The sequence below is a fragment of the Schistocerca nitens genome, chromosome 2 (assembly GCF_023898315.1).
Source record: "Schistocerca nitens isolate TAMUIC-IGC-003100 chromosome 2, iqSchNite1.1, whole genome shotgun sequence".
NCBI classification, from domain to species: domain Eukaryota; kingdom Metazoa; phylum Arthropoda; class Insecta; order Orthoptera; family Acrididae; genus Schistocerca; species Schistocerca nitens.
The window spans coordinates 511,283,074-511,355,162 of NC_064615.1; the positions used below are offsets into that span (position 1 = coordinate 511,283,074).

Below are 72,089 nucleotides of genomic sequence, written 5' to 3' on the forward strand. Positions count from 1 at the left end.
CCCGTGTGGGGTTGTTAGTACCCCCATCGGGCGCCTCCCCGGGTGGCGGATAGGCCAGATAAAGAAGGTTTCTAATTTCAAATATTTAGGGGAAATCATCCAGCCCAATGCTTCAGATAAAGAAGGAAATAAAACAAGAACAAGAAAAATGGAAATGGCATTCCAGCTAACAAAGAATGTGTACAACAAGAAGTCAATATCAATTAACGCAAAAATAAGGCACTACAACACTGTGATTAAGCCAGAGTGTCTGTATGCATCTGAATGTTTAGCAATGAACACTAACAAGGAAATGGAAGCTATAGCAAAAAAGGAGCGAAAAATCATTAGAAGAGTACTTGGGCCGAGGTTTGAGAATGGGACTTGGAAGCTTAGAAGTAATAGAGAAGTGTATGACAAAATTGAGAAAGTGGGAGATACTATGAGGAAGAGAAGAGTAAGCTTTTACGCCCATTTGAAAAGAATGAATGATGAAAGGCTGACAAAGAAAATATTCATGTTTTTTGACAAGAACCCCAGAACCCAAATTACCTGGTTCAAAGAAGTCAAAGCAGACTTAGAGGAGATGGGTATAGGAGAAGATGATATAACCAACAGAGACTTAATGAGAGACAAAATTCAACATTTTGATGGATTTGAAGTGAAGAAGAGAAGAACTGGAGGAACAGTGTGGACAGAAGACCGAAGGGAGCAGCACAGAGAGAGGATGAAGACATATTGGCAGAAGAGAAAAGAGGAGGAGCGCAATAGGAGAAACGTACATTGAAAAATAGTTGTTTAACGCGGTCCCTAGACGGCCAAAATCGGAATAAAAAAAAAACATTTTCTGGAATGGGGTATTTTCTCAACCCTTAATTATAACCATTTTTCTTTTATTTCTGATCAATAATTCGTTATACATTGTAGCAAGCGAATGCCATGAAAAATAAAATGCAGATGGTGTGAAACAAATTAGTGTCAATACATTAATTGCAAACATTAGATAAAAACAGTGCTGTAATTCAGTTTTGGATTACATTACTTGTTTCTCATCTATGTTGAACAGAGTTGCAAAACTACCAAAGGATACAGTAGAATATGGTAAGTAAGCATAGGCTACGGTAGTTCCCTAGTAGCTTTAGCCAGTTAAACCATACGTTAGATTTGTTACGTGGTTATTGGGTGTTACCTTTTTGTATCGCTTTGTTTGCGTATACTATCAATGTCTTACTAGATTTCTCTATAAACCGGAAGCGGTGGACCGTCTAGAAACAGAGTGTGGATATATAATGGGACATGTAACCTAAGGAACATTTTTGTTCTATGTAGTTCTCCTCCCGTCTGTTCCTTAAAAAGAAACAGAATTTATACAAAAATTTAAATTGTCATTGTTTAGTTCAAGTTTTATTCAAAGATTTTTTATTTGTGATGTGAAACAGAGAGATTTTGCAGTAAAAATAAAAAACAATACAGATTTATCAAGTAGTGCTAGAAAACGCAATTTCCTCAAAGAAAGGTAAAATTCAAAGAAGCAAAACAAAAACATTTGAAACATCGCTTCAACACTTCGTCGAGCTTATATAAAAAAAGTTTCTGTAACAGGAAACTCTTGCCTTTGACTATGATAAACGTTATATTCGGTAAAACATAACATCAATAATTACATGGGCTTTTTTGTGTCTGTGCATGTAAACTGTACTTGCATCAAAAGCAATTCGCTGTGTGAGGATCAGAGGAACTACATTTTCTTTACTTTACTGTAGAGATGAAAAAGGGTATTTTAAGATGTAACGTCATCGAAAAATTTCTACACTACTCAAGAATACACTTAAACGTTATCATATCGTAATATACCTTTAAAAATAGTCCTTACTGGTTTACCATTATAAATTGTCTAATATAGTGCTAAGGACATATTTGAGGTGCCGATGCTTACGATGCCACAACGTAGGTGCACGCTCTCGTAAGTTGGCACTACGAGAGAAGACTAACTACGCCGACTTCTGCGTCCTCTGGCCGACGCTGTGGAGCTCAGCGAGTGCCGTCTAGATTTCGGCCCATTTCATCAAGAGCAGACGGCCTGGAAATATCGCTTCTACTATCGAGTGGGCTTCCTTGCTATTGAAACTTTGATTAGTCATGGACTACGGCCTCACACCTACGTGCTCATCCTATGCGAAGTTATGTATGCATTTTTTATTTACTTGTGTTTCAGACCTTAGTAAAACAGTTACAGTTACATGCAGTACCGAAGTGCTTCACCTCTCCTGTTCCTACTCACTTTTTTCACTCTCGGCCTATATTACAGAAGCAGTTCACAGGAGCAGACCCTCGCGCCGCCTATCTAGGAGGGATACAAAAATATGTCATTATGCTTCTAAGTGAATCAATCTACACAAAGTTTTACACTTTGGAGTTACGCTCTTGATTTTGCCACGATGTGACATAAAACGTTAATTTACTCATTAAAAACAGAACAGTTACAGTTTAAATCAAAGCATAGTAGTGAATTTTTGTACCAGCGTCATCGGTGACTGTTCACTTTCTAGCTAACTTCATTAGAACAGTTGCCAACACAGTCTGAACCTCTACCTTTCTCTTCTTGAAGACTCTTGTAAAATGCGTGATACTGTTCCTTGATAATGCTGGTGAGGCATAGTCCCAGGAGGTCTTTTATCTTCTCTTCCTGAAATTTTAGTGCTCCACGGTATTTCGGTCCCAACTGGAAGATTGTATCGTAATTTCGGGATTTTCTGGAAACTGGCAAACTTTTGAATTGTTGATGATGGAAATAATTGATAAAGATGTGATTAGCATCACTTTTGCAATACTGAAGTTGCGTCACTTTAAGCCACTGTACTCGATTTCCTTCGCTTTCAGTTTTCGTATTTTTCAACTTTTCCTTCTGCATAGCGCAAAAATCCAGGAAGCCCTTCTGGTCCGTTTCAACCGCTTCATGCAGTCTTTGTCCAGTCTGAACAACAGTATATCACCCTGAAGGGTCATAGATATTAACAGTTTTCGCAGCCTCACTATATGGGCATGAACTGCATCACTGCATTAAAGAGTGGCCAGGCGGAAAGACGCATTGCTGTATCATAGGTATATTCCGAGTTTGTACAGCATGAGAAAACATGGTGCTCATGTTGACGTTTCGATTCAGTCCTCCGCAGGTGTCGGAGAACAAAACAACTGGACGGTCATCGGCAGTCTTCTGAAGCTCTTGAAATACACACGATGCTGCTTCAATTGGTGCACGTTTATCCACATCTACAAGCCACATGTAATTTTCAGCTTTCCTGCTAATTGTATTGTATACTGTGAGATTGTATACAGCCAGTCTTCTTTTACAAAAAAAATGGCTTTAGTTGGTATATGTGGACAGTGTCTTACAGCTTCTAGGTCAAATTCCAGTAAATGATATTCTCCTGCTTGGGCCTGCTGCTTGATTTCATTTTTTAGTTTTCTAGCTTCCTTTTCTCTCTTTAGGTGTTCTGTGTCCTGATCCCTATCTGCTCTTGATTTTCTCCGCGAAGTTTTGAAAGCGATAGAGTGGTCTTACACACATTTTTTTTTTTTTGGTGCGTGAGAGCCTAAGTTAAATTCTGTAGTGAATACTTCTCTCTACAACCAATATTTTTCAGCAGTAACCTGTTCCTCTTCGCAACGTTTTATATATACGTAGTTCGTGCAGATCTCCTGGTAAGAACTGTCGCACAGTGCTCTGTTGGCACTAATGCGATGGGACAGTAATAAACGATTTTATGTGGTTCCTTATTGTCTCCCTTGCCTCCTCAGATCTCCTTATACCCAGACTATGACGACGCATCTTGTCAGCAGTCAGAATCATGTTGCTGCTGTCTCTTTTCTTCTGTATGTATGTTTCCGATACATTAAAAGTGCCAAGGAAAACCCCTAGACACACTTGAATTGCACAACCTTCTTTCAGGAGAAAGTACTTCCTTGCCTCATGTCTTCGAGCAGCGCATCTGCAAACGTGACCTTGCTTTGGGTACCTCCTTAACAAGTGGAGATAAATACTGCCGCTGCTTTACTATATCATTCATCATCCAAAATCCTTGGAGTATCTCTCTCGCTTCCGTCTCGCTATGCTCTCTCAGTCATTTGGAACAATTCTTGTACTTAAATGTTCTGGCTGATATTTCTTTATTAGCAGTTGATGTGTTTACCTTTCCTGACTGCCCATTCATTTTTCTTATGTTACTTCTCCACTTGTTCTTACTTCTTTTTCTCGTTTCATTTTCTTTTCCAACTTCATTTCCTCGGTCAGATTGCCCAGGTTCTTTATCATTAGACTCAACAGTCACTGAATTTACTTCTTCCTGTTGCATGTTCATTAACATCGCACAGCCTTGCCCATACAAACTGAAGAATCAGGACTGAATAGCTCATTTGTCGGTGCATGGGGATTTACATAATTTATCCCTTTTGTGACGTTGCCTGGAAAACTGAAAATTATGTTTCTGACAGTGATCAACTGTGTATCTTACACAGTCCCATTGTATTATGTGCGGTAATTACTACAAAATCTACCAACTCAATCAAAGACAAAATAATGTGGCCCTAGATCTACAGAAATGCACTTGTGCAATTATTTTAGTAACATCTCAATTAGGAGAAGAAATAAATAAAAATATAATACAGGACCACAAAGGAAAGGTGTGTACAAAACCGTATTAAAATGATAGTCTCTGTATACATGTTTCATTGTTTTTGTTACATTCCTTTAACAACACATTTAAATAATTCGTGACTGAGGAATTAGTATTTTTGAAACGTTAAACAAAATCCACAATGTAAACGGATTATCATTTTACTTACTTAGATTTTGTAAAAATTCTTGTGTTTCAGTTGAACTGCAGCTCTGCTTTTCTTTCGCCCCGGAGATCGTGATGTTGATGACGAAGAATCCGTGTTGCTTTCGGGTATGTAATTACCCGATGAACCCGAACTAAGCACTTTGAATACATTACACTCTTCTTCACTTAACTCTGGCAGTCGTTCCATATCGAAACTGTTTTCTATTACAGACGATGTTTCACCATTCCTTTCTTCAGCTTCTGTAATTTCTAAAATATTTAAATAATGAATAGGAACCGAGTCAATCAAATTAGCGAGCTATATCTTCGTGAATGACTATGTCTTAGATAAAATCAATAGGAATTCGTCGTATGTTCATCAAATGCTGAATTCCTTTCATTGAGGTAATTTTGCATCACTAACTCAATCATTCTCCTTCCGCATGAAGTCATTTTTTATCTAACAAAGAGCGCACATTAACGTTAACCTCTTCACAGTGAATAAATACTCCACGAAACTAAACAAAATGTAACATGGAAATGAAAGCAATATGACCGCGTTGACAATGCTTACAAAGAGCACTCATTGTTTAGTCTAGCGTTTCTCCACTTATTGATTCTTGCAAGGGACATGCAATAGCTGGAGACCTTGTACGTAAAGTGTTTCGAGAATTGGTGGACAGACGAATGATTCAGCAGTGAGACGTGATGCGACGTTTCTACTTGGTGTCGCTAGCTTTGTTATTAGCTGCTAGACAACACATGCTTCTCTTTCAGCACACAGAAAAATAGCGCAGAAATGCAGCAAAATTATGTTATGCAAAACAAGCAGATAATGGTCCCTGCTTGATTTAAACGAATTTCTAAATTTACTTCATGGAGTAAGCAGTCAGAAGAACGTGAATGCCCATATGTTCTGCTGACCCGAAAATTGAGATGCGCATGCCCCAGACTAGAGAAATCAAGTGCAAAAACATCTGTCTGTCTCTAAAATAAGCTCGCAACTTGGAGATATAGGAGCTGATTGGTGTGAGGACATACATTAAAAAAAAACTAAAATCACATTTTTAGAGATACGTTCCTCTGACTCTCACGATTTTTTTCTTGATAACGTAAGAGCGCAGAAGTTACGTGAACAACTAATTTATTTTTTACTTATAAAAAGTAATTTGTATTTAGTAAAGATATAAAGTACGCAGTGGACTAACATTGAAAGACGTGCGGTTCTAATTATGTGCAAAACCAACAATCGATTAACAAACAAAAAACAGTTCCTCTCTTACACATTCATTTATCTTTGTTTCCCTACAACGGTTACAAATGTTACTAGTAATCCTATCATTTTTTTATTAGTGTATTGTACCAAAATGACCGAACCGTCGTTTTGATGGAATGAAACTCTAATGTTGATATTTATAAAACCTCCTCCTATGTCTAAACAAAATTCAGAACGTTAGCTAAATTTCCCCCCCCATGAACCATGGACCTTGCCGTTGGTGGGGAGGCTTGCGTGCCTCAGCGATACAGATAGCCGTACCGTAGGTACAACCACAACGGAGGGGTATCTGTTGAGAGGCCAGACAAACGTGTGGTTCCTGAAGAGGGGCAGCAGCCTTTTCAGTAGTTGCAGGGGCAACAGTCTGGATGATTGACTGATCTGGCCTTGCAACAATAACCAAAACGGCCTTGCTGTGCTGGTACTGCGAACGGCTGAAAGCAAGGGGAAACTACGGCCGTAATTTTTCCCGAGGGCATGCAGCTTTACTGTATGATTAAATGATGATGGCGTCCTCTTGGGTAAAATATTCCGGAGGTAAAATAGTCCCCCATTCGGATCTCCGGGCGGGGACTACTCAAGAGGATGTCGTTATCAGGAGAAAGAAAACTGGCGTTCTACGGATCGGAGCGTGGAATGTCAGGTCCCTTAATCGGGCAGGTAGGTTAGAAAATTTGAAAAGGGAAATGGATAGGTTAAAGTTAGATATAGTGGGAATTAGTGAAGTTCGGTGGAAGGAGGAACAAGACTTCTGGTCAGGTGACTACAGGGTTATAAACACAAAGTCAAATAGGGGTAATGCAGGAGTAGGTTTAATAATGAATAGGAAAATAGGAACGCGGGTAAGCTACTACAAACAGCTTAGTGAACGCATTATTGTGGCCAAGATAGATACGAAGCCCACACCTACTACAGTAGTACAAGTTTATATGCCAACTAGCTCTGCAGATGACGAAGAAATTGAAGAAATGTATGATGAAATAAAAGAAATTATTCAGATAGTGAAGGGAGACGAAAATTTAATAGTCATGGGTGACTGGAATTCGTCAGTAGGGAAAGGGAGAGAAGGAAACGTAGTAGGTGAATATGGATTGGGGCTAAGAAATGAAAGAGGAAGCCGCCTGGTAGAATTTTGCACAGAGCACAACTTAATCATAGCTAATACTTGGTTTAAGAATCATGATAGAAGGTTGTATACATGGAAGAACCCTGGAGATACTAAAAGGTATCAGATAGATTATATAATGGTAAGACAGAGATTTAGGAACCAGGTTTTAAATTGTAAGACATTTCCAGGGGCAGATGTGGACTCTGACCACAATCTATTGGTTATGACCTGTAGATTAAAACTGAAGAAACTGCAAAAAGGTGGGAATTTAAGGAGATGGGACCTGGATAAACTGAAAGAACCAGAGGTTGTACAGAGTTTCAGGGAGAGCATAAGGGAACAATTGACGGGAATGGGGGAAAGAAATACAGTAGAAGAAGAATGGGTAGCTTTGAGGGATGAAGTAGTGAAGGCAGCAGAGGATCAAGTAGGTAAAAAGACGAGGGCTAGTAGAAATCCTTGGGTAACAGAAGAAATATTGAATTTAATTGATGAAAGGAGAAAATATAAAAATGCAGTAAATGAAGCAGGCAAAAAGGAATACAAACGTCTCAAAAATGAGATCGACAGGAAGTGCAAAATGGCTAAGCAGGGATGGCTAGAGGACAAATGTAAGGATGTAGAGGCTTATCTCACTAGGGGTAAGATAGATACTGCCTACAGGAAAATTAAAGAGACCTTTGGAGATAAGAGAACCACTTGTATGAACATCAAGAGCTCAGATGGAAACCCAGTTCTAAGCAAAGAAGGGAAAGCAGAAAGGTGGAAGGAGTATATAGAGGGTCTATACAAGGGCGATGTACTTGAGGACAATATTATGGAAATGGAAGAGGATGTAGATGAAGATGAAATGGGAGATACGATACTGCGTGAAGAATTTGACAGAGCACTGAAAGACCTGAGTCGAAACAAGGCCCCCGGAGTAGACAACATTCCATTGGAACTACTGACGGCTTTGGGAGAGCCAGCCCTGACGAAACTCTACCATCTGGTAAGCAAGATGTATGACACAGGCGAAATACCCTCAGACTTCAAGAAGAATATAATAATTCCAATTCCAAAGAAAGCAGGTGTTGACAGATGTGAGAATTACCGGACAATCAGTTTAATAAGCCACAGCTGCAAAATACTAACACGAATTCTTTACAGACGAATGGAAAAACTGGTAGAAGCCGACCTCGGGGAAGATCAGTTTGGATTCCGTAGAAATACTGGAACACGTGAGGCAATACTGACCTTACGACTTATCTTAGAAGAAAGATTAAGGAAAGGCAAACCTACGTTTCTAGCATTTGTAGACTTAGAGAAGGCTTTTGACAATGTTGACTGGAATACTCTCTTTCAAATTCTAAAGGTGGCAGGGGTAAAATACAGGGAGCGAAAGGCTATTTACAATTTGTACAGAAACCAGATGGCAGTTATAAGAGTCGAGGGGCATGAAAGGGAAGCAGTGGTTGGGAAGGGAGTAAGACAGGGTTGTAGCCTCTCCCCGATGTTATTCAATCTGTATATTGAGCAAGCAGTAAAGGAAACAAAAGAAAAATTCGGAGTAGGTATTAAAATCCATGGAGAAGAAATAAAAACTTTGAGGTTCGCCGATGACATTGTAATTCTGTCAGAGACAGCACAGGACTTGGAAGAGCAGTTGAACGGAATGGACAGTGTCTTGAAAGGAGGGTATAAGATGAACATTAACAAAAGCAAAACGAGGATAATGGAATGTAGTCGAATTAAGTCGGGTGATGTTGAAGGTATTAGATTAGGAAATGAGACACTTAAAGTAGTAAAGGAGTTTTGCTATTTGGGGAGCAAAATAACTGATGATGGTCGAAGTAGAGAGGATATAAAATGTAGACTGGCAATGGCAAGGAAAGCGTTTCTGAAGAAGAGAAATTTGTTAACATCGAGTATAGATTTAAGTGTCAGGAAGTCTTTTCTGAAAGTATTTGTATGGAGTGTAGCCATGTATGGAAGTGAAACATGGACGATAAATAGTTTGGACAAGAAGAGAATAGAAGCTTTCGAAATGTGGTGCTACAGAAGAATGCTGAAGATTAGATGGGTAGATCACATAACTAATGAGGAGGTGCTGAATAGGATTGGGGAGAAGAGGAGTTTGTGGCACAACTTGACCAGAAGAAGGGATCGGTTGGTAGGACATGTTCTGAGGCATCAAGGGATCACCAATTTAGTATTGGAGGGCAGCGTGGAGGGTAAAAATCATAGGGGGAGACCAAGAGATGCATACACTAAGCAGATCAGAAGGATGTAGGTTGCAGTAGGTACTGGGAGATGAAGAAGCTTGCACAGGATAGAGTAGCATGGAGAGCTGCATCAAACCAGTCTCAGGACTGAAGACCACAACAACAACAGCTAAATTTCATACGCAGCAACATGTCATGTAATAAGCATCAAACGCAAAATAATAGCGACCTCTATATTTCATTGCAAACTTTGGGAATTTCACGCAGCGTCTTTTTTAAATGTGAAATATCACAGTAACTATGACCATTAATGAAATGACGAGCACTTCACCATGAAGCTGACATACACAGCTGTAAGCAACGTAAAAATCAGTTTTTTTTAGCAAGTAGTTTCTGTAAAATCTTTTGAGAAAGATTAGGGCGCTCGTCTTCGTCTGCACAGCGCGTCGACAACCGGCGCGCCGAATGCGGTCAAACAATTACTCGTTCATTTCGGCTCGCCGGTAGGCGAGACCGCACAAGTCGGCGCCGCTACCCGGCTGCCATTATGTGCTATGTCATTAGATAACAAGGGGGTGTTTTCGGCGCTGATTAAAGCTACCTCACGCTGACGCCCGCAACGCGTGTAACCCGATTTCTTTCTGTGCGCAGGCCGCGTCGACTCTGGCAGCGGTTTGCAGGACTACGCGCCTGTGCATTTGAACGAAGTTGCTTTGTTCAGCAGCAGATGGCAGTCCAGCGACTGCAGCGCCTCTCTCAGCAGCTCCGCGCAACCTCAATGTGGGACAGCCTACGCTGTGTCGCGTCATATTCTTCAGGACAGCGGAAGACGACGCACCTGTCCTCACCACGCTGTCGACATCAGTACGGCAGTAAACGTAGCTGAAGGTAGGTAGCTGCTTCAGGCTATTCACCTCTAATCAACAAAGCAAACTACTCAGTTTGTCTAAAACCAACGCCCATAAAGATTTTAGCAGCCACAGTACTGGTAACAGTTCTTATATAATTTTGTTTTTGCTTTGAATGTAAAAACGTACTTGCAGCAATAAATATTAACTTTGCAATGAATTCTCATCATTCTATTTGTGTTTTAAAACTCTTTTAATGTATTCCTTTGCTTTTCACTGCTGTGGCTGGAATTTCTGATGTGACCTTGCTCCACAATTTATAGTTAACAGCGGTTTGTCGGTAAAATATGAGCAATGAAATTTGTTTTCTATCTGCAAAGTGTTCTTCTGTCCCCTAAGAAACTTATTTTCTTTGTAGGTACAGCTGACTTATATTACGCAAGTTATTCTAACATTTTCTTAGTTATAATATTAATGGTTAATGAATTTTCCCCGTGTGCATCCCAAATATTAGACTAGCATGTTCAGCTTAATGTGAAATACTTGAGTGCAAAATATAACGTTGTCTGCACAAAGAGTGTTAATAAGTACACAAACAGAGACTTGTTTATAAACAATGTGTTTGTTTCTCTCTTAAGATATGCAGAAGATTTGAAGCTGTGCTGTGGCAAATGATCCATTGTCCCCCCACTTCTTGTTTCATGTTATACTTTTGTAACCCACATAAGACTTGATGAAATAATCTTATGTCTTTTTCAGGAATATTTCTTAAATCCCTAATACTTATTATTTAACTGTCGCCATATCAGAAGATAGACATAACTGGAAAATTTTAAACAGTTAGCTCTCTACGAAAAAAATTAAATTTTAATTGCGTCATCTGCAGAAAATTTTGCTGTGGATGGACGGTGACTATATTCTATAACTGGCGTTTTCGAAACAAATGAGTTGTTTAGTTTTGGGAGATTTCATGCCATAAAATTAAATTTAATATGTGGCACTATAAAATTATTATATTCCAGAGGACTAATGGTTATCCAATCAATAAACGATTAAAAATTGTACTCCAGATTAAAGAGGGGTGAGCAGCAAGTGCTCCCTCTTGCAGCCCTTCCACCCTTGCGAATACCTATGCCAGCTATGTGTTTCTTGAGTACCCATGGTCACTGATGATAACTCTGTTTTTTAATCACTTGTAGTAATTCTACTACAGTATGTTACTTAATTTAACATTTCAGTGTATAGAAACTGAAAATTTGGTTAGGCGACAGTGTAAGAAAAAAAATGGATTCTGTTATGGAAGGAACGTCAATTAGAACCAACCTTATATTTGCTGTGGACATATACTGAAAACGGTACTCTACTTACATTTTAGAATTTTAACATAGCTGACGTTGCTATAAAGTAATCAGTAATTTAATGAGTTTTATGAATCGGTTTTTCAATTATGTGTATTTTTACGAAGATGAAATAAAATTACAATTGTATTGTGGTTGTGCAAACTTTCTTATCGTGTAACATGGTCAGCATTCACAAAATAATCAGTAATATATTACACTTAATTGTCTGGCACATTCTGCTTCTGCCTGATGATTTCTTGGTTGTACATGTAATGAAAACTACTGGTGAGGACCCGAAAAAGCCAAGTGCGAAAAGCAGAATATTAGAGTTTAAAGCTCCATCGATGAGCACAATTTCGCATTGGCCAAGAATGGGTCAGTGAACTAGTGGTGGCTTCCTCGGTGAATCCATCGCTGCGTTCACCTGAAATTAATTTAAGGAACCCAGTGAAAATGTAATCCAGGTACCCTTAGTCGGGAATTACAAGCCTCTCTCCTCCCAACAAAGCTCCTGGATGGCAGATATCCAGGGTGCCCCAGAAGGAATGGTCATTATTGGGGAATATGACAGGAACGATCATTCAAAGCAAAAACGCCTATGAAACGTGGGCTCTAAAATTCATACTTTGAGAGCTATGACCACTTCTTCAACTTCTATTCTGTGAAACAAATCTCTTCTACAACAAGGTCTTACCTTTCCCTGTTTTGAGAGATGATAGATAGTATAGACCAAAACAAGAAAAATATGTCCGGTAAACATGGACTAGAAAAATGGATACCTTAAAAGCTATGAGCTACTTGTTAATCTTCGCTACTGTGAAACACATCTCTTGTACTGAGCATTTTAGAGCCCCTGTTTAATAGGCAATTTTTTCTTGTTTTGGTCCATATTTCCAAAATACTGAAAGCAAAGAGATTGCAGGTGAAGAGATTTGTTTCACGGCATCGAAGATGAAGCGTTCATTTCCATTTTACTAGACGTTTTGCCTCGAACGATCGTTCCTGTAATATCTCTGCATATTGACCATCCTCCTGCAACACCCTGTAGTCATGTTAGCGGCTTCTGGGAGAGCATTATCGTGTTAAAGCTATACTTACAGCCCCTTTTTAATTCAGTTATGCTCACTGAGCATCGGAATTGTTGGCAACAAATGTGAAGCATCTCGTAATAAACGAGTAAGTCGTGGAAACAGATGATCGATTCTGTACATGAGATAAACAGAGATGTACAAACGACAACTGATTTTTGTGGTTCTCAATTAGAACATGCAGAACCTGTGAACAGCATTTTTTACTTTAGAATATAAGTTGACAGTATAGATTGACCGGTCTTAAATAATGATATATGCCAAGACGCAGAATGACTGAAGTTTTCAGGAGATCATCATATAAGACGGATTGTTTTTACAAACCTGGCAAATTGTTCACTTCGGAATCGCACTCTCCGAAACGGTGCAGATATTATGTTACTTTGGGCTTAGCGAGCTAGCTGGGCATTGGTTAACAGACCAGACTCGCTTCGGGAGAAACAACAATCCAATCTGCGTTCGGTCATCCTGATTTAGGGATCCGTGGTTTCCTTAAGGCGCTCATGGCGTATCTCAGATCAGTTCAACGAAAAGGTCACAATAAATTTCCTATCGTATTATTGTCCAATTCAAGCTAGTGCACAGCCTCTTCGGGTTTCTAAACAAAAATCTCCTCTCTGTGAGCTGTAGATGAAGCTTTGATTTCTTAAGTAGCCGTGCCGAAAAAAATGTGTTTTACGTTGTTTGATGGTGTTGCCAGATTTATACTAGTGTCCTTTGTCTTTACAATGTCCGTATTCCTCGTCACGTTGGATGTTTCGAGAATCGCTTGATAATAAACAGAGCCGAAATCTTGTGACATTACACGGACGATTGGTGATATAAAGAAACATTCATTTTAGATGGTTATTAATAGACGAAGGTGGCAGGTTCTTCCAAATGATTACTATAGCTGTTGAGCCGTGCACTTAGAAATTAATGGAATGTCCTCGTGGTAACGAATAACAACGCTACGGCTACGAAATATGCATCTGTCTATTATATGAGAGGACCTCAAAAAGTAAGTTACACATTATTATGACAGCACAAGTATATATATATATATATATGGGGATATCTGGATACACAGAATGCGATAGGAACTGTATGAAAATATTGAACCCATATGGAGCGACATACGGAAGAGGAGGTTTACAATTTGTTGGGCACATCGTGAGAATGGACAAGGAGAGGTTGAATAAGAAGACATGGAATGCAACATGTCATATGGGAAACAACTGGGTGAAGGAAGTCAGAGGTGACTAGAAGGCTGCAGGAATAAAAGAAAGGAATCTACAGGCGGTAGTACAGGATTGAGAGAATTATAAAGGGTTGGTGGATTGTCACAGGTGGCCAAAATCAAAATTGTCTTAACAGAAGAAGAAAGAAACAGAAGAAGCGAGAGAATGAAGAGTTATTGGGAAGAAAGAAGACGTGCAAAACAAGCCACACGTGATCCTGAAGGGTCCTAACGAAGCAGAAGAAAAAAAATTATATACAGAGTGTACATAAAGTCTGCGAATATTTTCAGCTATTTATTGCACAAGAACCAAACATTGCACAGATATCATACATATGTCATCTTGAAGAGAAACCCTGGAAATTATTTTCACGTATTCCGCCACAGCGTAGTTTGGTAATTTGTCGATAGTCAGCGCTAGCCGCAAACAAGGCGAGTTCAGGTGCGGAGCGAGCTTTCTGTGTGTTGAAGTGGCCTTCCCGATCCCCAGATCTCACTCCGTGTGACTTTTTTCTGTGGGGACGCATTAAAGATCTGGTGTATGTACCGCCTCTACCATGTGATGTAGCAGAGCACCAGGAATACGGGAAGCGACTGCCACAGTCGACGATGTCATGCTGGGACGGGTGTGGCAAGATTTCGATTACCGTACTGACGTCTGCCAGGTCAGTCATGGTTCGCATATCAAATGTTTGTAAAAAAAAAAAAAAACTTCAGAGTTTCTCTTCAAAATACAATATTATATATGACATCTGTGACATCTGTACAATGTTTGGTTCTTGTGCAATAAATAATTGAAAGTGTTTCCGGACATTATCTACATCCTGTATGGGTAGTCCATTGATTGTGACCGGGCCAAATATCTCACGAAATAAGCATCAAACGAAAAAACTACAAAGAACGAAGCTCGTCTAGTTTGAAGGGGGAAACCAGATGGCGCTATGGTTGGCCCGCTAGATGGCGCTGCCATAGGTCAAACGGCGATCAACTGCGTTTTTTTTTTTTTTTTTTTTAATAGGAACCCCCATTTTAATTACATATTCGTGTAGTACGTAAAGAAATATGAATGTTTTAGTTGGACCACTTTTTTCGCTTTGTGATAGATGGCGCTGTAATTCTCACAAACGTGTAAGTACGTGGTATCACGTAACATTCCGCCAGTGCGAACGGTATTTGCTTCGTGATACATTACCCGTGTTAAAATGGACCGTTTACCAATTGCGGGAAAGGTCGATATCGTGTTGATGTATGGCTATTGTGATCAAAATGGCCAACGGACGTGTGCTGTGTATGCTGCTCGGTATCCTGGACGACATCATCCAGGTGTCCGGACCGTTCGCCGGATAGTTACGTTATTCAAAGAAACAGGAAGTGTTCAGCCACATATGAAACGTCAACCACGACCTACAACAAATGATGATGCCCAAGTAGGTGTTTTAGCTGCTGTCGCTGCTAATCCGCACATCAGTAGCAGACAAATTGCGCGAGGATCGGGAATCTCAAAAACGTCGGGGTTGAGAATGCGTACCATAATTCTATGCACGAGGAATTGCATGGCGACGACTTTGAACGTCGTGTACAGTTCTGTCACTGGGCTCAAAAGAAATTACGGGACGATGACAGATTTTTTGCACGCATTCTATTTAGCGACGAAGCGTCATTCACCAACAGCGGTAACGTACACCGGCATAATATGCGCTACTGAGCAACGGAAAATCCACGATGGTTGTGACAAGTGGAACGTCAGCGACATTGGCGGGTTAATGAATGGTGCGGCATTATGGTTCAAAACGGCTCTGAGCACTATGGGACTCAACTGCTGTGGTCATAAGTCCCCTAGAACTTAGAACTACTTAAACCTAACTAACCTAAGGACATCACACAACACCCAGCCATCACGAGGCAGAGAAAATCCCTGACCCCGCCGGGAATCGAACCCGGGAACCCGGGCGTGGGAAGCGAGAACGCTACCGCACGACCACGAGATGCGGGCGCGGCATTATGGGAGGAAGGATAATTGGCCCCCATTTTATCGATGAGAATCTAAATGGTGCAATGTCTGCATGACAGAATGGCGATGTACTTCCAACATGATGGATGTCCGGCACATAGCTCGCGTGAGGTTGAAGCGGTATTGAATAGCATATTTCATGACAGGTGTATTGGTCGCCGAAGCACCATACCATGGCCCGCACGTTCACCGTATCTGACGTCCCAGGATTTATTTCTGTGGGGAAAGTTGAAGGGTATTTGCTATTGTGATCCACCGACAACGCCTGACAACATGCGTCAGCGCATTGTCAATGCATGTGCGAACATTACGGAAGGCGAACTACACGGTGTTGAGAGGAATGCCGTTACACGTATTGCCAAATGCAGTGAGGTTGACGGACAACATTTTGAGCATTTATTGCATTAATTTGGTACTTACAGGTAATCACGCTGTAACAGCATGCGGTCTCAGAAATGATAAGTTCACAAAGGTACATGTATCACATTGGAACAACCGAAATAAAATGTTCAAACGTACCTACGTTCTGTATTTTTATTTAAAAAACCTAGCTGTCAGCAACTGTTCGTCTAAAATTGTGAGCCATATGTTTGTGACTATTGCAGCGCCATCTATCACAAAGCGAAAAAAGTGGTCCAACTAAAACATTCATATTTCTTTACGTACTACACGAATATGTAATTTAGAAAATGGCGGTTCCTATTAAAAAAAAAAAACGCAGTTGATATTCGTTTGACCTATGGCAGCGCCATCTAGCGGGCCAACCATAGCGCCATCTGTTCCCCCTTCAAGCTAGACGAGTTTCGTTCTTTGTAGATTTTTCGTTTGACGCTTATTTATTGAGATATTTGGCCCGATCACGATCAATGGATCACCCTGTATTATACAGGGTGAGTCACCTAACATTATCGCTGGATATATTTCGTAAACCACATCAAATACTGACGAATCGATTCCACAGACCGAACGTGAGGAGAGGGGCTAGTGTAATTGGTTAATACAAACCATAAAAAAAATGCACGGAAGTATATTTTTAACGCAAACCTACGTTTTTTAAATGGAACCCCGTTAGTTTTGTTAGCACATCTGAACATATAAATAAATACGTAATCAGTGCCGTTTGTTGCATTGTAAAATGTTAATTACATCCGGAGATATTGTAACCTAAAGTTGATGATTGAGTACCACTCCTCCGCTGTTCGATCGTGTGTATTGGAGAGCACCGAATTACGTAGGGATCCAAAGGGAACGGTGATGGACCTTAGGTACAGAATAGACTGGAACAGCACATTACGTCCATATGCTAACACCTTTTTATTGGTCTTTTTCACTGACGCACATGTACATTACCATGAGGGGTGAGGTGCACGTACACACGTGGTTTCCGTTTTCAATTACGGAGTGGAATAGAGTGTGTCCCGACATGTCAGACCAATAGATGTTCTATGTGGTGGCCATCATTTGCTGCACACAATTGCAAGCTCTGGCGTAATGAATGTTGTACACGCCGCAGTACATCTGGTGTAATGTCGCCGCAAGCTGCCACAATACGTTGTTTCATATCCTCTGCGGTTGTAGGCACATCACGGTTCAAATTCTCCTTTAACGTACCCCACAGAAAGAAGTCCAGAGGTGTAAGATCAGGAGAACGGGCTGGCCAATTTATGCGTCCTCCACGTCCTATGAAACGCCCGTCGAACATCCTGTCAAGGGTCAGCCTAGTGTTAATTGCGGAATGTGCAGGTGCACCATCATGCTGATACCACATACGTCGACGCGTTTCCAGTGGGACATTTTCGAGCAACGTTGGCAGATCATTCTGTAGAAACGCGATGTATGTTGCAGCTGTTTGGGCCCCTGCAATGAAGTGAGGACCAATGAGGTGGTCGACAATGATTCCGCACCATACATTTACAGTCCACAGTCGCTGTCGCTCTACCTGTCTGAGCCAGCGAGGATTGTCCACGGACCAGTAATGCATGTTCCGTAGATTCACTGCCCCGTGGTTTGTGAAACCCGTTTCATCGGTAAACAGGTAGAACTGCAACGCAGTCTCTGTTAATGCCCATTGACAGAATTGCACTCGATGATTAAAGTCATCACCATATAATTGCTGATGTAGCGACACATGAAACGGGTGAAAGCGGTGACGATGCAGTATGCGCATGACACTACTTTGACTCAGTCCACCGGCTCTCGCAGTGTTCCGTGTACTCATGTGTGGGTTCATGGCAACAGCAGCTAACACACCAACTGCACCCGCTTCTCCTGTGACGGGCCTGTTACGGACCCGTTTGCATGCTGCGACCATACGTGTTGCGTACAGTTGGCGGTAGATGTTTTGCAATGTACGGCACGTTGGATGCTCTCTGTCCGGGTACCGTTCTGCATACACCCTGCAGGCTTCAGCTGCATTTCGTCGACACTCGCCATAGATGAGTATCATCTCCGCCTTTTCAGAGTTCGAATACACCATGGTCACAGTTCCTACAACACTACACTATCACAGACGTCTGGTAACACGGTGTACTACAGTTGGTCTGCGTGCGGAGACGAATGCAGAATAACAATAGCAGCAAGCGCTACATGCGGACACTGCGACAGCTAGACCAAACCACAACAGTGCACTACAGCCACACACGTAAACACGGTCGTCATCGTTAACATGTCCCTGCAGATGCTGCTCGCCGACCGTGGCCCGTGTTCGTTACAACACGCAACTGAACGTCGGAGGTTTCAAGCGTCAACTTTAGGTTACAATATCTCCGGATGTAATTAACATTTTACAATGCAACAAACGGCACTGATTACGTATTTGTTTATATGTTCAGATGTGCTAACAAAACTAACGTGGTTCCATTTAAAAAAACGTAGGTTTGTTTTAAAAAACATACTTCCGTGCATTTTTTTATGGTTTGTATTGAACAATTACACTAGCCCCTTTTCTCACGTTCGGTCTGTGGAATCGGTTCTTCAGTATTTGATGTGTTTTACGAAACATATGCAGCGGTAACGTTAGGTGACTCCCCCTGTATATGCTGTCTTACACTTCAACGTGACACAGCTATCTGTCACTTATTTTGAATATACTCACCTAGTCGCTGTTAACAACGCTCGAAATATTCCTCAACGACAGAAATCCTCGTCTTGTTCACAGATGCATTCGAGAACCGCTGTTAGAACGCCGTCATCGTTGGAAAATCTCCTTCCCCTCGGTTGTCGTTCGTCGCCTGCCTGAAAACTGCCGTCTGTGGTCGTCGTCGATGGTCTTCCTTCCTGATCCGCATCATCCTCGTCTGTTCGGCTTTGGTCAAATTGTGACACCGTCTCACTACAGCTCGATGCGACATTGCATTTGACCCATATATCACAAGAATTACACGGTGAAACTGTGAAATTCAGACGTTTCGGCCACAAGAATCGCTATCCCGCGTATTTCAGGTGTGGAGAGCGTTTACAGATGCCACACCATTTCATTCTCACACTATAATGCATCTATTATCCGTACTGCTGCAGAATTTTGTCTGCAGAAAACCTTGAACGTGTGCATTTTTTCTGACAATGCGCCACTCTCGTGCGCCAATGTCTTAGCGTAGGACGACATGTGTAACTTATTTTCTGAAGTCTCTACGTTTTTTTAAAAAAATGAGTTGAGAGAGTCATTGAATACAAATCTTATAGGAAATACTTATTTACTACCATAAACCAGTAACCTTAAACGCTCATCTTGAAGATGAGGCAGGCAAACATACACTCCTGGAAATTGAAATAAGAACACCGTGAATCCATTGTCCCAGGAAGGGGAAACTTTATTGACACATTCCTGGGGTCAGATACATCACATGATCACACTGACAGAACCACAGGCACATAGACACAGGCAACAGAGCATGCACAATGTCGGCACTAGTACAGTGTATATCCACCTTTCGCAGCAATGCAGGCTGCTATTCTCCCATGGAGACGATCGTAGAGATGCTGGATGTAGTCCTGTGGAACGGCTTGCCATGCCATTTCCACGTGGCGCCTCAGTTGGACCAGCGTTCGTGCTGGACGTGCAGACCGCGTGAGACGACGCTTCATCCAGTCCCAAACATGCTCAATGGGGGACAGATCCGGAGATCTTGCTGGCCAGGGTAGTTGACTTACACCTTCTAGAGCACGTTGGGTGGCACGGGATACATGCGGACGTGCATTGTCCTGTTGGAACAGCAAGTTCCCTTGCCGGTCTAGGAATGGTAGAACGATGGGATCGATGACGGTTTGGATGTACCGTGCACTATTCAATGTCCCCTCGACGATCACCAGTGGTGTACGGTCAGTGTAGGAGATCACTCCCCACACCATGATGCCGGGTGTTGGCCCTGTGTGCCTCGGTCGTATGCAGTCCTGATTGTGGCGCTCACCTGCACGGCGCCAAACACGCATACGACCATCATTGGCACCAAGGCAGAAGCGACTCTCATCGCTGAAGACGACACGTCTCCATTCGACCCTCCATTCACGCCTGTCGCGACACCACTGGAGGCGGGCTGCACGATGTTGGGGCGTGAGCGGAAGACAGTCTAACGGTGTGCGGGACCGTAGCCCAGCTTCATGGAGACGGTTGCGAATGGTCCTCGCCGATACCCCAGGAGCAACAGTGTCCCTAATTTGCTGGGAAGTGGCGGTGCGGTCCCCTACGGCACTGCGTAGGATCCTACGGTCTTGGCGTGCATCCGTGCGTCGCTGCGGTCCGGTCCCAGGTCGACGGGCACGTGCACCTTCCGCCGACCACTGGCGACAACATCGATGTACTGTGGAGACCTCACGCCCCACGTGTTGAGCAATTCGGCGGTACGTCCACCCGGCCTCCCGCATGCCCACTATACGCCCTCGCTCAAAGTCCGTCAACTGCACATACGGTTCACGTCCACGCTGTCGCGGCATGCTACCAGTGTTAAAGACTGCGATGGAGCTCCGTATGCCACGGCAAACTGGCTGACACTGACGGCGGCGGTGCACAAATGCTGCGCAGCTAGCGCCATTCGACGGCCAACACCGCGGTTCCTGGTGTGTCCGCTGTGCCGTGCATGTGATCATTGCTTGTACAGCCCTCTCGCAGTGTCCGGAGCAAGTATGGTGGGTCTGACACACCGGTGTCAATGTGTTCTTTTTTCCATTTCCAGGAGTGTATTTGTTTGTAGCGTGATACTGGGTAATGATTTGCGGCAGTATGGGCGGTATTGTTGTTAATATCCACGTGACAGCTTCCGTTTTCATTGCCGTTCGTCAACATAGTTAACCACCATTCGCTATAAAGCAGTCACCATAAATCCGCCAGCTTCCTGAATGAGATGTTGATGTGTATGAGCCCTTGTAATCGGTGTATGAGTATCATGTCTGTACATAATATTTCTTTTAGGTTTGACATGCCGATTTCTTGTGAAGTTCACGACAGTGACGTGTATATACGTGGTGTAACACAACTTGCAGTACTGGTGAAAAAGATGATGTGAAGTTACAAAGCATAACATCCGTAGACGGCAACATATCCTTGCTGAAACCGCTTATCGAAGTCTAGTTAATACCTTGCCAGCGACCTTGGTGTTTGATATTTTCTTCGGTGCACGCACTATTGCAGATCGCCCCCATGCTGGTACAGTGTCAGGAATATATGACACGTACTGCTTAAAAGTAACTGCAACAGCTGGCCGGAGTGCTCGTGCGGTTCTAGGAGCTACAGTCTGGAACCGAGCGACCGCTACGGTCGCAGGTTCGAATCCTGCCTCGGGCATGGATGTGTGTAATGTCCTTAGGTTAGTTAGGTTTAATTAGTTCTAAGTTCTAGGCGACTGATGACCTCAGAAGTTAAACCGCATAGTGCTCAGAGCCATTTGAGCCATAACTGCAACACAAGTGCCGGCCTTTGTGGCCGAGCGGTTCTAGGCGCTTCAGTCCGGAACCGCGCCGCTGCTACGGTCGTAGGTTCGAATCCTGCCTCGGGCATGGATGTGTGTGATGTCCTTAGGTTAGTTAGGTTTAAGTAGTTATAAGTCTGGGGGGGCTGATGACCTCAGATGTTAAGTCCTATAGTGCTTAGAGCCATTTGAACCATTTGAACACGTTAAGTTCAAAATACTCTAGTCCGTAATAAAATCGTTTACTCTCGTGGGCTAACAAGTTGAACAAATAAAGAGTACGGAAACATAACTATACTTACTGAAAATAAACACTGACGACAACGAAAATGCGTCACACCACAATAACGCTTACCCACACAAATTTGCATTACCTACATTGATCGAAATAACTGGAACTACTGCACGGAATAATTATAATAAACGCTTTTCCAAACAAAATGACGATACTGCACGAGAACCCAACACAAGATATGTGCAGTAAAGCACAAACATGAGTAAACCAGCGGGAAGGTGCTCCATCTGAGCACAAAAATGGCGAATACGCTCCTCTTTACTAAAAGACTCCGAAAAGTGGAGTACTAGCTGTTCGGTCTTCATTCCTCATCACCTTAAAAATTTTCACAAAAATATTGACATGCGAACATATTCGCGCATTTTTTTTTTTTTTTTAATGCAGCTCACCTTTCACTCCCAGAAGCTCTAACTGTAACTCGCTCACACCCGATAGTCTCCCATGCCCATCTCTCCCACTTACTCATTTGGCCCAACTCATTGTCATTATCTCTTTGTCTCCTTCCAACTGTCACTATGCTCTCTCTCAGTCACAGCCTCGTTCGTTCTGTCCCACTACTACTGCCTCCTCTCACTGTTACTGTCTCCATCTTCTTCTCTCTTACTGCTACTACCTCATTCATTCCTTCTCTCTACTGCTGTCTCTTTTCACTGTAATTATCTCTCTCTTCCTCATTCATTCCTTCTCTCTACTGCTGTCTCTTTTCACTGTAATTATCTCTCTCTTCCTCGTCGTCATTGTTGTAGACTCTGTCTCTCATCATCACTGACTCTCACCCACTTCCATTTTCTCTTTCTCTTTATTCCTCTCCTTCTGGCACTGTCTCCTTCACTCTTTTCCCAGCATTGTTCTCACGCTATCTACTGTGTTCCACTGCCACTGTGTCCCTCTCTTTCTCCCACACTGCCATTATCTACTTCACTTTTTTATACCACTACCACCGTCTACTATCATCCAGCATTTATTGCTTCTCCATCTCTTTCCCACTGCTACTGCCTCCTCTTTCATCATAAAAAAACGGGAATATGTTCGCATGCCAATATTTTGTGAAAAGTTTTTAAGTTGTGAGGAAGGTAGAACGAGGCAGCTAGTAATCCACTTTAAAATCAGAGTCTTTAAAAAGGAGCACATTCGCATTTTTTGTCCTCCGATAGGAGCATTTTTCCGCTGGTTCCCTTCTTTTCCTTGCCACAGGAAGGCATGTCAGTCACATGAAAACAACTGAATGGGTCAGTAAAATTTTGATAGTTCTCGTACGTGAAACTGAAATATCGGAAAACTACTTTTATACCTCAGAAAGGGTTTTACGTGCACAAAAGTTTTGCGTGTGCTTCAGTGCTACAATGTGGCGTTCCCAGAATCCTTCAGATGATAACGGAGGCACTTCGCATCATATTTCTCCGTGCTGGCGTCGCTTTATAAACTACATTTTCGCCTCACACCACATTTTACGTGCGTATTTTACGTGCGCGAATAGAGTAACTTTGAAGTTCTACATCTGGGAAACAGATAAAGATCTCAAGAAAAATTTCAAGGTAGTCCAAGATCGGGATCTTAGGTATTGCGGTAAAAGCATCAGACATTTTCTGTGCATTGCCATCTTGGAATCATCGGCTGGGTTTCGGTCCGCTGGTGACGCCGAAAATATAGTAAAAAATGTTTTTTTTGGGGGTAGTGGGTGGGGGGCGGATGGGAGGAGGAGGTTCTCAGGAACCACCCATGGACTAATGGTGGCTCTATAAGTCCCATCAAGCCTACCGTCGACCACGTCAAATGCAAAAAAAGAACCGACCGATTTGCTCCATTTAACTAAGCAGGAGGAAGTGTGTAATATTCATACTTTGATCCTGTACTGCCGAGTACAATCTGAAGGTGAAATATTTCATTTACTTTCAATCAAATCAATAATTCGTTGATACTGACAACTTAAGCAGGATAATAAATGAGCATTGATAATAACATGAGTACCATAGCTGTTACAGCTGCAATCGAAAATAAGAAATGTAAAATCAAAAACACCTTCAGCCATCTATATTTTGAGTTTTTAAATGAACACACCACCAGCTGACTATATTGTTGTTTATTTAATTACGTCCCAGGTTTCGGCTTTTTTTGTCATTTTCAAGTGACTGAGTTTATGTCTTTAACACACATTGTAGGACATAAACTCAGTCACTTCATAATGAAACAAACAACAATACAGTCAAATGGCGGTGTGTTCATTTAAAAATTATTGTATGATTGTTCCTTACCAATGTCAAAAAGATATTTTGAGTGTAATTTATCTGTGCGACCAGTTTCAACGTCTTACTATGCCATCTTCAGGCCCCTGTGTAAAGACAACAATAATAATGACAGTGTAAACTACGTAATAAAAGGGGGCGGTGTAGGATTTAAGAAATCAGTTATCTACAGTGATAATATGAAGTAAATATTTAACAGAAACCAAACTGTATGGGGTTTGACAACAGAGTAAATGACAGATTAAGGAATAAAACGAGAGAACAGTTGCACACTGTATTAATATAAATGAGCAAATTATATATATATATATATATATATATATATATATATATATATACCATGTAATATTAAACATGTACTATTAAAGTGAACCTAGTAACCAGAGGTCAAAATTATATATATATATATATATATATATATATATATATATATAATTTTGACCTCTGGTTACTAGGTTCACTTTAATAGTACATGTTTAATATTACATGGTATATATATATATATATATATATATATATATATATAATTTGCTCATTTATATTAATACAGTGTGCAACTGTTCTATATATATACCATGTAATATTAAAGTGAACCTATTAACCAGAGGTCAAAACTATGTGTCATTCTTAGATAACTACTGCGTCACATGCTGACAAACAGTTAGTATGTAATTCTAATGTCAGTATCCGTGAATCATTTGAAACAAAACAATCACAGCTGTATAGTGATTAGTACAATCTGAAGGTTAAATATTTATTTATATGTTGTCATATAATAGTAAAATGTAAAACCATTTAATAGAGGCCTTCCCCACTTTAACTACCACATCACCATGTATCATATACTGACAAAAAGTAATAAAAACAAGAATTCATGTTATGCCAAAATAATATATCAGTCATAGATTCATAAGTGGTACCTATTTAATAAAATTTATTAATGAAACAAACTGTGCAGCTAATGAAATACTTTTTAAAGAATTCCCACTAAACAGGAAGTGTTAAAATATCATATGTAAGAGGTCCTAACCAGCAATGTCAAGAAGAGGGATGTCTGCTTATAGGCAGCCATGTGGCTAGATTATACAGGGTAAGACACTAACTTTTGCCACCTAGAATAACTCCGAAAGTGCTGTATGATAGTAACTGAAAGGTTTGTGGGACAAATGTTGCATGGGACAACGGGGGTCATAATATGACGTTGATTTTTTGTTGCTAGATCGGGTCGCGTCAGAGATATGAAGCTCAACTTTGTGTTTTTTTAATGGGATGCTATACTTTGGTACTTATTTTCTGTTACCGGCTATCGAGACTAATCCAATCGTGTGCAACAGTAATGTCTTGGAAGGTCAACGAAAGTAAAAAAGGTGGCATGAACGTCCATTTACAAAAGGTGTTCGAAGTGATGACCATTGGTATCAATGCAGTGCTGCAATCTACTTATGATGGATTGAGTGGTATTCCATATCACTTCGGCATTTATCGAAGCACATAATCTGACAATTCTCTCTCGTACATCGTGCAAATAGTAAATATTCGCCGAATACGGCGTATCCATCTAAAGTGCCATTGACATGTAAACACCATTCAAAGGTTTTGCAATACAACACTAATAGGAACGGCAAGGGTAGTATCGTCGAATCAAACGAATGTGTATGATGTACTCCTTCAAGAACAACTCGATACGCTTTTCATTTATGGAGAATACCAACGAAATTCAGTGAGAGCTAGAGACTTATACACTGAAAGATATCCTCAACGTACTCACCCTACAGCTTGTACATTTGAATATGTGTATGATAAATTGAGAACAATTGGATCTTTAACGCATCAGAAACATATCCGGCAGAGGAAAGTTACTAACGAGGAAACGGAAACTGGTAGTCTTGACACTGTGGTTCGAGATCCTTGTGTTAGTGCGCGTCAAATCGCAAGGGAATCTGGCATGAGCCAGAGTACTGTTGTTCGTGTTCTGAATAGCCATAAATATCATCCTTTCCATATGTCTCCACCAAGAATTAACTGGTACAGATTGCATGCGTCGCATTGAATACTGCCGATGGGCTCAATTCAGATTCAGAGGGATGTCATATTTATTAATATGATTTTATTTACTGACGAAGCTGCATTCACGAACCATGGAAATGTCAATTTGCGTAGCATACATTATTGGGCAACTGAAAATCCATGTTGTCTGCTGCAAGTTGCACACCAAAAACCGGGTTGGTGAATGTGTGGTGTGGGATTCTGGAGTACAGAATTTTAGCCTCCTATTTCATCGAAGGAAGTCTTAATTGTAGGAAGTACAACACATTCCTGCAAGAAAAATTAGGTCTGTTAGAAGAAAAACCTTTAGGAACAAGGGCCAGAATATGGTATTAACATGATGGGTGTCCGGCACATTTTTCGCTGATGGCTAGAAATGAGTTGCAGAAACAATTCCTAAAACATTGGATTAACGCGGAGGAGATGTGTCGTGGCCGGCTCGTTCGCCAGACTTTGACACCTCTGGATTTTTTCCTGTTGGGATTCGTAGAAGACATTGTTTATAAAGACTTTCCAACTACACCAACTACACCTGAAGATATGCGAGAGAGAATTATCAGAGGCTGTGCTTCGATAAGTGCCTGTGTGATAAAGAATACCACTCAATCTATGGTAATAAGATTGCAGCACTGCATTGATACCAATGGTCATTGCTTTGAACACCTTCTGTAAATGGACGTTCATGCCACCTTTGTGACCTTCGTTGACCTTCAAAGACCTTACTGTTACACATAATTGGATTCGTCTCGATAGCCACTATCAGAAAATGACTACCAAACTACAGCATCCCATTTAAAAAAAACAAAGTTGGCCTTCATATCTCAGAAGACCCCACCTAGCAACGAAAAACCAACGTCATATTATGGCCCCTGTGGTCCCATGCAACTTTTGTCCCACAAACGTTTCAGTTTCTATCATACCAAAGACACGTTCCTCTATATGACATGTAGCTCTTATACAGGGTAAGTGAGAGGACAGCGTCACCTATGACAAGAAAAACAAACAGGTAAAGTGGACCAAAAATAAAGAACGAATTCACTTGTCGCATAGTAAATACTGGGTTATGATGGGGGAGATACCAATATGCTATTAGCGCAAATGTCATGACGTAAGTATCCATAGATGTGCTACAGAATCAGATGTATGTAATTATCCTGTTGTCATTTACCCAAAATGTGTAAGCAACACGTCAAGAGGCAATGTCGATAAAGGTGGTCAAACGATTGTATCTAGTAGATGTAAAAATGTATGCAGGGAATATGGAGGCCATAAACCAGTTCGTATAAAATCAAGAATTATGTAGAAACATCTATATGTCTTGTAAATTATAGATTTCAGCTAGAAGCTAGCCATTCTCAATGCACTAAAGCCCAAATGTGTCAATGTTGTGAATAAAAATAGGTGGTTAACCCTGTCGAATGCCACTGAGAAATCAATAAAAGCGAGGCCTCCTTTTGCGGATGCTGTTGAAAAGACGACAATGGCACCCCTATTTTCACAAGCAGCTTTAAAAGTTTTCCTCCTACTATGTTTTCCGTTAGTGTTCTCATCCTTTCTTCCGAACATGTGCAGTTATTTTGTAATCAGAGTTCATCAGACATGTCGGTCTCACATTGCTGTGGTCTTTACTCTTGTCTTTCTGCCCTTTGGTATTAATACAGTTACACTTCCTTTGAACTAATTCGGAGCTTCATTTATCACATCCGTAAACTGATTACCTATTGGAGGCCAGAATTCTCGATAGAACTCAAAAGGAAAGCCATCAGATCCTGGTGACTAATGGGTAGGCGAAGAATTAATTTGCTAAACACCTCCTCGCTGGTTATCTCAGTTGTGAGAAACCTATTGTCCTCTTTAGTTATGGCGTCGTCTACACCTGTATTTTGCAGCGAACCTCTTGCAGCACCTGGATTATGCTGGGCATCAGTATACAGCGTACTATAAAACCTCTCAACCTCACGTAAAATGTCTTTTTGTTCTGACAGTACATTGTTGACTTCCGCTCAGAGGTAATCCACAAAACTTGTGTTTCTTTCACGTTAAATTGGGTGATATAATGAAGAGTGTTCTTCCATCGCACTCCAGGTGCTTACTTTTAATACTTATAAATTTTGCTTTGATATTTTTCTGTTATTTAAAAACTCTTCAGATAATTGCTGGTCGAAGATTTCCCTTAAAATGGCATAGCGGAACTAAACGGTATTGCGAAACAACCTCTCTCTCTGTCTCGTTGTCTCTTTCTTAAACTACAAGGGCTGACCTCAGTTTCTTTCTAGCACATAGGTGCATCACTCGATGCTGGACCTATATTTATGTTACATCCCTTCTGTTTGTCTAATAAGGATATCGTGTAACACCACATCGATATTCTGTTTCCATAAAGGGCGACGACAATGTGTTCCTTGCTTGTCGAGTCTAATGCAGCGTTTCACTGCGAGGTTGTCCGAGAAGGCGTTGGGATAACTTCAATTCCACTGATTTCATTATTTTGGTGTATAAGTTCGTTGAGTTTTTGTTTTGCATATTGGCATTCCCCTTGATTTGGGTTTATTTATCAATTGTCATTTTTTGTTTGTAGTTCACTGTTGCTATTTGAGATTACATGTTGTCATTTTGTCATCTGGAGATAGTGAGTGAGACTGTGGACTCTAGAAAATGGAGTGACAAGTGGAGAAATCGGAACATTTCCGGCATATCCTTATATTCGAGCTAAGTAGAGGTGTGAAAGCAGCGGATGCTGCCACACACATTTGCACCGTGTACGGGGATAATGCCATTGGACAGTTCACGGCAAGAAAATGGTTTTCTCCTTTTAAACAGGATCGTTTTGACATTAGTGACTTTCCATGTTCAGAAAGACCTTCGGTGTTTGATGAAGATCGTTTAAAAGCATTAATCCACAATTATCCACGTCAGTGTACTCGAGAGCTGGCAGATGTGATGAACTGTGACCTTTCCATCATCATGCGACATTTACATGCAGTGGGGGAGGTTCAAAAATCGGGTATATGGGTATCGCATGGTCTAAGCCAAAATAAAAAAAAAAAAAATAGCTGTCGGCCATATGCGCATCTCTGCTTGCTCATCAACAATTGGCTCGTGAACAACACCGACCATTCCTATCCTTTTTCGTTGATGGTGACGAGAAATGGTGTCTTTATGCTAATATAGGGAAAAGAAAGGAATGATTGAGCCCAAACAAAGCAACAACTCCCTGTAAAAATTCCTGCGCGCGTACCGAAAAGGTAATGTTGTGCATCCGGTGGAACAGTAGCAGTGTGGTGTACTACGAATTGATTCTCCGAGGATTAACGAACACTGTTGACATTTATTGTCAACAACTGAGATGTCTTGAAGACTCAGTCCAAGAACAACGACCAGGAAGACGGCGTGGAGTGACGCTGCTCCACGATAATGCCCGCCCGCATTCTGTTAGACTAACATAAAACGCTACAGAGGTGTTGGGTGGGAAGTCATTCCGCACCCACCTTATTCACCTGATCTTGTGCCCTCAGGTTTTCATCTTTTCCACTTTCTATCGAATAGCCTTGAAGGAACTTCCCTTCCGGATGAAAAACCGCCCCGCGCGTGGTTCGACGAGTTACTCGGCTTGAAACCACGTGATTTCTACAGTCGCGGAATCGAAAAGTTACCCCAGCGATGGTAGACTGTTGTAAATAGTGCAGGAGAATATATTGTTGATGATTATTTGTCTGTTATGTGTATCTGTTGTGTTTATTAAAAATAGGAGAACGCTACGAACTTATACACCAACCTAGTACGAGTATTTTCTAGGTTTGCTGTTACATACATTCTGTCGATCCTGCATTGTGATCAACTACTGATGTATGTATATTTGAATATCGTGGGGTATTTAACTTCCCACACGTCCTTCCACTTCACGTTTGTCACCAAAGCCTCTTGTTCTCTGGAGGAGTTAAAATTTGGCCGCTGATCGTTTCTGTTGTTGTTGTGGTCTTCAGTCCTGAGACTGGTTTGATGCAGCTCTCCATGCTACTCTATCCTGTGCAAGCTTCTTCATCTCCCAGTACCTACTGCAACCTACATCCTTCTGAATCTGCTTAGTGTATTCATCTCTTGGTCTCCCTCTACGATTTTTACCCTCCACGCTGCCCTCCAATGCTAAATTTGTGATCCCTTGATGCCTCAAAACATGTCCTACCAACCGATCCCTTCTTCTAGTCAACTTGTGCCACAAACTTCTCTTCTCCCCAATCCTATTCAATACCTCCTCATTAGTTACGTGATCTACCCACCTTATCTTCAGCATTCTTCTGTAGCACCACGTTTCGAAAGCTTCTATTCTCTTCTTGTCCAAACTAGTTATCGTCCATGTCTCACTTCCATACATGGCTACACTCCATACAAATACTTTCAGAAACGACTTCCTGACACCTAAATCTATACTCGATGTTAACAAATTTCTCTTCTTGAGAAACGCTTTCCTTGCCATTGCCAGTCTACATTTTATATCCTCTCTACTTCGACCATCATCGGTTATTTTACTCCCTAAATAGCAAAACTCCTTTACTACTTTAAGTGTCTCATTTCCTAATCTAATTCCCTCAGCATCACCCGACTGAATTTGACTACATTCCATTATCCTCGTTTTGCTTTTGTTGATGTTCATCTTATATCCTCCTTTCAAGACACTGTCCATTCCGTTCAACTGCTCTTCCAAGTCCTTTGCTGTCTCTGACAGAATTACGTCATCGGCGAACCTCAAAGTTTTTACTTCTTCTCCATGAATTTTAATACCTACTCCGAATTTTTCTTTTGTTTCCTTTACTGCTTGCTCAATATACAGATTGAATAACATCGGGGAGAGGCTACAACCCTGTCTCACTCCCTTCCTAACCACTGCTTCCCTTTCATGCCCCTCGACTCTTATAACTGCCATCTGGTTTCTGTACAAATTGTAAATAGCCGTTCGCTCCCTGTATTTTACCCCTGCCACCTTCAGAATTTGAAAGAGAGTATTCCAGTAAACATTGTCAAAAGCTTTCTCTAAGTCTACAAATGCTAGAAACGTAGGTTTGCCTTTTCTTAATCTTTCTTCCAAGATAAGTCGTAAGGTCAGTATTGCCTCGCGTGTTCCAACATTTCTACGGAATCCAAACTGATCATCCCCGAGGTCGGCTTCTACCAGTTTTTCCATTCGTCTGTAAAGAATTCGCGTTAGTATTTTGCAGCTGTGACTTATTAAACTGATAGTTCGGTAATTTTCACATCTGTCAACACCTGCTTTCTTTGGGATAGGAATTATTATATTCTTCTTGAAGTCTGAGGGTATTTCGCCTGTCTCATACATCTTGCTCACCAGATGGTAGAGTTTTGTCAGGACTGGCTCTCCCAAGGCCATCAGTAGTTCTAATGGAATGTTGTCTACTCCCGGGGCCTTGTTTCGACTCAGGTCTTTCAGTGCTCTGTCAAACTCTTCACGCAGTATCTTACCTCCCATTTCATCTTCATCTACATCCTCTTCCATTTCTGTAATATTGTCCTCAAGTACATCGCCCTTGTATAAACCCTCTATATACTCCTTCCACCTTTCTGCTTTCCCTTCTTTGCTTAGAACTGGGTTGCCTTCTGAGCTCTTGATATTCATACAAGTGGTTCTCTTCTCTCCAAAGGTCTCTTTAATTTTCCTGTAGGCAGTATCTATCTTACCCCTAGTGAGACAAGCCTCTACATCCTTACATTTGTCCTCTAGCCATCCCTGCTTAGCCATTTTGCACTTCCTGTCGATTTCATTTTTGAGACGTTTGTATTCCTTTTTGCCTGCTTCATTTACTGCATTTTTATATTTTCTCCTTTCATCGATTAAATTCAATATTTCTTCTGTTACCCAAGGATTTCTATTAGCCCTCGTCTTTTTACCTACTTGATCGTCTGCTGCCTTCACCACTTCATCCCTCAGAGCTACCCATTCTTCTTCTACTGTATTTCTTTCCCCCATTCCTGTCAATTGTTCCCTTATGCTCTCCCTGAAACTCTCTACAACCTCTGGTTCTTTCAGTTTATCCAGGTCCCATCTCCTTAAATTCCCACCTTTTTGCAGTTTCTTCAGTTTCAATCTGCAGTTCATAACCAATAGATTGTGGTCAGAATCCACATCTGCCCCAGGAAATGTCTTACAATTTAAAACCTGGTTCCTAAATCTCTGTCTTACCATTATATAATCTATCTGAAACCTGTCAGTATCTCCAGGCTTCTTCCATGTATACAGCCTCCTTTCATGATTCTTGAACCAAGTGTTAGCTATGATTAAGTTATGCTCAGTGCAAAATTCTACAAGGCGGCTTCCTCTTTCATTCCTTCCCCCCAATCCATATTCACCTACTATGTTTCCTTCTCTCCCTTTTCCTACTGACGAATTCCAGTCACCCATGACTATTAAATTTTCGTCTCCCTTCACTACCTGAATAATTTCTTTTATCTCGTCATACATTTCATCTATTTCTTCATCATCGTTTCTATGGACTTCAAAATTATAATCACCACCAATTAAAGCTTCTGCCGGTTTCCGTTTGAGTAAAAATACCAAGTTGTTCTTTAAAAGCTTATCCGCATCCTCTCTTGTGTTATTCCTGAAGGGGTATAAATATTTAACAATAGTACTAAAAATTTTACAACTGATGTCCCTTCCTTATTTCTAAAAGACAAATGTATTTAACTTCAATACCTTCCTTCACAAGGACAGCAGACCCACATTTCCCTCCTGGTGTTGTATTTAAAATCTCTTTATAACTTAAGATATGAAATGTGTCGATATTAAATTCCTGGAGTAGGGCTGTATCAGTATCAGACTGTTACAGAAAATGGCTCTAAGCACTATGGGACTTAACATCTGAGGTCATCAGTCACCTAGACTTAGAACTACATACACCTAACTAACCTAAGGGCATCACACACAGCCATGACCGAGGCAGGATTCGAACCTGCGACCGTAGCAGCAGCGCGGTTCCGAACTGAAGCGCCTAGAACCGCTCGGTCAAAGGGGCCAGCGACTGTTACAGAAATTCTTGTAGAGAGACGACTTTCACTGCACTTTGAATCCTGCTGTTGTTTATCGTGGTCACATTACATCTTAGTCCCGTTTTCCTATCCAGGTGTTCAAGTAAGAAATTTAGTTAATAAGTAGTATTCCCGTCCATTTCATTTTTTGTCGTTCCACACCATCTTTCCTCAAAAACCTCTGAGTTTCCAAAAATTCAGATTTATGTTTCATGTGGCTCGACTATCTTCATATCTTGTTTCGTTTGAGCCTCTTGGAAGTCCGTGCAATCGATTCCTTTTTCTGAGACAGAGATGCCTAATTCCATTTCAGTTCTGTCGTCCTAATTTGAGACGTCACCCGTCGCCTGTATTTGTTTACTAACGTCATCTGCTTCAGCCAGGCTCACTTCCCCTTCCAAATACTCTACCGTCGAATATTTTTCTAGTATTCTTTCATTTTCCGTTAGAGGTCTTAATTTTTCTCTTAGTGCAGGATTCAATCATTCCGCTGCTGAATGTGCCACTCTCCTTTTCTTACTTTTCTTCGAAGTTTTCTTCGGCGACCTAGAAGGAGATGAATTTCACGACCTTTCAGAATATGTTGTGGATGACCCATCGGACATAATTTTCCCCTTCTTTCTGACGAAAGGCCTGTTGTCATGTTCCATAGCTATGCTACGGTTTGCAGCTTTGTCCAGTGTTCCGATTTCTTTCGACACGTTCCCCGAGTTCGTAATAAACTATAAAAATTAAAAATAAGAAAACGATCGGCGCAGCATGATGGAGTTATCCGAATGAGATGGAATTCGCAAGATGTGATTTAGAAGTACAGACAAACAAATGATTACGGTTTCAGAAAAAAATGGATGATATGTTCTAGAGCAAGAGCTTCACAAACTAGGCAAGTCAACAACTCGTTGGTCCACAGCTGTCTCTTAAGCAAGCAGTTATTCGGCTTTGCATTGATTGATAAAGTTGTTGGATGCCCTCCTCAGCGATATCATACAGATTGGTGCTTTAGATTGTCCAATTTCAGAGCCCTGCCCTAATGCTACCAAAGTTCTCAACTGGGGAGAGATCCGGCGACCTTGCTGGCCAAGATAGGGTTTGTCAAGCACTAAGACAAGCCGTAGAAAGTCTCACTGTGTGTGGTCTGCCATGATGGTTTGCCATGAAGTGCAATAAAATGGGGCATAGAATATGGTCGTCGTACCGCTATGCTTGCAAGAGTGTCACGGATGACAACCAAAGGAGTCCTGCTGTGAAAAGAAAAGGCACCCCAGACCATCATCCCTGACTGTTGGGCCATATGGTGGGCGACAGTCAGATTGATATTCCATTGCTCTTGGGACGTATCTAGACACTTCGCCGCCGGTCATAGAGGATCAGTTCGATGTGGAACTCATCACAGAAGACAGCTCTATACCTGTCAATGAGACACGATGCTGAATATGCCCAGCGCCACTGCAGATGGGCTTGTTGGTGTACAAAGGTCAGTGTTACTCGGCGCGTAGGGTGCCGTGAGCTAAACCCCCATCTCTGAGCCGCCTTGTGATCAATGAGGCACCAGTTGCACGTCAGATCGATGATAATGATGAATCTGGGTCTCTAAGTGCCTCTCTGACGATTACTGGGTCCCCAGATCTGTCGTCTCTCTTGGTCGATCACTTTCATCTTGCCACTGTGTTCGGCCATGGTTCACCCACTGCTCAGTCCTCATGTTCTGTCCCCTCTATGTCGACGGCTTCCCTCTTGACGCTGTGTTTGGGTTTGGTTCACCCATTCCTGCCAACATTGTCGAATCGTGACATCGATCATACTTAAACGTCGAGTGCTTTACGATTATTCCAACCAGCTTTTTTGAGCCCAGCTACACGGCCTTACTCAAATCCTGATATCTGCGCATATTCTTCAGACGCCTGTCTGTGAGGCATACTGTCCAACTGAGTACACAGAATGAAATTTGCAAAGACTTAATGCCCTGTTATCGACACATCTCCTGTTTACCATCCTTACAAACTGTGCAGTGAAATTGCACTGAAGCGTCACATATTCGTCCATTGGCCGCCAAAGTTTACAGTTTCCATTTTCTGGTGCTACCTGTTCAACATCAATTTGCCACCAATTTGCATAACTCCTTTATGGTACGTCCTTTATTTATTTTTTAGAGAGTGTATGTAGAGTAGCAGTTTCCTTCATACAAACGTCTTTCGTACCTCCTCGTGTTGAACCCACGTCCGCATTGGTGTCATTAGTTCCCTCTTTTGGCGCCTTGTATTCCTCAAACTGTCATTTCTGGTTTCTTAGTGATGCTTTCCTCCCGTGGAACTGAATCACGAACACACAGAAACTGTTTCTGGCAACTTGTAGTCTCTGTCCAGCTCTGTGTAAGAGCATGCAGGTAATCCCTGTGAAATGTTCTTTTCGGTGTTTCATGTGTTGGTTCGGTATTGGGGGCGGTAAACCATCGGCGATACTAGAGCCTGTAGCTACAGTATTAATGCCACCCGCCTGCGTGTCAGAGGCTTCCCCCCTCCGCCAGTGCCGACTCACAGCGGCAGCGTATGTCAGCTTCATACTAACTACAGGACGGCTGGGGCCTGTGGACTCGTCACACAGCAACTCCTCCTTGAACATTCTGTGCGAATTTGCTCTGAGGAACTACATACTGCGCAAATCCTCAGTTGCCCATCATATTCAGTGTGTTGGGGGTATAAGTTCAGATATTGTGATCATTGGTACCTTAATATGTACTCACTTTAGTGTGTTAGTTTTTTTGCATCTAACAGTCTTCCTGCAAACACGTCACATAATTTACTGCCTGGTGTTTTCTTCACAAACTGGACTACTAAGTTGATTACACCTGTAAGTATTGACGAACCATTTTGCATCCACGCCACCATACTGCAATGCCTGATCTGCTGTTCAGGACAAAATGTACATTAATGACTTACACTTGCCGCCTTTACTTGGAGGTACCAAGCAACCTAAAACATACTGGTCCTAATAATTATAATTATATGCAACATTGTTTAGTACAGTGCCCTCAGTCACCAATAAAAATATCTGCATTTATACTCCTAACACCCTCTATAATAAGTGCACGATAGCTGCAAAAATATTGACATTTGAGAGGATATGTTTCTGCTGTTTTGTCTTGATTTGTCTAACGCCATTCAAGATGGGAAACGTATGAGCTTCTATCTTTCTGCTACATTTGATAGTATTCTATTGTAAAGTCATAAGGCAATATATATTTCTTCCAGCGGATTTTCTAAAGGAAGCTCAAATACTCTGACTGTAGGAATTCCAAAGCCAGCATGGCTAACTATAACTTCTCTGACACAAAGGAATTAACGACAGTAGCTGCCAGTGGACATTGATTTATACCAGTGAGGCAAGTTGAAAATTTATGCTCAACCAGGATTCGAACCTGGGTCTCCTCCTTACCAACGCATACACTGACCACTATGCCACCCAGAGACAATGGTCAACACAACTGGCACGGTCTACCGTAGCATGCCTCGCATCAGAACCAAATTCTCAACTTATACCACACACTCGTGATATGGTGCCACCTGCTCTTTAGCCTCATTACTCACGGCATGTCGCCGATTCCCCTAAGAGTACGAGGATGGTGTGCATACGCACTGAAGGAATCTTTGGCCATCGTTATTGCAACTGTATAAGTGGTGTTTGTCCTTTCGAACATGTGCACTTCCTGTATTTTTGTCAGTGTAAGAAGTTAGCAAAAGCTTCATAGTAAAGATTCATGTTCCAGCTGGAATTCAGAAGACAAATATTTCAATAGCTTTAAGGTAGGTTAGGTACTTTCGATCAGTTTAAAAACGTTTTTATAACTACATGGCACAAAAACATGCGCCCACCTCAAACAAGCTTAATTGAACCAAGTATCCGATAAATACACTTTAAGAAAATTAAACGACGCAACATGAAGGAGTTATGCAAACAGGTCACAAACTGATATTCATAAAGGCATCGATAGAAAATGCAAATTGTAAACTTTGGTGGCCGATGGAAGAATGTGTGATGCTGTAGCGCGATTTCATCGCAGCTAGCAAGGATAGTAAACAGGGGACATGTCGATACCAGGGCATAAAGTCTTTGCGAATTTCGTTCCACGTATTCAGTTGGACAGTAAGTATGTCTCACAGACAGGTGCATGAACAATATGCGCAGATGTCGGCTTTTTGAAAAGGACGTGTAACTGGGCTCAAAGAAGTCGGATAGAGTAATTGGTGAATCGCTCGACATATGAGTAGGTTTGATGTCACTACTCGATGTTATTGGCAGGAATGGGTGAACCATGGCCGAACACAGTGTCGTGAAGGACGCAGCTGAGATAGAGAAGAGGCAATGTGGAGTCTGAGCAATCATTAGAGAGGCACTCAGAGTCCCAGGTTCTTCATTATCATCGATACAACGTGCAAATGGTGCTTCAGTGACCGCAAGGAATACTAATAGGCGGCTCACAGAAGGAGGGCTACGCTCATGGCCCCCCATGCGCTAACAAAAACACCTGTATACCGGAAGCCCAATTAAAGTGGCGTCGGCCATTTTCTGCCTGGAATCTCGTTGGAAGAAGTAGAATTGTCTTTAGTAATTAGTTTCGATGCGAGCTGAGCTCCGATGAACAGCGAAAACGTATCTGGAGATGTCCTGGGTAGAGGTGTGATGTCAACCTCACTGTCACACCATACTGCCCAATAACCAGGACTGATGATCTGGGGTGCTATTATTTTTCATAGCAGGGCGCTATGGTTGTCATCTGTGGCACCCTTAAAGCACAGCGATGGTCGACAATAGTTTACACTCTGTTTTGTTGCCCTTCCTGGCAAGCCAACCTCAGCTTACATTTTAGCAAGATAATGTCTTCCCACACATGGTGACAGTTTATAGTCTGTGTCTTCACGCTTGCCAAACTGTACCTCAGCCAGCAAGGTTGCAGAACCTCTCCCCAGTTAAAAATGTTTGGATCATTATGGGAAGGCCCTCCAACGAGCTTGGGATATTGACGATCTAACTTGCCAACTGAACAGAATTTGTCATAATATCCCTCAGGAGAACATCCAACAACTCTGGTAATGAATGCCATCCGGTTAACTGCTGTCACATTGGCCAGAGGTGGACCATCTTATTGACTTGCTCAATATATGAAGCTGTTTCTCTTGAAACAAAAATATATCGTCCAGCTTTTCTGAAACTGTAATCATTTGTTTGTATGTGAATGTAAATCACATCTACAGATTTCCATGCTATTCAGATAATTCCTTCATGGTGTACGGTTTTTTTGTCTTATAGTCTATTTTTATTAGTATTGAGATTTATTCAATGAGCTCATAAAAATGGTAGAAATAATTAATTAACTTGGAGCTCACTCAGTAACATGTACTTTATGGTTCTGTTTCAGGACACGTTACGACATGTCAGCGAACATGTTGGGTGTATCATTTCCCAACCCGGATGCCCATTTCGATGATCTGTTCCAACCACACCATGGGACCAGACAGAACCATTGGCCATTAGCGACTTCACACTCGAGAATCGATCCATTCTCCTTTGGGCGAGATGGGCAACCATACACTGAAGACATGTTCTCGCCATACCAAAAAAATTGGTACCCTGTGTTCAGTTCTCCAGCGATTGAAGACGAAGAGACACGGCACGGATTTCTTTCCCATGTCAGCGGTAGCGGCTCCGCATTCAGCGGAGAACTGGCCCCAACAGTCTCCAAATCTAGCGACACCATTCAGCCAGGGAATATAGATGGTGCAGTAGAACAAGTGCATGTTAGTTCACTGGATAGCGCTTCTGGAGTCAATGAAAATCAGTTGACTTCTTCACTGCAGAAGCTTCATGGCAGTACTCACAAACACCTTCCAGCTGCAGAGGTCACATCTTCTTCTTTCAACCCATTTGCCGAATATGGCCGCTATTCAGTTCATCCGCTGGCGACACACCAACAATCTATGGAATACGCGCCAGTAAGCACTATGTCTGATGAATCTGATACTCTGGAAAGCGAGCAGCCGACTGACTTGTCTATGCCAAAGAACGTCCTGCAAAACTTAGATGGGGGAAGTACAGCAGATGAAAATTCATGCCAGAATGCTGATGCATTTCAAGACTCTTGTTATGGACGCACTGAGACTCCCATTTGCCAACTAACCTACACACATTTGTCAGATGTATCTAACGATTCAGAGGAAGACTTGGATGAAAACCTGAAAAATCTGCAGACATCTACACCCAGTTTTGCAAAGAAACGATTTGAACAACTAGTGCCACATCAGCTTGCCCTACCATGGATATCTACGCAACCCATAATTGAGAGAGCTAATATATCCATGTTTGATCTTGTGGCCAGTTTTGCACAAATGTTTATGGACCCTTCAGCAATTTTTTTATATATTTGCTGGCTACTGCGGAATCAACTTTTGTACATGATTGAGTTGTCCCATAAAGTTCCAAAACAGAAACAAAAAATCGTCGAACTGAAAGAAGACAGCTTTTATGTGCACAGTGATGCAACAAGCAGTGCAGAAAATATGGCTGACGAACATATGCAGCCAGGAGGTGAGGAGTTTGAAGTGATTCATGTCAATCCAGATGATGATGATGATGATGATGATGATGATGATGATGATGAAAGTGGAGTGGGGAGTGAGCAGCTTCATGTTCAATCACCAACAGTGTGCTCACTGTCTAACCAGCAGCTCCTTGCTGAAGTACCCACAGAGGTACAAAGAGCAGAGCAGAATACTCTGCCTCTCCAAAAGCCTATATCTCCCATATCAGCGCTTACAGTGCCATCAGTATCACATTTGGAGTCGAGCACATTATCTATGGATTCTATCATGTCACCTGAGAAAGATACTAAGGCGTTCCTTTTTCTTTCCCAGCCATCATCGTCTCGAAATTCCTGTGCCCAACAGAATTACTGTTTCGCACTCCCTATGCTAAAAGAACAACCCCATTCTTCACGAGATAAAGATATGAGGCAGCATTTTACAGATGCATCGTCAACTCAGCTCCTATTACCAGGCTCAACTACCATATCGGCGGGCCAGAAACGGCCATATAGGGAAACAGAGGCTATATGCGAAGCAGCCCATTGCTCAGGTCCTAAACAGTTACGTCGCTCGCTGAGGCTTCAGTCTGTAGCTAAAGAATCTACCTGCACCAGTGTGAAGAGAAGCATGCGGCTTCGGAATCATCAGGATCGCCGCAGACCAAAGTCTGCAGATGAGGAAGCACAGTGCATGACACCAACAAGGCCACAACAGTCGCCCAATCTCGAAGCTGAAGCGAGAAAATGCGCACCCGCCACAGGAAAGAGAAGCAGGGAGCCTTGGGACCATAAGGGACTCTTGAGCTTCGTGGCTCAGAATGCTTTCAAACTGCCACGTCATGTTTGGACTGAACGGAAGGAGGGCGAGCAGAGAAAAAGTATGCGCCTTGCAAAGAAAATGCAAAGCAGAAGGTATTTCCTCAGACCAAGATTACATACAAAGAGCTGAAGACTAAAATAAGTATCTGATTCTGAACTATCATATTGAGAGTACTTATGAACTTACTCCAGAGCTCTGCTTGGAGAAAGATATCCATAGGTGTGATTTCTTTTTGTGCATAAAAATACACAAAATGATGTTTAGGGTGAAAGGATACGTTTGTCAGTGGTATGTTTAATAGTTGATAATGATGTGTAATCGATATCTCATGAAAGAATGTTCTATTGTTGATAAACTTGATGGCATTACGGTATAGTTATCAGTTTGCTATGGAGTACTGAAGTCAAAATATTAGTTGTGCTCCTTTTTTGGTGCCCCAAAACAGAACAATCATAGCAACAATGTGTTTTGGGAACATTAATTCTGTAAACATTCTACTGACAATTTGTCAAAGGACCAGAATTTCACTTATCAAGCTTTCCTCAAGCAAGAATTGACTATTGTCTTGTGAGATGATAAATGCAGTGGACATCAAAATGAACTTTTCAAATGACATTTATTGATGTAGTACTAAAGTAATGTGTGGAATAATAGCAGTTTTTCATTTAAAACCATATTGATAACACAGAAGACCTCATTTGTTGTAAATATGGCATTACAATAACATTTATACAATAATGTCTACTGCTTAAAAGTTCGTTTTAATTCTTCCTTGCTAGTCAATTACTAGTTGAAAATACTTTGTAAACTAAAAATAGGTGCATAATAGAAACGATATTGTTTGTATGTTGTCTTCATTAGGTATGAATCCACAAAAACGAATTGAATGTTGTAAATATATCCATTTAAATGTCAAACAGATGATTTCAGACATGAAAAGCATATGTTACATTTTAAGCAATCTTCATGAGATTTAAAGAAACAAATAGATACCCTTATTGAATGTCATTATATTCTTGATTTAGATGCTAAATACTATAAAACATTTTTTTGAAGAAACTCGGGTAAATGAGTAAGTTGCAAAACTCGATAAACCATACTGGTTTTGTTCTCAAAACTTTATTAACATAAAGAAAGTTGTAAATGAGATGGATATGAATGAATGGAGCTTTAGTTTTATTGTAGAAAACAGTTAATTTATTCATTATTGTCCTGTGGGGCATATTACCCCTCTGTTGTTCCTACATCCTAAAGTAAACATTGGCAGATTACTGACCACTCTTAAGTGACATAAATTCATAATTTGTTCATCTTAAAGTAGAAAAATTATTATGTATTACAGACATACAATTCCTTTACAATTGCCTTAGTTTGAATGATAAAGGCATTTTCTGGTGTCATTTTCTTTAGTTCCTGTGTGCTGCATTGTGATCGTTTCAGAGCTACTGATAATGACAGCCATACTAACGAGATGTTTGTTTATAATACATGCCTATAGATGCTATCGTAGTCCTTGTTATCTTTACACTATTCCTAGTCACCCGTGCTGATTGATCACACTGATGTTCTTTTGTATGATGGAAATAATGTAATATTAGTAAGCAATGTTTAGAAGAGATACACTTCATAAGGTGACATGGAATTATCGTATTACATCAGATGAAACACAGTGTGTTGCTTCTCAAAGAAACTATACATGTGAAACTTCCTGACAGATTAAAACTGTGTGCAGGACCGAGACTCGAACACGGGACCTTTGCCCTTTGCAGGCAAGTGCTCTAGAGCTGTAGATGTAATTTAGTAATCCAACTGAGCCCACCTTTCCTTGCATAGACAAAATAATTTGGTGTGGTATTCACCCAAGCTCCTCTCAGTCTGGAGTGTATTAAATCTGAAGCGTCAATCTGGAATGTATTAAATTTCAAGCTTTTCATCTATTCTCTTATTTGTTGTTCACTACACCTCTTTTGCAGATACATTTTCTGCTCAGTTTGGCAAGTTTCCGTAGAATATGATCCTATATGACACAATAGAACGAAAGTAAGCAACGTTTGTATTAATATCTCCTACAGCTGACATAATTCTCATTGCAAGTACAGACTTGTTTAGGCGTTTCTGGAATTCCATGTTATGCCCTTCCCAACTGAATTTATTATCAAGTTGTAATCCCAGAAATTTAACACTGTGAACATCTTCGATCTGCTTGTATTTGTGTGTCATACACAAGCTGGAAGGAAATCTCTTACAGGTTCTGAACTGCATATAGTGAGTCTTTTTAAAGTTTAATGACAGTGAATAAGTTTTAAACCATTTATTAATCTCAGTGAAAATTTGATTAGCTGCCATCTCTAAATCTGTACTTGACTTGCTACTTATTGCAACGTTTGTATCACCCGCAAACAAAACAAACTTAACATGTGACAATGTAAGAGACAAGAGGTCATTAATGTACATGAGAAAAAGCGACAGACACATGATGGAATCTTGAGGAACGCCACATGTAATTTATTCTCAATCAGATGAAGAATGTCTGCTTCCTGCAGAGGTATTTCGCAACGACACCCTTTGTTTGCTACCAGCTGGGTAAGACTCAAACCATTTTGTAGCACTGCCAGTGACACCATAATATTCTAATTTACTTAAGAAAATGCCGTTTTCCACGCAGTTAAAGGCTTTTGAGACGTGACATAAAATGCTGGTAGCCTCTAATTTATCTAAAGAGTTAAGTACATTCTCAGTGTAATGTAATTAGCTTCTTCTATACTGGACCCTTAAGGAAGCCAGACTGTGACTAGGACAATATATTTTTTGCAGTCAGATGGTTAAGAAGACACTTGAACATGAACTTTTCAAACATTTTTTTTAAAAAGCTGGCAAAAGTGAAATTGGTCAATACTTCGATGGTATCTCTTGATCTCCCCTTTTGCAAAGAGGCGTAACTTCAGCATATTTTAGCCAGTATGGACATGTTCTGCTGATAAGAGATGGATTGCACAGCTCACATGAATGTCTTTTATTAACTTTGTTGGTACATTCTCATTACCATTAGAATACTTAGTTTTTAGGGATGTGATGGATGTTACTTCTTTGGGAGACATGAATGTCATTTCCATTTTACTGAAGTTATTTGTAAAGACTGGTCTCAGATATCGTCTGGATTGTTTACCAAACTTAATAACCCCAAACTGCCACTAACAGAAACAAAGTTCTTGTTCAGGAGGTTTTGAACACTACATGCACTGGTTATCAATGCCTCATTTATTTTTAGAGCTATCTGCTCCTCTTTCTTTTTGGGCCCACCTGTCTCTGTCTTCACGATATACACATAGTTTTTCTTTTGTTGCTGGTTTAATTATCTTTTTCTCATAATAAACCTGCTTAGATTTCTGGATTACTTGCTTCAGTATTTCGCAGCATTATTTGTAATGCATTAAAATGCTAACATCGGATCTGTTCCTAAATAGTAGACGCAGTCTCCTTTTTGTTCCACATGATGTCCTTATTTCTTGTGTAATCGACAGTTTAGTTTTAGACTTCTGTTTGGTTTGAATTACCTTTATGGGAAAACAATTTCAATAGAGGCAGTAACTATATTAATGAATGCTTTGTACTTTCCATTTCAGTCAGAAGTATTGTAAAGAACTGTCCAGTGAGTGCAGTGACCTGTCAACGGCGTTTGACTGAGTGAATCACAGCATCTTTTAAGTAAATTAAAATATTATGGCGTCACTGGTAGTGCTGCAAAGTGGTTTCAGTCATATCTTACTAATAGAAAACAAAGGGTGCCATTACGTAACACTTCAGCAGTAGGCAATCAGACATCATCTGTCTGGGAAGATATTACATGTGGTGTTCCCCAAGGTTCCATACTAGGTCCACTACTGTTTCTTGTGTATATTAATGACCTGTCATCCATTACATTACCAGATGCCAAGTTTGTCTTATTTGCAGATGATACAAACATTGCAATAAATAGTAAATCAAATAGAAATTTAGAAAGGGCAGCTAATCACATTTTTACTGACATTAGTAAGTGGTTCAAAGCCAAATCACTGTCATTAAACTTGTGTAATGTTGTTGTTTTAATTTGTTCTGATAGCGGTGCTGATAGACAATAAAAGCAGGTTAAAAGCTGTGAGCTGTCTGGGGAAGTTAACCTTGCATTACTGTGCAACTGTTTCACCAGGTATCCAGTCTAGCTTACCAAATTCCCAACCAGACTAACATTAATTATAATCTTTTAATAGTCATACGACAACTGGTGATATATATATATAAAAGAGAGAATTTAAATAAAAAGAAATAAATCACTTTCTATTTGGAAATTTATTATAACATTGATCATTGAAATTTCAGCATATTAAACTTGATTCATAATTAAACTGGTGCCTTATTTAGGATTGTGAAAATGTGAGTTTGTAATCTTATGGAACACATCAAATACGGAGCCAAGATTGGGAGACTGCATACAACACTGCATTCAATACAACAACACACAAAGAACGTTGAAACATATGCAAGAGGAAATTAACAACAACCAACCAATTCAATTTTCACCCAAAGAAGTTACGTCTGTAGTGCAATCCTGTCCGTCATGTAATTACCACACACTGGTATACTAAATTCATACTAACTCTCTGTGAAATCTTCCCGAAAAGAATAGCTGACGGCTACTTTGATGCTTTCACCACATGCTTCACGTGGTCAACTTGGTTTACACAAAGAGTGTTACTCCACAATAATTTTGATAATGAAAATAAATTACATCGAAACGCAATTTACTAAAGAAAAACCTCGAACTGGTTACTGTCGTCTTACTATTAACCTGATGGGTCAAACAGTTGTATAAGCACGTGGTACTGGTCTCATAAAGTACACCCCACGTAGGTTGAACATAAAGAAAAGTTGCTGTATTGAAAAATATTTTCAAGACGAGACGTTATAATCACACGAGCATTCGCATTTGAGATTGATGATCTTAGTTAGAGTTACTGATCAACACGCGGTTCTACTTTACTCACAAAGTAGTGACAAAGCAACTACCGGAAGATATTCTGAACTTCACACGCGAATTACACTGCGTTGCAATTTAAGATAACATTAAATATTATAGAGCTAAACCTGAAATAAAGGTGATTAAATTTTCAGTTAGGCTGAACTTAAGAAATCCATTGTCCTACGGACTTAGCAGACACGCGCTTAGCCGGAGATCTTACCACTTCAGACGCTCGCCGTGGACCGACTGCTGTGGTCCCTTCCTGAGGGTGGCTCACAAATACAAACGGAAGTGGCCAGAGGGGCAGCTTCCTATACCAACATGACAAGGGACGGACAGGACCATACTAAGAATAGAAACGTCTCTGCTTTTAGAAAGCGTAGCTACCTGTTCCGACGTTGGTCCTACTGTTCTCTAGCAGACAGGCTTGTCTGCTACCCTCAAGCATGCAATTTGCTCATTCATCCTCTCACACAGAAGGGAAGGGGGATGACAGTATCTTATCATATACACTATATAAAAGAAAGCGGATGTAGGTTCCGTATGAGACTGTGTGACATGAATTACATATAAACTGTGTTTTAAAGTGTAGTAGTGTAACAAATCTTTCTTGTCTATGTGTAAAAGTAACACGTTCCACTACTCAATCTCCTCCCAGATAGTTAGAAACGCCACAGTAAATTTAGAAGAGGAATTTATGCCGTAAATGACAACAGATTTAAGAAATTAACATGAAAGGAATCCAACAGAGGCCTTTCAAACTTTGAAAAGACCCGCTATATGCAGTTCAGAACTTCTAAGAGATTTCCTTCTGATGTGTGTATACGAGAAGTTGAAGATGTAAAATTCTTGGGATTACAACTTGATAATAAATTCAGTTGGGAGCAACACACTAACGAACTGCTAAAGCGCCTAAACAAGTCTGTGTTTGCATTGCAAATGATGTAAGACATACGAGATATAAATATAAAAAAACTGGCATATTTTGCTTTTTTTCACTCCATCATTTCATATGGTATCATATTTTGGGGTAACTCCACAAACAGTGAAAAATTTTTTAGAGTACAGAAGTGTATAAAAAGAGAAATGAGTAGTGTAAATCCAAGAACATCATGTCAAAACCTATTCAAAGAATAGGGCATATTAACCACAGCTTCTCAGTGTATTTATACCTTAATGAAGTTTGTTGTAAATAATACATCTCTTTTTTCCAACTAACTGCTTAGTACACAGTATCAATACTAGGAAAAAGAACAATATACATAAAGATTTAAAATCACTTACTCTAGCCCAGAAAGGAGTCCAGTATTCAGCAATGCATATTTTCAATAAGCTACCAGAAACCATTAAGAGTTTAGTTTCAGACAAGGCACAATTCAAACATAATTTAAAAGAATTTTTGGTGGCAAACTCCTTCTATTCCATCCATGAGTTTCTCAACAAGTGCAGTAGACCATTTTAATGAAAATTTGTTGTACTTTAATTTTTGATAATACTTGGTTGAAACAGCCCGGTAACTTCTAGTGTGTCAATGATGGATGTATGGAAAGCAGATGTAAGTCTTAAGTCTGTAAATAGTGGAAGCTTAATTTTAAATCTTGTACATAATCTGACTGTTCTTAACTGAGGGTCATTGAAATGAATAATTTACTTTAATTTTGGACAATACTTGGTTGTAATAGCCAAGAAACTAGCAAATGTCTGAATGATGGATTTAATGAAAGCAGATGTAAGTATTAAACCTGTAAATATTACAAGTTTAAATTTAATTCATGTACATAATTTTACTGTTTATTGACTGAGGATCATTAACATTAATGAAACTCAAGTTTTTCTAATTACATTTTTGTAATGTGTTTATCTGACATGTTCTACATGGAGGATGATTCCCTCTTTTATGGGTCTATGAAATGATAATTAATCTAATCTAATCTAATCCAGTTCATGTCTTCGAGAAATCTCTCAAAATTATCAATTTTTTGACTGATTTATTAGCCTCCCATACCCAGATTTAACAGATTTTTTTTATCCTGACAAGTTTCATCATGTAATACAAGATGTTGCATGTCATGATCAGATAGCCTATTTGCTCTTGGTTTTGTGATATGATGTTTTTCTTAGATTTATCTACAAAGATATTATCAATAGCAGTCTAAGAGCATTTACATAACATTGTGGTAAAGTTTACATTAGTAATTAAACTGAATGACAGTGTTATTGATTGCTACAACTGTTCACTGCCAGAGCTTTTCAACAAATCCACACTAAAATCATCAGCAACCACTATTTTCTTCTTTTTTACTGTGTGTTGGGCCTATGGAGCTTCCAGCTTTTTTTATAAAAAGGATAAAGGTTCCTGAAGGTGTTCTATATACTTAGTGTCATAAAGGACTTACTATGAAATACTATTTCTATTGCTCAAACTTTTAAATGCTACTCCGAGCAAACATTTTTTAATATCAACACTCGTGTAATCGAAACAGTTTCTGACAAATGTGCCAACTCCTCCTTTTTCCACAATTTCTCTACAGGAATAAGGAGCTAACTTGCATCCAAAAAAATTAAACATATCTGTACCAGTTTTCACATGATATTCAGAGATATATCAACTGGTTTGCTCAACTCTAAATCTTAAACACAAATAAGCAACTCATTAAGCTTACCCCTTAGTCCTTGGATATTCTGATGCAAAAAGTATAACTGACTCTGTCTACATGCAGAACATATCACTGCCTAATATTCCAGGTCAAGAGCTGTTTTATCTTCAACAGTTATCCCTCGAAGTTTTTGGAGTTCACAATGCAAAATAAGGAGGTCATTTTTATCTCTATGATGAAACTCAGGGTAGTAAAGGACCAAATGAAGCCACTTCTTGTCTTCTGCATTACAGAGATATTTATGTTCAGAAGGATGTCACAGAACTGCACCTCATTAGTGATAGCTCTGGTGATCAACGGCTCTTGTAGAAATGGAGCATTTTGATAAAATCCAGCACTTCTTTTCCCTGACACGACAGTCTTTTCTCCCCATTCATCTTGGTGTTGTGAAGAGGCTTTTGTCAATACACAATACAATTTATCTTCCAAAAGAAGTATATGAGACAATAGTATAAAGAGAAGACTCCCTGGGAAGTTCATGGTTGCTATATTAGGCGTTGAAAGTGTAAGTAACTTCAAGGATTGGTGGCCTCTTCTGTATAAGAAGGCAGTAAATTCACTGCAGAGCGAAGATCTTTCAAGAGACAAGTGTACGTCATCCCAGATATCAACACTAACACATTTCAAGTACTCATCGTGGCATCCTGGGGAATTGTTGCATCACCATTCATCAACACAACAATGGATCATACTTTCATCCTGCAGGGTACTGGTAGTAAAATGTGTGTCTACAGCAGACAAGGTCACACAAGAAACAGCTGTCAGTTACTAAAGCTAAACATGCTGAATGAAGATGATCTTGCAGTATATTCCTGAAGAATATTAGCAGTTGTACCTTGAAATTTTGGACAGTCATTGATAATTTGAAGTAATTGTATTCAGTCTTGCACTTGCATTGCCAATTATAACACTATATGATTATTTTCCTTGTGTAAGTAAAAAATGTTAGATGCCTCAAATTAGTGTTAGGATTAAAGGCAAAAAATTAATAATGTCATACATTTGTACAAATTTGCTTTATAAATCAGTTTTTATATGTTTCATATCTTTTAAAGCAAAACTGTTACTAAGCTGATTACAACAGCACATTTTAATGATAAATTGAGTTCACTTTAGAGAAAACATAACTCCAGTCATTTTGATCTCTGTTTAGGCAAATTATGCTAGGAGCTAGAGATTCTACTGTATTACTCGCCTAACCATACCCTTTAAAAAGGATGAAGCAATTTTTGATATGTGTTAAACTTTCTTTTAAAAATGTTATGTTTACTGAAAAATTTGCATCTATGCTGTTATGCTGTTTCTAAACTGACCAATCACATACTCTTACTTTATTCATGTATTCTACTCTTATTTTTAAAATTTTGGATACAATGCACTTATTTTACGGATGACAAACCCCTGTTTAACTAACGTACAATATTTTGTCACTAATATTATCTTTCAGGTACAATTTATTTTTGAGATGGGGAAATATCATAGCTTTTCCTAGATTATTTCCATTTAATTTCAGTTTATTTATTACCCAGCCTTTAACTACAGTAAGTAAAATGAAGTAATATTATATAGTAGTGGTCGATTATGACATAGATATTGTAAGGTGAATTATTTCTATGTAATAAAATTTATTATCTGTATTTATTGATACAAATCTAAATATAATGTCCTTTCTAATTATTCTAACAAATAATGTAGATGGTTAACAGTCGATCGTGTCATGTATAATAACTTGCCTTTTCCAACCTTTTTCCATCCTGCGAGGCTTGTGATATTTGAATATGTCTGCTGCATAATGTTAATTAAATATTTGTACAATAAGTGTGTAATAAAATTTATTTGCTATATGTTATGATACAAACATCTGTATAACTTCGTTCTTAATTGTCCTAGAAAGAGACATTGATATATATATATATATATATATATATATATATATATATATATATATATATATATATACAAATGATATACATTAACTGTTTATTATCATAGAAGTCTTGATGTAACTGATTTGTATTATCCCAATAAAATGTCAGGCATGTAGCTGTAATATTATTATAAACAATGTCACTGAATTTGATTCATAATTGTAAAAGATATTATTTGGATTTTATTCTTATTCTCCTCATTTCCTCATCTTTTTTTTTATATTGAAATCTAAACTAAGATATTTTCTCATATTCTCAATTTTAACAATTTTGTTCTTTCTTCTAACAAAAGAAGTTACCTTGATTTTAGGAATTAAAGTAGTGAAATAATGTAAATCACTATAGCCATACACAATGATGAACTTTCACTACCTCCAATCAGTAGAATGAGTATAAAAATTCAATTAATAAGTCAGAGACTGAAGTTGCAAAGAGTTTGGGCGTTTATATCAACATCTTATCAACCGCAAGAAATCAGGAAGGTCCTGAAGAGACCATATTAGCTTGTAGTGTGTAGGATAGATGAAAGAAGATGGTGGAATGAAGAAAAATTTTAAAATAAGGCTCCTGCACAAAAACTGTGTATACTTTATAACATATAACTGTTCTTCTCAAATACTACGGTAAATTTGATGCAGAAGCTTTGTGAAAGCTTTCTCTTGGATTATTACAGTATATGAACAGTGTATGTAAACTTTTTGATTGGCTAGACATGAGTAATCAGGAGAAATTGAATTGAACTGCTGAGTAAGTATGTTTAAAAAGAAGAAGGATAACTGAGAGGTTTTTTTAGCAAAATATGTCAAGTACTATGGCAGAATGATACTATGACAGATGTAACACAGGGTTTCTGTACAGAGAATGCAAATGAAATTACCGTGCTCTGAATGAGTAATGGACTCTGCAGTAAAAGTACTGTATTCAAAGTGCAAAATATTCAATTAGGATGATATTTTTGACCAATATATTGCCTCATAGGTACGAACTCAGCAATGTGGTCTTCTTAGAGAAGCACTGAAAAATGAAATTATGTACACTGCAGTCTGTATTACAGATAAATCTGAAGCAAATTCAGTGTATGCACAAACCAAGACAACTGCACTTCCAAAAACATTTGTTGCTTTTAGGTGAACTCTGTCTACATTACAGAGAAAATCTCATTTGTGTTCTGATGGATCATATATTACACATTTAGTTGAGAAACAACAACAATGTTTAAATCATGCATTCAGTATGTTAAAAGATGAGGTGCAAAAGCAGATTTAAGGGCTCATTATTTAGTTTGAATAGTATATTTAGGGGAAATAACAAAAGATGTAGACACACTATCTGTCTTCAGAAATAACGTACAAACCCCTTAGAAACCTAACAGTTCGCTGCAGAGTGAAAATTAATTTTGGGTACTTTCAATATAAATTAATCTTTTGGAGCCACATTTGGACTGTAACTGATTAGGAGTGATGGTTATCAGTTCTCATTAAAAGGATGAAATATGTATTTCATGGTGTGTCTCTTGTTGATTGTCTAGATCTTAAAAGTCTTGTAAAGATTATGCTAACATGATTATTCTGGTAAGAGTCATTGTTCCTCATTGGTTTGACATAGATTGGTTTTGTTTCGTTAGCTGCGTGATCTGTGGATGATATTCACAGTATCTGTTAACTCTCAACGAGTTGTCATGTGCTGTACACACCTGTCTTTAACAGACTGTTCTGACACTGTCTACACTCACATTATATACCAGATCTAACAGAAACATATAAGTATCACACATGACACTTTTTCAGCTGGAACAATCATTTTCATAATAGATGACCACTCAGTTTGTATTGATATTGATCAGGGATCAACCATTTCAAAATGAAGCTGATATTAAGATACTTTGCTTCAAAGTATAGTTTCTAGTGCCAAGTTAGTTATTTTGACACACACATGAGAGATTTAGGGATTCATATCTTTCAATTCCCTCATGATTCGGCAGCAGGATATGCTATCTCCTCAAGTGGTGTGAATTCACGCATTTCGTAGCAAAAATGGAGGATTGTTAGATGAAAAAGTAAGTTATGAAAAATCAATAACCACAGACGATTACCTGCGATTTTACACCAACTTTCATTACAGAATAATAAAGACATACCAGATTTTATAAAAGCTTTCTTTCAGCAATCATAAGCACACACAAATTAATATCAGTATTTGTAATTAATTTATAATATGAAACATGTGCTTTCTGTTTATTTTCTGATGAAACTACGATGTTTCACAGAACATGATAGAACAGTTAGGATGAACATTGTGCATCGTGCATCAGTGTTAAATTGTGTAATAGGAGAAAACTGATGAACTATCACTCCTGAATGTTTCGATATGAAAGGAGAGTTAACAGAAACATTGGATGTGGCATGTAGTGGAAACATGGCAATCACAGTTTCCTTCTATCAGCTTCTGCAAATCATAACAAAATAATGTATTATGAAAACATTTTTTTACTTTGACACAGTCGCAGAGTGCTTCAAATGCTAACTGATGTTGGTCAATACTATCCATATTCAGAGCTGTAAAACGAAAGCAGCAAATAGTGATCATAATAACAGGTAATGTGCTTTGTCAAGCTGTGCTGCTGTGACAATCATTAGACTATTTCATTTGACATGTTATGATAATGGGCCGTGTAAGCCAATACATGTTACAGTTTTGAAGCATTTTGTGATTGTCTCAAATGAAAAAAATGTTACTTATTTATTCAGTCTAACAAAAGGCAACTCCACACTCCAACTCTGCTACTTGAAAGTGCCTTCAAGTTCATAGCTACAGCAAAGAATAAACTGACAAGTTTCAGCTGAGGTCTGGCTACTCAGGGTATAACAACCAACAGCATTAACAGATTTCAACTTATTTTAATATTAGTGTCACGTATTTCAGACAGGTGTTTTTAATATCCAAGTTCACTGCAAACTGCACACCACCATAACAGCACCCAATGACACTTAAAAATGAAAAAAAATATTAGTATGATAATAATTCTGATTTCTTGAGTACATAGAATGGAAAACGACTATCAAGGTATTCCTTAGCACTTGTAACATAGGCGTATTTAGGCGAGTTTTCTGGTAATCTAGAAATGTAGGAGATGAATTTGCTTGTTTCACTAAATGGTGGTGGGCCTAGGGCCCAGGGCACAGTGAGGTGAGATCAGTCAAGGCGACTGGTAAAGCCGGCCTCCAGTACAAAGGCAGTCAACAGCTTAGCTGAAAATAGGTAAACACCAGTGCATGTGGGGCAGTGGTGGCTTGCTTAGATTCACCAGAATGGTTGAGTTGAAGGTTGTCTGAAAGGTGGCTTCTTACAACTTAGAAAATCTTTAATAAATCGCAGTTAAATAATAAAGCAAGTCTGTATACATCGGTGATCTCACAGAAATGAGTCAGTCCAGTGACACAATAATATTTTCAGAATCTTTACAAACTATAGAATCTAATATTTTACAGTGACTACATACTTTCACAATTGACAATAGATTTAACAACTTTTAAATGCTTCATGTAATTTCGACAATCGATATCTAAGATGATAACATTGCACTACAGCTATAATCCCCAAAAACTACCTATCTGTATCAGTTTTATTTACTGATTTAGAATGTTTTTAGGTCTGTTACATTTTGCAAATGTATGTCAGAACATAATATCTTCGCCAAAAACACAGCAAATGAATGCAGCATGAATAGCTCATATCTTGTCATATTTGAATAGTTATTTAAGGAACAGGTTACAATTCTTGCCAATAATTTTATTTAAATATAGTTACAGGCAATACGAGAAATCAACATAATTTGAAGGTGGTCAATTGTATGTGTTAGTTGACACCATTATTGAAAAGATTGACAAAAAAACGGTTCTATCAAGCAGATATAAATAATCTGTCTAAACAATGCTTAATCATAATCTGTTGGCATTTCATGTGAGTGCACTTGTGAAAGAATACTAGTTCATTTATGTATGAAAAACTATTGTTAATATTTGTAGTAAATGATCTGAGTATGACCAAATGTTTTGTAACATGTCTTTACTGAAATATTATTGTAACATATTAGTTTATTGCCGAAAGTGGTCAAACTGAGTAAAAACCATGTCTGTAGAACAAGGTATTTTCAATGGAGCCAACATTCAACCAATGGAGAAGCAGACAGTGGCAGAACACGGCTGGGGTCAACTGGAGATAGACACTTTTTGAGGGATACTCTCAACAGAGCGATTCTGGACCATTTACGTCGGTTTCTGGAAGTAGGCAGGCCTGTCTGCACTATAGTACGATATTCATCATCTAAGAGATGGGTTCTGGGGAGTGAACGGCCGATACAACACTTTAAATTTTGAAGACGCTTTTACATTAGATCTTGAAGTGGACAGACGCTTTATAGTGAAGTCTTTAAGAAAGCAGACCTGCCTGTGACAGAATGTGTTATTTAGTCATGTGAGTGACAGATTGTTAGTGATGAACGACTGCTAAAATCCTTTAACTTTCTACAGAACTTTAACTACTGCGAGGTCTGAATGTGCTATGAAGCAGAACTTTAACTTTTCAAGATTGCATTACAGAACTGAGTATAGACAGAGTATGACCCCCTACTTGTCTCATGTGTGTTCATTTGTAAGTCATCACACTAAACTCAAATATTTTGAGCTGGCGAATATTTCGTGCATTGTGACCATGATCCATTTCATGGTTTTTCACTTATCTTTGATGACTAGTTTCGGAATCTTTCTACTATTCTTATAATACTCTCTATGGAACTTTAATTCATCTAATAAGGTTATTTCTATCTGTGTTACACTGGTTATCACAGCACCACTTTCTGTTTATTTGAAATGTACTTTCATGAATAAACTTTGTTCTACAAAATTCTCTTATGTTGTCTATATCAAATACAGACTTTAGAATAGAACTCTTTTTATTAGCTCTTCATTTGGCTTTTATTTAACATTTCTGTTTATTGTACCAATTTTCAGTTATAGACAAACCATATGCTATCTGACCGCAGGACCACTACTACAGGTTATTATTTTCAGAAAGTTAGCTGCTGGGCTTGAAAGCAGAAGCATGCGGCTCGACCCTTTGACATTATCGACATTACAGAGTCGTGCATTGCCCATTTACCTAAGGTACGAACAACCACTGGCAAAGTCACAATTGGTTTGCTTGTATGGAATGCTGATTAGGGAAGTTGCTCAGCAGATTTTCTGTTACAAAACGTCACACACTTTGATGTGAAAAGAAGTTTAATCCTAAGGAAAAAGTTTATGACTCATCTCAAGGCTTTTCTAAAATGTAACACACTATTAGTTGTTATATCTTGTTGCACAATGATCAGAGACCTGCCCTTCCAAAACGACGTCCATGGCAAAATGCACTGCCTGACAAAACAAGTGCAACACTCGGATGGAGAGGAGGAAAAAAAAAAGAATATTCACAGTTAGGAAGAGTATGTGATGTTATTTCAGTGATTAGAATATTGAGTCAAATTTAAAAACAACTTGGCAGTATGGGTCTACTTATCATTATCAAACTGCATGCCCTCTGGCCTGGATTATATGTGCTAATTCATTTGTAATAGGTGTCATAGTGCCCTTGTATCCTCTACCGAGATAACCTGCCCACATTATGTTGTAACTGATTGTTGATATCCTGAATAGTAACGCTGAGATGGAGCTGACGTCCAAGCAGGTCCCACATCCGTTCTGTTGAGGACAGATCTGGGGATCTCCCTGGCACGGCCCCATGGAACCACTTCAACATCATGCAAATAGTTCATAGACACACATGCCGTGTATGGAGAAGCATTGACATGTTGAAAAATGGTTTCATGACCCTGTCGCATGAGAGAGAACACGTGGGGATGTAGGATGTTCGTGACATACCGCTGCGCCGTTGATGTTTCGTCAATCACTAGTAGGTGTGACCTGTAGTTATGGCAGATGGCAATAGTGGAGCTATACCATTTCTACCTCACTTTTCACCCCATATATGTCTGCATTTTCAGGGTCCATGTTGATTTATGATCCTTATGTAAACTTACTGCTTACTTGTGCTCTTAAGTTATGTTTATATTATTCCAATTTATTACTCTCATGTATACAAACCAATCACTTGTGCTTCTACATTGTGATTATCTGAGTCTAATTTATGACCAAGTGTTTTTAGCCTCATCTTATTCGACATAATCCATGATTCGAAAATCACTGCCTAAGATTTTTCCCCCACCACCAGTCTAAGTTGTGATTTCCTTTACCACTCATCTGCATAAGGATGATTATCATAAGATGGACTTTTCATTTGTGCTCTCTATGTCAGTCAGTCACCATGAAGTGTCAGCAATAGCAGAGATTAGCCACTGCCCCCAGACAAACTCTCCATGTCAGTCAGTCACCATGAAGTGTCAGCAATAGCAGAGATTAGCCACTGCCACTGCCCCCAGACAAACTAACAAGAAGAAGAAGAAGAAGAATGTCACACTCGAATGTAAGCCAGATGGTTGATGGGGTGAGCTAAGTTACTATGATTCATGATTTAAAAATGATGTAATGGCTGCACAATCATTGACATCGATGCTCGAAAGTATGATCACTTTCCATTGCTATTTACAGTCTCAGAAATTTGTTACAGGTTTGGGGAAATTTGTTACAATTTTGGGGCAATTTTCTCCCGGTATTTCAAACACTCACTTTCAGCTACTTTCCAAGATCGTCATCCAGGAGGTAAGCAGATTGTCCTAAATGCAAGACTTAAAAAAATGTTTAACAAATACCACAGTGCACTATTCAAACTGCTACACTCTTTCTATGTACAAATTACATGAATATCCCATGGTTACACATTTAACAATTATCACAGTGCATTATTTAAACAAACATATTCTTGCTACTTACCAAGACCATTTATGCAGGAATATTTCACTGAAATGAACTTGTTCTCGCGTTGTTAGTGTTTTAGAAACAGTGCTCAACACACTTTGATGACACTATCAGGAGATTAGTTACCCCAAGTACAATCTGTATAGCTGGCTAGTGGTACCTTAAACACAGATTACTGCAGTATTTAGTGGTAATAGTAACAGGATTGTAATGTAAGAGATATGTACTTTATTTGAAACAAACAAAAAAAAATCTGAGGAGGAGTCTAGTGCATCACTGTCTCTGGACTGACAAGTGCCTCTCCCAATAGCAGCCACAGGGTCCACAGCATTTACCACCAGCGCCACTATCGCTACGTGTTTGTAGGTGACTGCCTTCTGGCACATACGGAGGAGACGCCACCTCAGCCAATGGTCGCTAACATGCCTCGCTAGCAGTGGCCAACCCTTTAATACAAATCATTTTAGGAATAGATAAGCCTTTTTATCTGAGCCAGCATGCACAGTACTCCAGGGGACGATTGCCTGACACTGTTTGTAGGTAGCGGTCTTCAGTTTTAAACACACTCTGCTAATTTTATAACTCGTCTTTAGCAATTGGGGATATTTCCAGAAATGAGGTGTTACTGACATTCCATCACCCTGACATTATTTCGTAGCAAGACATGTACAGAAATCATTTTTACATTGGTTTGAATGTATATTAAAAGTCTTGATTCTGTGATGGCCGACTGACAGTGGGCAATCATGCATCATGCCTTCACAGTCTCTTGTTATAGTGTGCATGAACATTAAGAGCATTACACAACCTTTAAACACATTAGAGTCTGTAGCACTTGACACTTAAGTTTAAATACTACAACTAGCGCTCCCACATCGTTTTTAACGCAGAGATGCATACAGATTTTTCCGAGGGTAATAGGATTTTAAAATCACCTCGAAATGCTTTTCGGTGTTTCCCAGTATTCCTTCCGCTATCACATTGTCTTGTCATATAGAAGAAATAGTATTTTTACCTCGACGTCATGTTTTGTAGCGACCAACGTGGACATCGAACCAACTTACACTACAATAGCGATCAAAGATAGAAGCTGTCCCTCCGGAGAGTTGTCAGACGCATTTTCTCTATTTTTTTGGTAGGTTTTTGCAGTTTATTTTTTCAGTTTGTTGCTGGAGGCGGCCAAGAACAAGAACTGCTCATCACATCTTTCATGAAATGCCCACTAGCGACGTAAAGCGTTCCTTTGTTGCCCATTACAAACAAAATGATACTAAAGTGCAATTTTTCTTGGAATTTGTTGGAGAGGGCCCATGTTAGTCTAGTGCGATAGCCATTTAATCGATATGCATTAAAAGGGAAATTAAAACGTAAAGAAAAGCCAGTACCCCAGCAGACTCGACAGCACAGAGGAGATTTTAATGGTGTGTATTTGTTAAAGAAACAGCGTCATTGTCTTATTAATGCGACATGTCACTCCAAAGAGAATAGTAAATCTCCTCAGGCAACAGTATTCTGCAGTAGCAGAAAGTGTTGACACGTCTTGGTCCAAAAAATATATATTATCAGGGACTTTAAAACGCAATGAATATGCAGTACTCGATAGTGGTCACCACACATAACACCCACTACACTTCCGGCTAATTAGGACTTAAGTGGACCTTGTGCCTAAAGTTCTGTGCTGAGCAAGAAAGGCATCTTTTCCGAAGAATAAATGAAATCCTTGAGATGTAGGGGCAGTTATAACCGAATCATCAATGCTCTGTATTTGCAGCAATGACTACTAGAAGTAAAAACTTGGTTAAGGTTGAATGAATCTAAAATTTGGCTGGATGGAATTGCAATAGTTAGTTCAATCTCAAAAACGTTGTCTGGTAGGCACAGGTTCCGCCATGGGCCCTGGTAACTGGTTCCATGCGTGTTGGCATCGACACGTATAAGACACGAATGGCGTCCTGTCATATAGCCATCCACGCTGCATTCACCTGCTTCCAATGTTAAAACTGTTGTGCTTGGTACTGGGCGACAGTGCTGCACACGTCGTTTCACCATGTACCCCACATTTTCTATTATCGACAGGTCTGGTGATCTGGCGGGCCAGAGCAAAAGGCTGGCATCCTGTGACACCAAGAAGGCACGTGCTCGTGCAGCAATGTCTTGCTAAAAACTGGCGTCTGGGGTGTTGTGCCGGAAGTGTGTGGCTATGAGTCACAGGATGTCATTCGCGTAGGTCACATTGCTCACAGTGCCCTGGACACGCAGCAACTGTGATTCGTGGTTGTACCCAATAGCACCCCACACCATGAGGACTTGAGTTGGCTCTGTATGTCTACTGCATATGCCGTCAGTGTGATGCTGCTCCATCTGCGACGAACCAAAATATGGCCATCATTTTCAAATAAACGGAACCTAGGTTCGTTCGAGAACACTATCTGATGCCATTCCTGTCCACAGTGACGTAATTCCATACACCATTGTCGTCTAGCATGTTTCTATACATTTGTCAAAGGTATGTGGAGAAGTAGACGATGCACACGTAACCCATGCCGTAATGAACGGTGACGACTGTCACCCCTGATAGTGTACGATGTGTTAGACTGTTCCATTGTTGCGCCAGAGCCGTGGGGGACGCAGATCTGTCCTGAAATGCCGTTCGGATGAGGTATCGATCTTCTCAGGGGGTGGTCTGGATGGTGCGACCAGACCCATCTCGTCATATTCTACGGCCTTGCGTGGACCATTCTGCACACACCCCTTGCCCTGCCGAAACGCTTTGTCCCACACGAGCAGCAACTTCCCAGATGGTTGGATCACATTCTCTCATGCCAATAATGCGCCCTCTTCCAAACTCACTGATTTGACGGTACGGTTCGCGCATACGTCTGCGAGGCATCTTACACGTCTGCTCAAATCCTACTGATCCATAACCTTTAGTTTATAGCGACAACGAGAACCGCAGGCACATTTTACCCGTAGGTGGTGTTGCGCCGCGATGTCAATGTCGACTATGAACCCGCAGGCCGGCGTGGTTCAAACGCTTATCATTTCTGCAGAACATACTAACGTACATGTCCTGTGAATATGAACGTCCTATCTCTAGTCGTTCAAGGTGTTCTGTATTTTCTGAACATGGGTTTATTACTGGCTCCAGACGTTAAGGCACATATCTGACTGATTGCAGCTGCATAAAAATGTAAACGTATTTATCAACGAAGAAGTACAACACAAAATATCTTTTACTGAATTTTACTTAGTTAAACACTGACTTCAAATTACTAGCGTTAATTATTATTTTGCAAACTCTTGAAATGTTAATTACTATTATATTCTTTAATAAAAACACAGTAGTAGTTTCTCAGTGATTAGGGCTCTCTAGATGAATATTGGATAGGGTGCATCCTGCTTACGTATTTTGTTTGTACACTACTGGCCATTAAAATTGCTACACCACGAACATGACGTGCTAAAGACGCGAAATTTAACCGACAGGAAGAAGATGCTGTGATATGCAAATGATTAGCTTTTCAGAGCATTCACACAAGGTTGGAGCTGGTGGCGACACCTACAACGTGCTGACATGAGGAAAGTTTCCAACCGATTTCTCATACACAAACAACAGTTGACCGGCGTTGCCTGGTGAAACGTTGTTGTGATGCCTCATGTAAGGAGGTGAAATGCGTACCACCACGTCTCCGACTTTGATAAAGGTCGGATTGTAGCCTATCGCGATTGCGGTATATCGTATCGCGACATTGCTGCTCGCGTTGGTCGAGATCCAATGACTGTTAGCAGAATATGGAATCGGTGGGTTCAGGAGGGTAATACGGAACGCCGTGCTGGATCCCAACGGCCTCGTATCACTAACAGTCGAGATGACAGGCATCTTATCCGCAGGGCTGTAACGGATCGTGCAGCCACGTCTCGATCCCTGAGTCAACAGATGGGGACGTTTGCAAGACAACAACCATCTGCACGAACAGTTCGACGACGTTTGCAGCAGCATGGACTATTAGCTCGGAGACCACGGCTGCGGTTATCCTTGACGCGGCATCACAGACAGGAGCGCCTGCGATGGTGTACTCAACTACGAACCTGGGTGCACGAATGGCAAAACGTCATTTTTTCGGATGAACCCAGGTTCTGTTTACAGCATCATGATGGTCGCATTCGTGTTTGGCGACATCGCGGTGAAAGCACATTGGAAGCGTGTATTCGTCGCCGCCATATTGGCGTATCACCCGGCGTGATGGTATGGGGTGCCATTGGTTACACGTCTCGGTCACCTCTTGTTCGCATTGACGGCACTTTGAACAGTGGACGTTACATTTCAGATGTGTTATGACACGTGGGTCTACCCTTCATTCGATAATGCACGAACGCATGTTGCAGGTTCTATACGGGCCTTTCTGGATACAGAAAATGTTCGACTGCTGCCCTGGCCAGCACATTCTCCAGATCTCTCACCAATTGAAATAGCAGCCGAGCAACTAGCTCGTCACAATGCGCCAGTTACTACTCTTGATGAACTGTGGTATCGTGTTGAAGCTGCATGGGCAGCTGTACCTGTACACGCCATCCAAGCTCTGTTTGACTCAATGCCCAGGCATATCAAGGCCGCTATTACGGTCAGAGGTGGTTGTTCTGGGTACTGATTTCTCAGGATGTATGCACCCAAATTGCTTGAAAATGTAATCATATGTCAGTTCTAGTATAATATATTGGTCCAATGAATACCCGTTTATCATCTGCATTTCTTCTTGGTGTAGCAATTTTAATGGCCAGTAGTGTATTAGGTAAGAGTGGAGGTCATGACTTTGGTATAAATAACGATTATCCAAACACAAAAAACCTACGAGGCTGAGCAAGAAATTAATTAGATCTTACTTCTGGTTCAGGCGTCGTTGCTGCAGTATAAAGCATTGTTCGTTGACAGTCTGTGGCACAGGCTGTTCTTCTTGAAACTCCGTGACAAATGAAACTGGGCCCACAGTACTCTTCATGTTAATTTGCATCTTCTTGCGGTAATTATACTGTGCCCATTTAACGCCGTATATTCCGGCCGTCCACACCAAATGTACGCCAAGCCATTAGCCGTTACATACTTTAGCACCACGGCTTTACGACCATTTCTCAACAAAAAAGCCGGAGCAGGACTCGACTCAACTGTCTCTCTGAAGACTCTTCTACATTCTGCTCTGCACTGAACTCAACTGCTGGTTGCTTACGCGCCCAGCGATAATGCAACTTCCAGTTTACTATGCTCTCTGACAGTATCACATCGTCCTGGCCAAGCCAGCGTGTCTACTTACAAATAGCTTACAACTAACATTTATTTCACTTTACAACAAGAAAACATTTCATCTCATTATACGGACGTTAGTACACATATTTATTTACAACCTTTGATTCACAGAAAAAAAACACATCGAAAATCAAAATTACAAAGAAAAAATTTGGTAGCTCATGGAGTTGTTGTGTTACACACAGTAGCTTAGATATCAACAACCCACACTAGCAATCTACACCTCTCAGCTACGTCTCAAATGACATCAGATGTGTGACATAAATTTCCGGCATTCCATTAACAGTATATCCTCCTGTCAATAGTGTGTCATGTAGGAACTTAAAGTCACCATTATACAGACCTGATGAGTGATCTACATGTGCATGTGCTATCTGATCAAAAGTGGCTATTCACCTTGTAGTGGACATTAATGTAGGGTGTGCCTTCCAGTCGAAATGCAGACTGTATTTGAAAAAGAAAATCGCAACTAAAAAGACCAAGACATGTGCGCGCATCTGGTGTACACAGGGCGACATGAGAGCTGTTTCATCATCCACATACAGGGTGACAATTATTGATCTATATGAAAGAAACGTAAATTAGTTACAAACTACGGCGTGCACACGCTTTATTCAGCTTGTAAGCGTCACTACAGACATCTGGATTTAGGTTATGACATGTCCGATAAGCCTGTCTTCATCAGCGATGATGTGGCGCAAACGAATAGCAAAATTCTCCATGACACGCTGAACTGTCGGAATATCGATGCTGTCGATGACCTCCCGAATGGCTGTTTTCAGGTCAACAATGGTTTTGGGGTTGTTGCTGTACACCTTGCCTTTAATGTAGCCCACAAAAAAGAGTCGCATGTGTTCAGATACGGAGGATATGGCGGCCAATCGAGGCCCATGCCAGTGGCCAGTGGTCTCTGGGTACCCCAGAGCCAGAATGCGGTCCCCAAAGTGCTCCTCCAGCAGATCAAACACCCTCCTGCTTCCATGGGGTCGAGCTCCGTCTTGCATGAACCAGATCTTTTCGTAGTCAGGGTCTCTTTGATAATAGGGATGTAATCATCTTCCAAAACCTTCACGTACCGTTCGGTAATCACCGTGCCATCAAGGAATATCGCACCGATTATTCCATGACTGGACACTGCACACCACGCAATCACCCATTGAGGGTGAAGCGACTTCTCGATCGCGAAATGCAGATTCTCAGTCCCCCCGATGCGCCAATTTTGCTTATTGACGAACCCATCCAAATGAAAGGCGGCTTCCTCGCTAAACCAAACCATACTGCGCATACTAATTTCCATCATGCCTGCGGCCAACCGTGCAGTTTGAACGTCCAAACGGCAAACCGTTCAGAGGTTATGACGATTTTATTTAATATGGTTCAATAATTCTCACCCTGTATGAAATTCATGGGGTTGTTTCTCATCTCTCCATTATAATGCTGTTCTATGCATTTCGTGATATTCTCGGTGATTTCGATCACAGTACAATTAGTAGTACCCCATCATTTAATCCAAGTCCTGTGTTTAAACACAGCCAGCATACAGAGGGTACCTTGTACCATTGGTGTAGTTCCAATTCGTCCCACATGGGCAGTGCATACGCACTTGGTGGTAGAACTAATCGTAATAGATATCCATTGTAAAGTTGCTTCTCTTCAAAAGCATGTAGAACAATGGGATTACGTATATAAGAAAGGTACTATGCCAGAATTCCTATACTACACAGTTTGCAGTACTTAGGAACTAGACGAATTGTGACACCTAAAATGCAGATAAAATACCTTTTGCACCATCCAAAATTTTACGCCGTTTACTATCCGTTGATAACTTGTACTGTACTTCTAATTCTGAACCTTTAACCTTTATCACAGAAACTATATTTAATATGTATGGATGTAATAGTGTATTTATTTCTGCTGTATATAGTTGATTGTAATTATAACGTCAATGTTGTAAATTGCTGGGTAATAGCCAAGGGAGATTTATTTAAGTGTATCGATAGCAACGACGAGATGGCAGTAAATGTGCCATTGTTTATCTTTGCGTATGGAGAGTCTCTGTCGCGGTGTGTGCAGAGAGGAGGCAGAGCAGCTTGGGTCTTGAAAGAGTGCGGAAGAGCTTGTTGGGCGCTCCCGCAAACGTGGTGTGCAGCTATGCTCGCGCCAGTGTAGACGCACCCAGTTCGTTAACCCGTGAGTATTGAGAGCACGGTGGGAGTGGACAGGCGCAGGAAGCTGCAATTCCAATTATTGCCTGTCCCATATTTATCCGTGGCTCTGCAGACGACTCGGGGTTCTCCACCAGCACCAGCAGCAACAGCGGCAGCCCAGCATTGTCGTCGGCTACAGTCTTCGCCGTCCGCACAGCTACAACATCGTAAGACTGTTGAGTGACAAAATATAACTAACCTTGTAGAGGCATTAACCAGTGGCATTTCTTTCACAAAGTATTACTAACATGAATAATAACCTGCAATAGTTAAAACTTGTAGGGCACCTGTGCTGTTATTGTCCTCAGACATTGTTACTAAACAAGGTCCCTTTTCTTTCCATGCAAACACCGAGCGTCGTAAAAAAACATGAAAATTGATCAACTGTTTACTGTCGGTTTTGTTTGTTTGCTAATGACCAGCATCAGTCTCAATTTTCTTCCTCAGTATCAGCTCATTCTTGTATTGCATAACAGAGGCTTAAACAAGTTACAGTTTTGACTATTAACTTCATTCACTTAAAGTAACGTCAAATTCCACTGAACTAAAGATACAGCACAAATTAAGAGTGTGCAATTTCATTTATTCTGTAGCCGGCCGAAGTGGCCGCGCGGTTCTGGCGCTGCAGTCTGGAACCGCGACACCGCTACGGTCGCAGGTTCGAATCCTGCCTCGGGCATGGATGTGTGTGATGTCCTTAGGTTAGTTAGGTTTAACTAGTTCTAAGTTCTAGGGGACTAATGACCTCAGCAGTTGAGTCCCATAGTGCTCAGAGCCATTTATTCTGTATTTAGCTTAGTGTACGACTTCTGCTGGCTTGTACGTATTTTATTGTCGTTACATTAAAAGTAAAATGGGTTGCTCATTTGATTAAAGTAAATTCAATTCAGTCTTTCAATAATCAAAAGTAAATTTCATGTCTTTTTCTAAATTTTGCATTACATTACACTGAGGTTACTGAAAGTAATTTTTTTACATAACAAAGTTTTAGTTACATTTATTTAACCAGTAACTTCATTTAACTTTACTTTCAAAATTTAGTTATTTCAGAAAAAATAACTTCAAAATCAGTGCTTTCTGATTCATTCATCATTTGTTGTGTTATGGAAAAGCGCGACAACCTTCTGTTACCGCGCCAGTGATTATTTACTTAAATTTCTTTGCCATTATCTTTCTTACATTCTGGAGATTCATGGTGCTATTGGACTGGCTACCGTTTAATTGTCCCCTGTTTAGCTAATCAGTATTTTTTGTATTAAAATTATTACGTGGTACTCTTTTCTCCCCTGTGTGGTTCGTGAGCGATTGCACTAAATTTCCACCCATTTCGAAACTATCGTCAGTATTTGGATTAGGTTCAGAAGGGATTCATCCTTTGGAAGTGTCTGTAGTACGCTTTCCTCCTACTAACCGTTATTATTTTCCTTAGGTAACGATGGCCTTGCTCACTGTGAAATTTCATTAGGCATACGCGATAACGGTCAATTATATCGCAGTCCAGTAGACCGATTAGGAAGGGGGAGGTTACATAATGTGCATATTATAACATCGAAGACCAGGCTAACGAGCAGTACTCACAACAGCCTTCTGTAACATACCGCTTTCTTAGATGAATTGCATTTCCTAAAGATACTTCCAAATGAATCTGAGCTTCACATATACTTTTATGACTGTTTTATGTAGTCATTCTACTTTAGTCCACTTCAGATGGTTACTTACGGGATTTTTTTCTCCTGCAGTACGCTATATTTATTTGTATCCAGACTCATTAAATTACGTTACATTAATACTTGTTCCATGGATTATAAATACGACATTTCGTAATGATGTGGAACGTATCAGCTTGACACAATACACACAAAATATAATTTTTTCCTACTCCATATCTAAAAATTCGTCTATCTCTTTTTCAATTACCACTTCATACCTAAAAATTCATCTATTGTGTATAAGGAGCGGTCATTTAGAAATTATTTTAATTTGTTTTTAAATGCTGGTTGGCTATCTGTCAGACTTTTAATGCTATTTGGTAGCTGACCAAAGACTTTTGGGGGAGCGTAATTCACCCTTTACTGTGCCAAAGTCAGATTTAAACCAGAAAGTGAAGATCATTTTTTCTTCTAGTGCTGTAGCTATGCACTATGCTGTTATTTTTGAACAGGGATGTATCAGTCAAAGACAGGACAGGAAGGAATCCAGAGGGCGGAAAACAGCACTGATTCAGACATGGAATCATTATTCGGGCACAAAAAAGAACATACTGACAATATATTTTAAATACAATTGTTAGAGGTTAAGGTTTAGTTATTAAGAAATCTAGAGTAGGTGTCAGATTTAGATGAAGAGCTGTGATTGGCTGATTGGCGGTCGGCGGCTTGATGAACAATTCCAAGACACTCACTGTCAAACACACTTGGTGATGAGACATTCTTCCACTATTTTCTTTCCTATCTTCTGAGTTTATTCTTCCTAAAAATATGGTTATGGTTTATATTTCGATTTTTCAAAATTTGGTTAGTTTCATAAATGTTTGTTATATTACATTTTTCCTTCTTGAATGCAACGATCTTATTTATTTTAAAAAACAGTTTCAGAATTTATAATGTATCTTAAAGTTATGCCATAACCTCTTCTCTGTCCTTCTAGATCCCTACTTTTTATTGATAAATCGTGAATTTTAAGTTTTTCGTTTCTTAATTACTTTTAAGTCTATAATTATTTGGAGCTGCATTATTATTAATCATCATTAAAAATAAGAAATAACAAATAAGTTTCACACTGTACACATTTGTAAATGGCAGCAAATGAATAAGCAAATCCCTCTGATTCTCTTCTCTTTGCTCATATGAACACCTGGCTATGATGACAACATTTTGGCACAGACTGCGAGGTACAGATCAGTGTCATTTAGGAAAACAACAAAATTTTGAAAAATAGAAATATAAACCATATCCATATCGCGACTGATCAGAATTTACTTCATGGACACCCCCCTCGTACTTATGCCCCAACGCCAGACGAAACGTGCGCCTTTTTCACATTCCAGTACCGTAACTGTCGTTCCGTGCAGGCTGTAGGGCAGGTCTACATATGTTCTGCGGCGTCATCATACAGATTGCACTAATACCTGACTGTTAATAGCTTCCAACAACGGGACTGTAGGCAACTGAGCTTGAATGTGGATAAGAAGGCCCTGGTTTATAATTCCATGTCAGTCATTCACAAGATCTGTATTTGTCACTTCCTTCCATTCGACTAATGTTTCTTCTTGCTCAGGGTCAGACACTATAGTTATGTATCGATACTTAATACTGTCTTCTTTTGCTTACTCTACGTTATAATTTATGTCTATGTATCTCTAATACAAAGTAAACTATGCAGAACATTCAATAAACGTCTAGTTGTTCACAATATTTCTCATATCCTAAGTCTCATGTAAACTAATTTGGATGTAGTAAACGCCCTTGAATCCATCATTTTTCTGTAAGTTCATCAGCGTATTACTACCCCCCCCCCTTCCCCCTTTAGTATTTACAGTAAATGCTGATGTCTCATATCCCCCTTTCGTCTCTAGATTTTGTACATGTGTTCAGTCTGCTTGTAGTATAGGGGTCTGGTCAGAGACCCCTGCAGTGGTCATGTTTATGCTTAGCAGGGATGCTGTGAGGAGGATCTCTTATTCTCGAGAGCGCCAAGAAGTTAATCACAGCGACACGTTCATTACGCAGAAATACAGTATTGTCTTCCCCAGGCGCTGGTGGCTCAGTTGAGCTGGGGCGTCCACAAGGCGGTAGTGCTGTGTGGAGGACGGCTCGTGTGACAGCTGTTACGTCACAGCCGGTCGTTGCCCCTCGGGCGCTTTAGCTGGTCCGGCTCGTGGAGGATGGCGGTGGACAGCTGCTCTGCGGGCTGCTGTCTGATGCGCTCTCGTTGAGCATGTGAGACAAGGAGACTCGCCCTCCAGCCCAACTTGAACTACTCGTTGTCGTGTAGAGTTCGATCCGCAGCCTCCATTTAGAAGACAGAGGCCGTAGCATCAGTGTCAGCGGCAGGAATGGGATGACAGTGGACGGTGAACAGCTTCTTAGCCCCACTGGTCAAGTCTCCGATGACCCAGCAGGTTAATGGTGGTCTCTGCACCCCATGAGTAATGACCTATAAGTCGGTGCTGCAGTGTTCTGTGGCAGAGTCCGTCCAGCAAGACTTGCGACTCGATAGAAGGTTGTAGACGATTAGGTGAACAGATGGTCGAATAACATAGCCTCCCCTGAATCACAGGAGACCTGCAAATGAGATCGTAGGCTAAGAAAGGTGTAGTGGTTACGCTGCCGGTTTCTGTCCGCTCTGCTGCGGTGGCAGCAATGACATCATGTGTGCTAGATTTCGTGTGTGGTCAGCTCTCCAAGTGGCTTCAGATTTTCGTAATTTCGTCTCTCACACGCTCTTTTCTGCTGATTCAGTGGCTGAACATTTACTGTTGCGTTGTAACTGGGCTTTCTTGTGACACTCTGCTCTGTCCCCAGTATGATGGCATGTGTATGTCCTCAAGATGTCACTGAGCTTCATTTGGCGGACTTCGGTGCCCCACCAGTCCTGCTTGTTTCAGCCGCTTTCGCATTCACCTCGTTCTGCTCAGAATTTCCTCCTAGCTGGCAGTCTGCTGGTCACTGGCTTGAGTTCTGGCGTCGCCGGTGAAGAACTGTAACGAATTTGTATACTTTGCCTGTGGTGAAACATCTTCCCACCCCCCATTCAAGAAATTCGCCACGAATTTCTGTAACAATCTTATCACACACATTTTACAGTAATAGCTGCACGGACTTCAGTTTAATTAACCTTTCATGCCCATATAATTAAATCACATGATTTCCTGGACTGACTCTTACTTCTAAGGTATTACATTCTATGTTCAACACATCAAGTTAATCATCTTGATCTTTACCGAAGTTATTTGTTACTCGCTAATACAAATTTTCTATATAAGTACAATTTATCTAACAGTTTAAATTTAATTTCTTACTATTGCTTAGCTTTATTTACAATCCAATCAACGGGTGTTTGCTCCACAGGTAGACCCGCACACCGTTAGGCCGTCTTCCGCTCACGCCCCAACATCGTGCAGCCCGCCTCCAGTGGTGTCGCGACAGGCGTGAATGGAGGGACGAATGGAGACGTGTCGTCTTCAGCGATGAGAGTCGCTTCTGCCTTGGTGCCATTCGTTTCAAACAGAAGTAGATGACACAAATGGAAATCTGAATCATTACAGAGCCAGAAGATGTCAGGCTTATACACTCCTGGAAATGGAAAAAAGAACACATTGACACCGGTGTGTCAGACCCACCATACTTGCTCCGGACACTGCGAGAGGGCTGTACAAGCAATGATCACACGCACGGCACAGCGGACACACCAGGAACCGCGGTGTTGGCCGTCGAATGGCGCTAGCTGCGCAGCATTTGTGCACCGCCGCCGTCAGTGTCAGCCAGTTTGCCGTGGCATACGGAGCTCCATCGCAGTCTTTGACACTGGTAGCATGCCGCGACAGCGTGGACGTGAACCGTATGTGCAGTTGACGGACTTTGAGCGAGGGCGTATAGTGGGCATGCGGGAGGCCGGGTGGACGTACCGCCGAATTGCTCAACACGTGGGGCGTGAGGTCTCCACAGTACATCGATGTTGTCGCCAGTGGTCGGCGGAAGGTGCACGTGCCCGTCGACCTGGGACCGGACCGCAGCGACGCACGGATGCACGCCAAGACCGTAGGATCCTACGCAGTGCCGTAGGGGACCGCACCGCCACTTCCCAGCAAATTAGGGACACTGTTGCTCCTGGGGTATCGGCGAGGACCATTCGCAACCGTCTCCATGAAGCTGGGCTACGGTCCCGCACACCGTTAGGCCGTCTTCCGCTCACGCCCCAACATCGTGCAGCCCGCCTCCAGTGGTGTCGCGACAGGCGTGAATGGAGGGACGAATGGAGACGTGTCGTCTTCAGCGATGAGAGTCGCTTCTGCCTTGGTGCCAATGATGGTCGTATGCGTGTTTGGCGCCGTGCAGGTGAGCGCCACAATCAGGACTGCATACGACCGAGGCACACAGGGCCAACACTCGGCATCATGGTGTGGGGAGCGATCTCCTACACTGGCCGTACACCACTGGTGATCGTCGAGGGGACACTGAATAGTGCACGGTACATCCAAACCGTCATCGAACCCATCGTTCTACCATTCCTAGACCGGCAAGGGAACTTGCTGTTCCAATAGGACAATGCACGTCCGCATGTATCCCGTGCCACCCAACGTGCTCTAGAAGGTGTAAGTCAACTACCCTGGCCAGCAAGATCTCCGGATCTGTCCCCCATTGAGCATGTTTGGGACTGGATGAAGCGTCGTCTCACGCAGTCTGCACGTCCAGCACGAACGCTGGTCCAACTGAGGCGCCAGGTGGAAATGGCATGGCAAGCCGTTCCACAGGACTACATCCAGCATCTCTACGATCGTCTCCATGGGAGAATAGCAGCCTGCATTGCTGCGAAAGGTGGATATACACTGTACTAGTGCCGACATTGTGCATGCTCTGTTGCCTGTGTGTATGTGCCTGTGGTTCTGTCAGTGTGATCATGTGATGTATCTGACCCCAGGAATGTGTCAATAAAGTTTCCCCTTCCTGGGACAATGAATTCACGGTGTTCTTATTTCAATTTCCAGGAGTGTAGTTATGATAACGTGTCGTTGTCTATAGCGATATTCCTGTGTGTGCTGGAGCACTTGTTCTGTTGTAATTCTCCCTTTATATGTTGCTACTAGTTCGCTGAGTGAGTGTAGGTTTTCCGAGTGTAGGATATCGTTTAGGAAGGTAAAGTTTTGTGTAGGCATCACTGCTAGCAGCCTCTCGAGGCAGCACGACATAGGTTGTGTCCACTTTAGTGTCGTTGTACCAGTGACTGTAGCTGGTAGACGAAATTTCGTGCCCGCTATGTCACAAGTTGTATAATTTATTAGTACGGGCATATACTTCCGCGTTACATCCCTGTAAAACTTCCAATGAAATCAAAGTGTAGCTTCCTCTTTGCTCTGAAATTAAAATCACTTCCTTGGTTTGTACCTGTACCCACTTCCCTGAAATTTCCCAGTTCATTCCTCAAGAATCCACCTGAGAGAAAGTAATCTTTATCGCTTCCCCTCCATCCTGCAAAAGGCGAGAGCACTTTGATAAAACTGTAGAACTCTCACGGACAAAATTAATACTGAATCTATCTCTTAACAAAGATAGAAGACGTGTCA

At 40.7% G+C, this 72,089-nt stretch overlaps 1 protein-coding gene across 1 annotated transcript; it reads left to right on the forward strand.

Annotated features, from left to right (window-relative positions):
* The first annotated feature begins 10,157 nt into the window (after positions 1 to 10,157).
* LOC126236499 (uncharacterized) lies at positions 10,158 to 41,912 on the forward strand. The gene is made up of 2 exons (XM_049945854.1): positions 10,158 to 10,275; positions 38,829 to 41,912. Exon 2 carries the CDS (start codon positions 38,842 to 38,844, stop codon positions 40,936 to 40,938), a length of 2,097 nt encoding a protein of 698 aa, XP_049801811.1. The 5' UTR covers positions 10,158 to 10,275; positions 38,829 to 38,841; the 3' UTR covers positions 40,939 to 41,912.
* The last annotated feature ends 30,177 nt before the right edge of the window (positions 41,913 to 72,089 follow it).

What these genes read in the sequence shown, in the direction of transcription:
- LOC126236499 (XM_049945854.1), top strand. Translation starts at nt 38,842, where the DNA reads ATGTCAGCGAACATGTTGGGTGTATCATTTCCCAACCCGGATGCCCAT.